The sequence below is a fragment of the Ixodes scapularis genome, unplaced genomic scaffold (genome assembly GCF_016920785.2).
Source record: "Ixodes scapularis isolate PalLabHiFi unplaced genomic scaffold, ASM1692078v2 PGA_scaffold6__148_contigs__length_123643588, whole genome shotgun sequence".
Lineage (NCBI taxonomy): Eukaryota > Metazoa > Arthropoda > Arachnida > Ixodida > Ixodidae > Ixodes > Ixodes scapularis.
In genome coordinates, this window is record NW_024609881.1 from 15477448 (window position 1) to 15549536 (window position 72089).

The 72089-nt window shown below is 46.2% G+C and overlaps 2 protein-coding genes across 2 annotated transcripts; one reads left to right on the forward strand and one right to left on the reverse strand.

The window, feature by feature from the left end:
- Window positions 1-602: 602 nt before the first annotated feature.
- LOC115329166 lies at window positions 603-1655 on the reverse strand (the record flags this gene model as incomplete). The annotated part of the gene is made up of 2 exons (XM_042294702.1): window positions 1454-1655; window positions 603-1159 (listed from the first exon to the last, which is right to left on the reverse strand). Coding segments are annotated over exons 1-2 (759 nt in total), but the record flags the coding sequence as incomplete, so codon positions are not given.
- Window positions 1656-3944: 2289 nt separating this feature from the next.
- On the forward strand, window positions 3945-59960 carry LOC120843236. The gene is made up of 5 exons (XM_040214523.1): window positions 3945-4061; window positions 44232-44407; window positions 57860-57951; window positions 58036-58110; window positions 59827-59960. Exons 1-5 carry the CDS (start codon window positions 3945-3947, stop codon window positions 59958-59960), a joined length of 594 nt encoding a protein of 197 aa, XP_040070457.1.
- Window positions 59961-72089: the final 12129 nt, after the last annotated feature.

The window sequence follows — 72089 nt, forward strand, 5'->3', positions numbered from 1 at the left end:
GAGAGAGAGAACAAACATCTTTATTGCATCCAGTCCGATGCTTGCTTTGGTCACCACTCCTCGTCCAGGGTGCTTTTCACGTGCTGGACCAGGAGGGGCCAACGGGTAGGCTCATACTCAGAAGGGGGGTTAATCCAATCCTCCCAGCTCTGGGGGCGATGTGCAGGTGGCAACCTGCTTATGATGGCGTTTCTGGCTGGTATGACGCCTGTGCAAGCCCATAATTGGTGCTCATTGTTCGGGTAGCCTCCACAACTTCTGCATCTGGGCGTACCTGGCGCTCCTGAGATATGGTGCTTGTGGTGTAGCGTAAGGAGCGTGCCGGTTTGTGCTCTACGTATGATGGTGGCATCCTCTCTGTTGAGCATACGCGATGGAGATCTTAGTGATGTGTTATTATGCCTGAGTTCTTTAAGTGCACGGGTGCGCTCATTGTGTAGGATCTTTCTATGATCGTACGGGTCGTAGTCCTGCGGCCAGGGAGTCGGAGGGCCCCGGGGGGCATGGTCGCGGGCGAGCTCGTGGGCTAGAGCGTTCCCTTAGATCCCTTGGTGACCTGGTATCCACTCTAGGAAAACGTGGAGTTTGGGGTGTTCGTACATATGCTTGACTAGTACAGCTCTGATGTGAACCGGTAGCGTGTTCTGTCTGAAGTGGCGTATGGCGCTTTGACTATCTGTGCGTATGGTGATGTTGTCGGTACCATTGTGCTGCTGGATGGCTTCTGCGATGGCCTGGATCTCAAGTGATGTTGACGTAGGGGCGTTGGAGTGGTGATGGGCCTTCTTGAATTCTGGGCCAACAACAGCTGTGTTGCCTAGTTTTGTCTCGTTGTTGTAGCTGGCGTCCGTGTAGTAGTATGTGGTGGTAGTGTTATGTGAAAGGTGGAATGTGCGGTGTTCCCGCCGGGCCTTGTTCTCGATGCGGTGCATGTTCTTTGGTATTGGCCTGATCTCTATTCTTGGCACACTGTCCCATGGTGGTTCCAGTGGCGGGATGTCAGGCATGTTGGATATGTCGAAATGAAGACTTCTGAGGATGTTCCTGCCCTGTGTGGATGTTTGGAGGCGCTGGTACTGGGCGGAGTGGTGGAAGCTGATGCGCTCCTCAAGGGTGTTAAAGAGGCCTGTTTCTTGTAATTTCTTGATCGGTGCAAAACGGGGCACCCCAAGGGCAAGTCGTGTTGCCTTCCGCAGTTGTGTTTCTAAATGTTTGTGCTGCGTCCTTGTAAGGCGCATGTAGGGCGCCGCATACATCACTCTGGAGGTAATTAGGGCTTCGATGGTTTTCCGGAGTTCGTGCTCGCGGAGGCCTCGCTTTTTGCGAGTGATTCGCCCGAGTATGTGGATGATCTGATTGATCTGTTTGGTGACTAATTTAAGCCAGTGGTCGGCTTTACCGTTTTGGCTCAGATAGAACCCAAGGATCCTGATATGCGGTCTCCGTGGGATACTTGTTCCGTTGAGTTCGAGACGGATGAGGTCCCTAGTCTTCTCGGCATCTTTAGTATTGGAATCTAGGATAACTACGTACTCCGACTTTTCGGGTGAGCAACTGAGTCCAATACTTTGTACATAATCGCGGATAACATTGAGGCCCTGCTGTATGGTTGCTTCTTGTTCTGCCAGTGATGTAACTCCTTGTTCTATTCCCATTTAATTTACAGCCACCTAGTCTGGGGTAAGACGACATTAACAAATCTTGATAAAATAAATTTTTTGCAAAAAAAGCCGTGAGGGCAATCGCGAATGTAGATTTTGCTCATCCTACAGCCAATCTATTCAAGAAGTTCCACATTATTAGTATATATTCTCTCTACGACTACAGACTTTCCACTACTCTAAAAGTGGAAGAAATTAGAAATACTAGCTTTCTAGTGAGCCTTGGACGGCTTTCCCAATATGTTCATCCTTATCCCACTCGTTCTGCGAGCTGTTGGGAGGTGGTCACTCCCAGAACGAACTACGGAACACAAATGCTCAGATACACTATTCCAAAATTATTAAATTTATTTCCCGAACAAAACTTCGATTGGGAGAAATTATCTGTCAAGGATATTCGGACCCTTCTATTTTATGTCGATCGTGTGCATAAACCCTTTTCTCCTGTTTTTTATTAGTTATGTCGCGATTGTATCACGTATCTTTTTTCATTTTTTTTCAAAAACTAGAAAGTGACAAAAAGTTAACAATCCTGTGAATCAGCCCTAACAAAGTGTGTGATGACGAAGGTCTTTTTCTGATATCCTTTCTATAGCTTGTGCTCGGTATGTATTTTATACTGGGAGTATCACGCTGCTCTGCTGCTCGTAGGCGGTTCGGGGACCTCGTCAAGCTGTTTTCTACAGCTTTTTGTTTCTGATCGCCACCATAAAAATCTTATGGTGAAATAAACGATTATTATTATTATTATTATTAATCTACACGCTATTTAAAAACCGTATCGTGCGAAAATTCTCGGAACACGAAATACCCCCAAAAAAACGGAGAAAGATATTTTTCCGAAGTAAAACCGGGCAGCGAAATGATGCGTTCTCTAACGGCGTTTTTTTTTCTTCCTAATCCGGTAAGAATGGGACAAAGGGCCTCCTTCGCGATGGGCTTGGAGGCCTACAACCCTTACTGCTATCCTCTTTCTAAACTGCAGAAAAAAAAAAGAAAAAAAGACTTTTCGCAGCTTGCATGGCGGGGTGAAGGGATGGGTAGGTTATGTGGGGCGCTTTCAGGGTCAAGCCGTCCGCTGATAACCGGAGCTAGGGTGCCTTCGTGTGCGCTTCGCATAGAGTGATGCCAACTGCCTGTTTCCCTTTCTCCCGCCGCCATTTTGTTCCTCATTGTTTCCCCGTGCGTTTCCCGTGCGCCGGAAAGTGGCCTTTGTGTCCATCTGTTCCCCCATCCGAGGGGGAAATGCTAATCCTCCCTCCGTGGGTTCCACAACGCTGCTCCAAACTTGTGAGATAAGGTGCTTGTTTCCGGGAGGGTTATAAGCCGCACGAATTATCGCCGAGAACAAAATGGCTGCTGGTTTGTCGGCGAGTGGTATTACAAAGGGTGCCACCACCTTAGCAAGGCGCACATGAAGGCTCCCTAACCGGAAAAAAAAGACAACTTTTTCTTTATTTTTTTTTTTTTTGAAATAGCACTATATCGCGTAAGCAGGTGAGTGGGAAGGCTCTCTTCCCAGCGCCATCTGGATTCCGGAAAAGTTCCTATCGGAGATGAAATTCTACTGCTATATCCTCCTACGGTCCTATGGTGCGGTAACTGTGGTGACGCGTGGCAGCAGTTAAAGCTGAGTTAACCGCAGTTAATTGTGCCCGTGTAACAGGGCTGTCAAAGGTGATGCTGAAGTGTCCTCAGGACTAATTTTTTTGTGGGAGTACAGAGCAGTTTTTATACGTGCACACTCTTTGTGATCACAAGCCAAGCACGCAAAGTTAAAGTATGTACGCAAAAATGCAGTGCAATCAGACATTTGGGAAAATATTTACTCCTAAATCTGCATAGTGAAATAGATAATGACACGAGAAACGTAAGTCCATGCCCAATAGGGCTTAAAAAACGTTTCAATTAAAATTTTTGGTTTTGGTTTTGTTTCTTGATTTGTGAAACGTGGTGAAACGGTGGAACCAATTTCTAGTCAGACGGTGTTTCGTTTTTCCTTTGCGGCATTTGATGTTTACTGGAGCATTTTGATAACTAGCGCATTACTTCTACCTACATTCTTCACAAACAATTAAATGATTGTAATATTATTGCTTTCATGTGTGTTGCTCTTTGCTTGATGTTGATAGTAGTGTAGGAAGATGAAAACTTGCGGGGGGGGGGGAGAGCAATTTCTAACAAGAACATTAAATAAATTCTGACTATTGATTGCATAAAAACTGTATTTTCCCACCTAAAAATACTCTGCTTACACACAGTTTTTCTTCATAGGTTAACCAGATGGCGTGGACAATGCAAGCCACCGTGTTATGCCTTCTGTTAAAACTCAACTTGGCCCAGGCTGATTTTACGGACGCAGTTGAATATATATATGATAACGCTCAAGCCATTAGGCTGGTAAGCACCGTTGATCTGAATTTTGGTCAGCATGCTTTATTAGTATTATTACCTATTCCTTTGCCACTCTTTGTATAATTTTTTTTTTTTTTGCAAATTAGCATTTCCGGCTTGTTACAGTTGTTTTTTGTTTTTTTTTGTTAAATTGAGAACGACAAGCGAATTTGATATTGCCACGCGCGTCGGCGTGCATGCGCGTGCCTGGCCGAGTGGTTACCGCACTTGACGCTCATGCGGATGCCCGGAGTGATCGATTCCTGGGACTTCCGCATCTTTTTATTCTTTTAGTTTAATGTTCTGGTAAATTCGCGAGCCCTGTCTCTTGTGCGAATTCCCAATGTTCTACGGGCCAAACCATTTACGCCGACTGTTCCAGAAGCCAACGCGTGTACATAAGGGGCTCCGCGTGGCGAGCCGCAGTCAGTCTCGTCCCAGCGTTTCGATTTAGCTGTTAGACCAGCCTCGACGCCTGCGACGTTCTGTTGTTATCTTTTGCTTCCTTTTTTCTTTGGGCACAAGTTCGCCCAATTAAACGTTTTGTTTTCTTCAGTTTTCGTCACCTCATTAATTGTCATTCGTTACAATGTAAAGTTCGAGTTTTATCATTTTCCGCCTACTTGGAGCGTCTAGTAAATACGTGAATTTATAATGAGAGTCACAAAATTTGAAACAACGGTTTCATGTGCTTCACGACAGCAAAAACAGTGATGCAGAAGAAAAGAAGACAGAAAAGCTCCCCGAGACTGGGAAAGAGAAAGGTCGGATAAACAGAGGTTTCTAACACAGCTGGATTTATTTGTCCTCAGTTGGTGTTTAGACTTCAAGAACCCTTACAAACATGAAAGAAATAAAGAAACAAAAAAACTCTTTTTATAGGAACACAAAAGGAGAGTGTCTATCGAGAGTAAACATAGAGTATGAATCATCTCTTTCAGACTCGCTTTCTTCCTAAAATTGCACAGCAGATCTTTAACGCGGGAAGGTAGTGGTGTCTCTCGTTCAACAAAAAATAACTTCAGAAGTCATTACGTTACAAGAGTCCTACAGTTTAACAGAGAGCATTGCGATTTAATTCAGTTAATTTTCGTTCATAAATATGCTTCTGTGACGCAAGAATCAGGTTTAATATTCGCGTCTTCCGAGCTGAGGAACTTGGTGATTCAGAGCTAATTTGAATTCCTAAAATGAGCCCTATGCGCAAAATTCTGTTACTCATATATTCTTGTTGGAGGAGATCACTGAATACATTATATTATTATTAGGTCAATGCGCAGTTCTCAGTGACTGCATTGATTATATCGGATTTTTTATACGGGGATTGAGTTTAAAGAAAATATCTTGAAACCACATTGTGTAAACTGCGCGACACTGTTAGCGCGAACGTAACTTCGGGGCGTTTCCGCATTTTAACTTGAACGGTTAGTTGCTCGTATTATAATTTACCACAAGAAGTGGCAGCCCAACTGGCTACTTTCTACACTCTAAGAAATGCCTGCGCCTCTACTTACCCGCAAAATATTCGAAGAGCCAATCTCTGTGATCTACAAAATCAGCTCAGCGAATTATGAGGCGGAACATCCGTTTAGACCTCAAAATGAAGTCTGCGCTGTGGCATTACGCAATGCAAGCATGAAGCTTCGCAATGGGTAATGCAACAGCGCAGTCTTCATCTCTAAGTCTAAATGGATGTTCCGCCTCATCATTCGCTGAGCTGATTTCGTAGATCGCAGACTGTGTTTTTGAGTGTTTTGCTTGTAAGTAGACGCGCAGAAATTTTTTGGAGCGTAGTACTGTAGTAGTTTTAATGGCAGTCCTTCAATGCTCAAATAAAGAAAGAGAACGGCGATGAGCCGTGGTCTTCTTTCCAGCTAACAGTGTCGCGCAGTGTACCTTGTAGGATTTCTCTTGCTGCTACATGGCTTGGAGCTTGGCACAACGGGGCTGCGGAAAAAAGCTTACCGAAAAAAATATCACAGCAAAACTCTCCGATGCGGAGAAAAGCCTCACGGGCCTTTTGACAGATTCGGAGAAGAGCTTACCTACGAATTAACGAATAAAGCGTTCACTGAAATACATTCACTCAACTGAAGTATACAGGAATGCCTTCTGCGCACGCGGTCATTCTCTACTTCAGTAGCAAAATTTATTTTTAAACTATAAAAACGGTCTCCATCAGGTCAGACGTTGCCCGACGAAAATAAAATAGGCAAAGTCATTAGAACACTACGTAAAAAAAAATTGTTTTTTTTTTTGCGGGGGGGGGGGGGGGGGGGGATATAACCAGCGTAGAAGGCTGCCACCTCAGTAGTTTCTATATACCTATATGAAAATTACATTTATATAGCATACCGAGAACGCATTTCCAAATCTTCAGATTTCAGCACTTCTTAAATAAGGAGTGGTTTCAATTCTTACCTCACTCGAAAGGGGAAAAAAAATAAAGGTTCCATTTCCTCTATCCCGGCGATGTCATAATGAAATAAGGTAGCACCCACGCAAAATCGGTTGACATACAAGTGGAACGAGGGCTCTAGCCAGGGTGGAGAGTAAAAATCAAGATGACTTGAGTCGTGATCTAAATCAGACCGTTTTTTCTAGTATAATTTAAATCGAAACTTTTCCGCACAATTAGTTTTAAACAAAAATTGCTTTTATTTAGCGTTTGTTTGCCGCTTTATGCTTTAAATATGCGCATCTGTTTTGTATTTAAATCGAATAATTATCACCCATCAGAGTTTTATATCGGACTGAACACGAGCAGAAGGCAGTGGTCTTAGCAAATCGATGCGCTGTGCTGTATTTCAACCTCCGACTTCGTTCGCCAGTGACGTCATATTTTTTCACTCAAATTAGAACGTTAATGATATAAACTAAAATTAGGAAACTAACGTATGTCAAGAAAACTAAATCACAAAAAAGAAAGGAATACAGCTTTTTGACAAACAAAAGACCAAAGTTTTCGTGAAAACAATTTGCTAAAATTGCACTAATTCTATTCTTCCGCATTGATTTGATGATCGAAAGAATTTATCAATCATTTTCTTGTGCTTAAAAATTCAAAATAGTGATATATAATAAATATTTTCTAGCTACAGTAATACTAGTGTAATTTTAAAACAAAAAATGCTACCCCAAAATAAATAATGAACACCGATGATTACTTGGATGAAGGCCATCGCCAATTGCGAAACACGTCATTTTATCAGGCACTCGAACATGATCCTACTAAAGCACAATCCGCCATTGTTCTGCACGCACTCACGGACCTGAAAGACACGGGCAAAAAATCAACGGCGATTTTTGATTCTCTCAAACCAAAATATCCTAAGGTAGGGCGTTTCTATATGCTTCCAAAAATACATAAAAAGGGAAACCCTGGGCGCCCCATTATATCTGGCACTGGTACATTAACCGAACCTATCTCAAGTTTCATAGACCGCCTTATTAGCGAAATTCCACCGACATTTCATTATTTTGTAAAGGACACAAACCATTTTCTCTCACAAATCTCAACGGTCGTAGTTCCAATTGGCTCATTCCTGGTAACATTAGACATCTCCTCACTTTACACAAATATCCCCCACGACGACGGAATTGCCTCGCTAATTGATGCGTACGAGAGCGTAAGGCGCCAAGACCTCCCCGACTCTGGCACTCTGGCAATACTTGCCCGCCTTGTATTAGAACTAAGTAGCTTTGAATTTAACCATAACTTTTTCCTACAAGTCAGTGGAACCGCAATGGGCACTAGAATGGCTCCCAACTACGCAAACATCTTTATGAATAGACTAGAAAAAACATTTCTTTCGACAGACCTCTGCGAACCTCCTTTTACAGACGATACATTGATGACATTTTTTTTAATATGGGAAAACACGGAGGACCAACTTTTGGAGTTCATCAGGGATTTTAATTCGGCACACCCAGATATTAAACTTACGCATACGTACTCCCGAACCGAGGTTAACTTTCTTGACGTCACGGTGCTGGTGGTAGGAGAGAGTCTAAAAACAAAACTCCACAGGAAACCTACAGACAGCTTGATATACTTGCATTACAACAGCTGCCACCCCCGCCACTGTAAAACTAGTATTCCGTATGGTCAGGCGCACAGATTCCGACGGATATGCTTGGACCAGGGTGACTTTAATGCCAATGCAGCCCACCTTCCGAGCGCCCTCATCGAGCAAAATTATCCGCCACCCGTCGTTGACAGCGCAATCGAGAGAGCCAGGGCACTAGACCGCGATAAACTGCTAACTGGCACGCCGCCGGACCGAAGGGAGAATCGTAAAAATAACTTAGTTTTAACGTATTCAAACAACACGCCCAACATTAACAAAATTCTAAAATACATTTTAATATTATCCAACAAAGCGAGAGGCTGAGAGATATAATTCCTTCCCCATTACGCGTTGTATTCAGATGTCCTAGAAACCTAAAACACATGATTGTGAGGGCCAGGACCACCCCGGTGGAGGACATTGGGAGCCGACCATGCCTGAGTCCGCGATGTGAGGTTTGCCCACACGTCTCCCCCACCCAGACAGCTAGGAGCACGGGATCAAACTTCACCTTCCGAATTCGGAGTGATCTACACTGCTCTACCGCCAACGTTGTGTATTTACTGGAGTGTGGGGAATGTCACATGCAGTACGTGGGCCAAATAAAATCTCCATTTCGGACGAGGTTCAATAATCATAGATCTGACACCGAAAAGAAGCCCACTCTGCCACTCTCTAAACACCTAAAACTAAAAGATCACTCGTTTGAGAAATTAACTGTCACAATTTTAGAATCCGGATTTGGTACACATCGCGAGCGGGAACAGAAGGAATCATTCCTAATTCGTCAGTTCAACACACTGCGAAGAGGGATTAACGAAGATTTTGGCATACTAACACCACTTCAAGTCATTGACATCTAAATCTTAAAGCGAACCCAAGAATTAAATTGGAGCGGCCAGACGGCGAGGCTGTACGTGCCCCCCGCCTGCCGGCGCCGATGGAATCCGTAGTGAGAGAGAGAGAGAGAAGGGAGACCTTTGTTCGCACGCCGCGGGAAGCGTGCTCTCCCCACCTTGAGGGTATTACCTTACGCCGTGCCCTTGCCCAACTAAAAACTTTTTTTCTTTTTTTGGCGGGACTAGTCTCGTCTCGTCATTCTGAAGAAGAGAGGCCTCCTCTCGAAACGTCAATAAACCTTTCCTTGTTTTTGTTCAGTCCATGGATCTTTCTTGTGAATTTCAATAATCACCGGCCCACGAGCTTTAATCATCATGCCTATATATATATATACATAAATATATTTTTTTTGTTTTTTTTTAACAGTAAAGCGATTTGAGGTGAAATGTGTTCACTGCGTGACACTGTCGACATAAACATAAGATGGAATGTTTTTATGTTTTAGTTTTTTTAATGAAAATACTACTACATGTGGTGGAAATTGCTCATTCGGGGCGCAAACTTACGCGATAAACGTTTGACACTGATCAAAACCTTCTCTAAGAAAAACTAGACAAATCAATTCTCGCTACCTCTGTTGAACGGTATGCCGCCTCCGTGAGTGGCGCCTGAAAACTTGATAGCACTACTTCTATTAAATGGAGTAGAAATGTTAGGTAGTTTTGGTCTCGGACATCGATGGGCATCTTGGGGTGTATCTACCGTCGGGAACCGGGGCCTCATCGTGGAAGATGGATCCGGGTGCTCCCTGGCTCGCTGGCGTTGAAGAAGACTCCTTGCTTCTTCTTGAGGCCGACGGCAGAGAATTAACAAACTTGGAGGCGAAGTTGCAATAAATGCCACTGATAAATATAAACTTCACTTCAACAAAAAAAGAAACAGTTACACAAAATGAAAAAATAAAGCACGTGATGGCCGAATACAGACACACACAGTTCTTTCTTGAAAGAACTGTGTGTGTCTGTGTTTGTAAGTGTTTTATTCTTTCTGTGTCCCCGCTGGGGGCACCTGTGAAAGCAGGTGTTTGGAGAGTGGCGTCTCCACGGACCCCGAGCCATGCGGGTTCGCCCGCCCACGTCTGGCTGTGCGTGGCTTTCCCGAGTCCGGGGAAAAGGGCATCCTGGTGGTTGAGTCGAACCCGGGGTAGGTTTGGACCCTTCGGGGCCCCCGGGTCAGGCAATACACCACTTCGGCCCCCGCTTCCCGTAGACGGGTGTCCTGGCTTGGCCCGACCAGGATGATTCAGTCAATCGCCACTTCTACTATCCCCTCCCTTCTTTTACCTTTGTCTTCTCCTTCTTTTCACTCTTCTCATTTTCTCTTCTTTCGTTTTTTTCATTTCCTTTGGCGGCAAGGGCTAACCTTGGGTGGCGACAGACTCCTCGTCCAAAACCACACTTGGTTATAGTACCTGGGCAGTGCTAATAGTCTAACGGTTCCAGCAAAGCCCTTTTTGTTATGGTCCGTTAACTATTCCCTTGTTGGGCTCCGTGGTGGGCGGCACACCACAGGTTCTGAACACTTTCCGCCTCTTATGGCTCCCTCTCTCTCTAAACCCGGTTCCAGGCAGGCATCCAAACGGCCCTGTCCGGAACAAGTCATCGCCAAAGCACCAGAAACAGAACACTTTGTTAAGTTTTTTGTAGTTCACTCTGAAGACAATCAACGCCCTGCCGCCAAGCTGTCTCCGTTCATTGTTGCCAAGGTTCTTGAGCATTTGATCGGACACTCCTACCAAGCAAAAAAGGTGCATTCTGGGGACCTCCTGGTTGAGGTCACCACACAAGAGCAAAGTGTGGCCATTCAGAAGATGAAGAGCATCGTGGAGACCTCAGTCACGGTAACACCGCACAGGACTTTGAACACTGTGCGTGGTGTCATCTCCGAAGAGGACCTGCTAGATGTAAGTGAGGATGAGATCCTTGAAGGCCTACGAAACTCGGGTGTCATTGCAGTAAAGCGGATTATACTTCGCCGCGAGGGTCAGGAGATTCCCTCAAAACATCTTATTCTTTCTTTTGAACGGCACTGTCTCCCAGCAACAGTAAAGGCAGGCTATCTGAACTGCCGTGTCCGTCCTTATGTGCCGAACCCCCAAAGGTGTTTCAGGTGCCAAAGGTTTGGGCATGGGTCCAGGAGCTGCCGTGGAAGAGAGATCTGCGCCAAGTGTGGCAGCAACGAACATGTCGCAGACGTCTGTGAAAGCATTGTCTGCTGCTCCAACTGCAAAGGCACCCATGCACCGTACTCCCGTGCCTGTCCCCTGTGGAAGCAGGAAAAGGAGATACTGAGTTTAAAGGCTAAAGAGAACATTACATACCTTGAGGCCAAGAAACGCTGGTCATTCCTTGCACAAGGCTCGTATGCCGACGTGGCGCGCCGGGGTCCTGCGCCGCGTATGGAGTCGAGGGCAACCCAGGTCTTGCTCGAAGACCTGGCTGCCGCCCTGAGGACCCCGAAGCCTACCCAGGGGCAGCAGGCTCCCTCTCTTCGCGGAGAGGGTTCGCAGGCTGCTCCCACATCCCAAGACAGGCCAGCGCCTGCTGCGCCTGTACAGTCTGCACGGTCTCCTACCAGGGAGAAAAAGCGAGGCCCTCGGCCTCACTCCCTGGAGAGACCGCCTGCAACCAAGGAGCTGCATGGCCCTCATGCAGCTTCTGTAGCACAGAAGGAGGTGGAGAAGATGGACGGGGTTGAATCCCTCCCCACTACATCTGCCACCCTCCCGCCAGGTTCTGGTCGTGGCCGCAGGTTAGGATCTCGCAACTCCGACCCTCCCAAGTCGGCAGGCAAGCCTGCTTGCGGAGCTCAGGAGAGCGGTGCTTTTGCCCTATCCACCTCCCCATCTACCCCTGAGTCTGACAAGGAGGAGATGGAGTGGCAGAATCCGAAAACCAAGCAAAAAACTAAAAAACCTGTGATACCTCCGAAGGGATGATTTTTATTTTTTTTTACTGTTCATCCGTGTGCTCATAATTTCATATCTTAATAATGGTTTCAGTGCTAATGCAGTGGAACTGTCGAGGGCTACTACATAACCTGGATGATGTGGAGTTTTTGCTGGAGGAACACAAGCCACGTGTGCTTTGCTTACAGGAGACTCATTTAAATCCCAGCCATACCAACTTCCTCAGACGGTACCAGGTATTCCGAAAGGATCGTCCGTGCTCTGTCAGTTCTTCTGGAGGAGTTGCGGTGGTTCTCCCGAGAGAAGTGCCCTGCGTACAGGTCCCACTGTCTACCTCACTGGAAGCGGTGGCTGTACGGTTCATGCTTCACAAAGCTCTGACAGTGTGCTCTTTGTATCTACCACCATCCTTTACTTTGAAATCCTCAGATTTTAATTCGTTTTTAGACCAGCTTCCTGAGCCATTCCTTTTTATGGGTGATTTTAATTGTCACAACCCTCTATGGGGGAGTACACGTCGTGACATCCGAGGAAAAATTATTGAGTCTGTGTTATTCTCTCGAACACTTTGTCTTTTTAACACTGGTGAGCCTACCTTTTTTAGCTGTCAACACCTTTCTTCATCATGCATTGATCTCTCCATTGGGACTGCCACACTTTTCCCTAACTTCTCATGGCATGTGCATCCTAACCCATATGGTAGCTACCATTTCCCCATTATTTTAAAGTGCACTGCTTCTTCATGCTCTCTCATGACACGTTCACCATGCTGGAAAGTAGACCAGGCAGACTGGGCCATGTTCGAAAGTGCATCTGAGATTAACCCTGAAACTTTAGTTGGCTTGGGTGTAAAGGATGCCTGCAAATGCCTTACTGCCTCTATAATTGAGGCAGCTCATAAAACTATTCCGCAGTCTTCTGCACGCCCTCCTGCTAAGCCAAAACCTTGGTGGACTAAGGAGTGCAGTGAGACTCGAAAAAAAACAAAATTGTTCATGGGATGTGCTACGCCGGTACCCGACCCCTCCAAATGTTTTAGCCTTCAAACAGGCTCGGGCGAAGGCTCGATATGTCCGTCGTCAATCAAAAAAGATGACATGGAAGAAATAAACTTCCTCCGTTAATAGTCACACCAGTGTAAAAGTTGTCTGGGAAAAAGTGCACAAGATTAATGGGGATTATCGAGCCTTCTCCATACCGCTTTTTGTTCTGCCAGGTGGTGTACTGCCTAGTTTTGAGCAGCAGGCCAATATTCTAGGGGATCACTTCGCATCAGTATCAGGTTCACGCATTACTCGACTGCATTTTTAAAGCATAAAAGTGTTATAGAGAAAAAGAGAATAAATTGCTCTGGAGGACTACGAGAACCCTATAATAGACCTTTTACTTTTCGAGAGTTACAGGCAGCATTAAATAAAAATAAAAATACGTCCCCGGGACCAGATCGAATTCACTACTCTATGCTCAAGCATTTATTTGCATTCCAATACCTTGCAGGTTCTTTTAAGCTTTTTTAACCAGATCTGGAGAGAAGGGGTCTTTCCAGATTCTTGGAAAAGAGCTGAAGTTATCCCGCTCCTCAAGCAAGGAAAAGATCCTTCATTACCCTCAAGTTACCGGCCCATAGCCCTCACAAGTTCCTTAGGGAAAACCTTTGAACGAATGGTAAACTCAAGATTGGTCCATTTTTTAGAGGAAAATAACCTCCTCGACAAGTTTCAGTGCGGTTTCCGTGCCCACAGATCAACGGTGGACCACCTCGTACGACTTGAGAAAACTATTCGTGAGGCTTTTGTTAATAGACAGCATTGTGTTTCTGTCTTCTTTGATATAGAGAAGGCTTATGACACAACATGGAGGTATGGAATTTTGAACGATCTTGTCTCGTACGGAATTCGTGGCCGAATGCTCTCACTCATCAAAAGCTTTTTGGAAGACAGATACTTTCATGTCAAGCTTGGTACAACCTCCTCTCGTAGTTTCGTCCAAGAGAATGGAGTTCCACAAGGTGGTGTTCTTAGCGTAACACTATTTTTAATAAAAATGAACTCTATTGGAAAGTCTATCCCACAATCACTTTCCTATTCTCTTTACGTGGATGACTTGCAGATCTCTTGCTGTTCGTGTAACATTTCGGTCTGCGAGAGACAACTTCAGCTGGGAATTAATAGTCTGATGAGGTGGGCTGTTGCGAATGGGTTTAGTTTTTCACCAGAGAAGTCAGTATGTGTCAACTTTTCTTTACATAGGGGCATGATCCTAGAGCCTAGTCTGACTTTAAGGGGGCAGGCAATTCCTGTTCGTAATGAACACACGTTTCTAAGTGATATTTGATAAAAAGTTGAATTTCCGTAGTCGTGTACTTTACCTGAAACAGAAATGCTCAAAGTCAATGAACCTCCTCAAGGTGCTTTCACACAAGTCTTGGGGTAGCGATCGGGAATGTCTCCTTCGTCTCTATCGCTGCTTGGTTCTTTCAAAATTGGATTATGGATGCATAGTGTATGGATCCGCACGTCAATCTACCCTTCAGGTGTTGGACCCGATTCACCATCAAGGTCTGAGGCTTTCCACTGGTGCTTTTCGGACGTCCCCTATTCCTAGCCTATATGCTGAGAGTAATGAATATTCACTTGAAAAAAGACGGTTTTATTTAGGCTTCCAGTATGCATTAAGAATTCGCTCTGTCCCTTCTCATCCGATCCAGGAAGCAATTCAGGATTCTCGCTATGAAACTACATTCCAGAACAAGCCATCTGTCGTACTCCCTTTTAGGCAGAGAATTAAAACATATTCACAGGCTTACAACCTTGACAGTTTCAGCCTAGTTGCCCAACTTCCACTGGCAGTGGCTCCTTGGGAGTGCGTAGCACCCATAATCAATTTTACTCTGATCAAATATAATAAGCGGCAAACTCCTGTTGCTGCCCTGCAGCATGAGTTTTCCCAGGTTGCTTATACGTACAGTAACTGTAGGAGTTTCTTCACAGATGGTACTAAGAGTGACTCTGCTGTTGGTTGTGCTGTTATAAGCAAGATATGGAAGGTTGTTAGGCGTCTTGATGCCAGAGCCTCAATATTTACTGCAGAATTATATGCTCTAATTTTAGCTGTTGAATTCATTATAGAAAACGCTATCCAGCATTCTGTTATCTACTCTGATTCCCTCAGCGCTTTAAAGGCACTTGCTTCTTTGGAAGTACCAAAAAATACCTTGGTTACTAGGCTCCGGAACATTGTGCACACTGAAGCAAAATCAGATTTACACTTCAATTTCTGTTGGGTGCCTAGTCACGTCGGTATTCAGGGAAATGAGGATGCTGATAGAGCTGCCAGTACGTGCATTGAGAGGCAAGTGGATATCAAGGACATTCCGTACACTGCTTACAAACACAGTCTTAAAAAAGCAATCCAGAAAAAGTGGCAGTTAGAATGGGACACGGAAATACACAACAAGCTTCATTGTGTGAAACCTACCCTGCGGGAATGGGCAGGTTGCCGACACAGGGTGCGCTTCTTTGAGGTTGTGCTCTGTCGTCTGAGACTGGGACACACCCATCTCACGCATGGGTGAGATGGGTGTGTCCCATCTCACCCATGCGTGAGATGGGTGTGTCCTACGGGCAGAGGCAGTTCCGAAATGTGAACACTGTAACGAGTCTTTGAGCGTCTTGCATATTCTTATCGTATGTCCTAAGTACCATCACGAACGCACCACTTTTTTCTCTACCTTTTTCCGGAATCGCGTCCCGTTCCACCCGGCATTATTATTGGGTGACGAACCTCTTGTGCCGCACCGTCAAGTTTTTAAGTTTTTAGATCGCATTGGCATCCTACATCGGCTATGAAATTTAGTTTGTTTTCTTTTCTATTACGTTTACCTGAAAATTAGTGGTGGCAGAGAGCCGGCGATCTTGTATGGTCGGCACATTTTCCATACTTCCTTGCGTGAATGAAATTCCTTTAGAGTGCCTCTGGTTAGTGGAGCATTGGTTAAAATTTCTGGAGGCCTTAATAGGCCTGTATCTTGTTTGGTTTTAACCATTCATTTTCCATAGTTTTAAGATGGAACTACCTACTATAGGTCTTTTCAGTATTGCCCTTAACTTACCTTGTGTTTGGCACACTATGGCCTTAGTTGCCGCTGTGCCATTAAACACCTAAGTTTCTTCTTCTTCTTCTTTCTGTGTATTCTCTAGTTTTCAACGCGCTCTGCTACGTGTACACAAAAAGAAATGACACACTGCAACTAACTTCCGCGCACAGCTTAAATAGTTAAGCAGTTACAAAAGCGGAGGCTTCGTCGTCAAGTGTTCTCCCGCGCATGGTGAGGACGGCGGCTGAGCCGCAGTGCAGGGCTGTCGCGCGCGACAGAGGTAACGCAGCGAACTACAGGGCCACTCGGGCCCGTTCAAACTCGACGATTTTCGGTCCGTTCGTGGGTTATGACAGTGTGCCGAAGCCTGTTCCATCCAATCAGGGTCTACTTAAAACCCCGTTGGGTACAGGCCCCGACGCATCATCAACCAATCAAACGAGACGTGATTGCTGTGCCCGAGGGGGACATTAACATCGAGCCCTACGGTTTACAGTCTAAATCCCGACATGTTTATGTTCCATGGAATATATACATATATATATATATATATATATATATATATATATATATATATATAGAGAGAGAGAGAGAGAGAGAGAGAGAGAGAGAGAGGGGACAGAGAAACCTGGATAAAAAGAAGGCACTGGCGAGTAACAAATATCAAAAAAGGTTTGCCCGTAATCGCTGTGTCAGGACGAGGCGATGCGCAACGTTTTGGGCCTGGTAGATCCTTCTTCAGTCAATCGTTCTGTTTCTCGTTCTCTTTTTTAAACCGCTAAAAAAAAGGTCACTTGCTACGCAACGACGCACGTTGAACCTGCGTACATAGGCGGTTATTTAAAATATTGAACTATGATTCGCGAACAAGAAGCATTTAAGATACTTACCAGGGGAAGAAGGTCTGCTAGATAAACATCTCGCTTAATAGTCAGATACGAGTCGATACGAACAAAAGAAATGTTGAATTAGTTTTGCCAAAAAACAGTTCTCGGGCATCTGGTTGGCGTAAAGCAAATACCTGATGTCATTCTTATTCTAATTATTAAAAATATTATTTTTGCTCGTGTCCGGGGGGGGGGGGGGGGGGGGGAGGAATTAAACGATTAAACAAAAAAACAAAAAAACACACACACAAAAAAACAGTGCGGCACCGATTAGAAGATCTATACTGAATATTAAGAAAAAAGACAGTAACATTCCTTTTGATCTGTTGAGGCACTTCGGGTCTACTGTATTAAAGTTATGAATAAACTGAGATTATTTTTGTTTACGGTCTCTAGAGGTTCTAAAAGTACCCTGAAGTATAATAAAACTAAAATGTAATACATATATATATATATATATTGTGGAGGCGAGAAAACGAACACCAGTTATCGCGGTGTTCAAGCTCCTACTGCCCCGCGCGCCCGCTCGCCCCCCGGTCGTCGGTCCTCTTTATTCTCGTCTTTTTCCGTTCCCCAAACATTCCCCCCCCCCCCTCCTCGGGGAAGGGAGCGTTTGGTTTTGACGGCAGCGATGGCCGCCTGCAGGAAGCGGTCGCCCTCTTTGAAGAGGAAGTGGTCGTCGATGAGCTGCTGCTGCGTCGTCTTGCCCATGCCGACCAGTGGGTAGTAAGTGGTCTTCAGCTCGCCCTCCAGCAAGCGCAGAGTCGAGCTCACTTTCTCCTCCATCTCGCGGTATTGGGCCTTCGTCAGGCACGGGTTGAAAGGGTAGCCCTGCAACGAGCGTCCGCAGCGCACGCCGGTGGAAATGACGAACTGGTCGTTGTATGATGTCGACCAAGGTGGCTCCCATGGTGGTTTTGCAAGTCTTGAGCTTTTCGAAGATGAACGGAAGACCGTACTGTACTGGGACTCCGAACGTATTGGTACTGGGATTCCGAACGGTATCTGACGTGCGGTCCAAAGGACCTTTGAAAGGGCGCGAATCGGAGAACTTGGGGCGGCGCGACGGCTGATGGGAAGGACGGTGGAAGCAGACTCTGGCTTTTGGCAATCTGAGCTTCGACTGAAAAGTGTTGACTCTCGACGCCTGCGCTAGAGCGGGTGACGTTCACTGTGGTCCTGGTGTTCTATACCGCGGTCGGGGCCGTTGGCTCGCTGAATAAAGCAGGAGGGAGGGGGCAGGGAGGCGGATTAAAACTCGTCAATGATGACATCTTCGTGTGCGTGTGCTGCCTGGTTAGGCGCCCTAAGCCTCTCGGCGCACGATCTCGACACGACGTTGAGCGCCGCCTCGATGACTCTCCCCCGCTATCATGGGCACCTGGCACAGGGCGCATAACCCGTCACGCTCTTCTTCGGTGTAGATCGACGGTGTATCCTCTGCGCACCGCTCATTCAGGGTGCGTTCCTGGAATGGTGCTGGGACGTCGAGTGCCAGTCCTTACGGGACCTGTGGCTGTCGGTCCCAGCGTAGGCGGGAAGCGAACCCCACGAGGCTGTGATGCTCCATGATGCACCACGTCGCAACCTCATGGGTTCGGGGGCGTCGCCGTGGGTACTGAAGAGGCGGCTGATGGCCGAGACTGCGGCTGCCGGGGGAGCGCGACCGATGGTAAGACGACCGCCGCGGGGGTGGGTGGCGTGGCCGTGACCACGGTCGGACTGGCGGCATGGCTGCAGGTAGTCGAGGTCAAGAAGAGGCACAATTAGACAATATGGAGACGACGTTACTGAACTCTCAATACTCTTCTCCAGGTTTAATAAAAGGTTTCAAGCCACTGATGTTAACAGGTCCGACGCGTGCACCGGTTATGGGGCACCGTATTCGATATGCGGGGCGTGTAATTCGCGTCTCGACCACGAATGGCCCTACCCATCGTTTGGCGAGTGAAGCGGAAAATCCTTGGCTGGGCGTTACTGAGTGGGTGAGTGCGTCGGAGAACTAGATCTCCGACAGAAAATTCGAGGTTTCTCCGGCCTCTATTATATTGCGTTCATTGTCGTGATTGGGCTAGTTCGATATTCCCCCGGGCCATTGTCACTGTATTTCGGATATTATCGCTGAGTCTTTGCGCAAACCTTGAGTGTGATTGGCGCGGGCGAGCATCTGGCGCAAGCTCTATAATGTTTTCCATGGGTACTCTTAGCTCCCGACCAAAATTCAATCGTGCTGGTGTGAATCCCGTGGTTCGGTTTTCTGCGGTATGGTTAGCAAAGGCCATCTCTGGGATATAAGAGTCCCAGTCGCGGTGTTCGTTAGTGTACAAAATCAGCATTACTCGGAGGTTGCGATTTACTCTTTCAGTGATATTGGCCTGGGGTTGATAAGGGGAAGTACAATTATATTGGATACCGAGAATCTCACAACAATTTTTAAATACAGTGCTGGTGTAGTAGGTGGCCTGGTCTGTTAAAAGGGCAACAGGATACCCAAACCGGGAGAATGTTTCTCGAAGTTTGTCCCATATCTTCTTGGACGTAAATTGACGCAGGGGATGAAGGTCGACCCACTTGGAGAAGTGGTTGGTGACCACAAAAAGGTACCTGTTGCCTTGTGGGCTGCATGAAAATGGGCCCATGATATCACACGCAACAATTTCCGAAGGACGATTACTCTGAACCGACCGCATGAAACCCAGGGGCTTCCCGCCTCGGGGTTTTGCTGTCTGGCATTGAGGACAGCTGCGGGCATAACGCAAGACATCGCGGTTCATTCGAGGCCAGGTTGCAATGTGGCAGAGCTTTTGGTAGGTTTTTTTCCCATCACTGTGACCGGCCAGGACACTGTCGTGAAAGTAACTTATAAAAGTACGTCTTAATATTTTCGGCACGACTATGCGAAATGGCGACGTGGTAGGGTCACCCTCATCTGCTTGAGGTATGTATCGAAGTAAAAGGCCATCGCTACTCTGAACGTAGGTGTATGTGGGTGCATCAGTCATGTCCTGTCCCCTGGAAGTGGGTTGATCTAACCGCGTAGATATCTGCTGGCACAGATCGTCTGCTCGCTGGGCTCTGAGCAACTGTTCCCGGGTAACGACTACACCCAAGGAAAGTTCCTCGTTAGTAACAGCGACCAACTCCGTCGCTTCTTTCTTTTCCTGGAGTGGAAGGGGGGCGCGATTCGATGTTGGATTTGTCAGGCCGATACTGAATAAAGAAATTGTATCCCTGTAAGGTGAGAGCCCATCGAGCTAGACGTCCTGCTGGGTTTTTAAGATTGTTGAGCCAGGTCAGCGCTTGGTGATCCGTTTTAATTGTAAAGGGGGCTCCGTCAAGGCACATATTTTTGTATTATTTGCAATATTATTTGCCCTAAAGGTACATACTTTAGGGCAAATAGCATTGCTACGCACTCCTGTTCGGTAACGGTATAGTTACGATCCGCTGCCGACAGTGTGTGGCTCGCAAATGCAACGGGTTCTAAGGCCCCATTATGTTCCTGTAGGAGCACTACTCCTAGTCCGTACTCGCTGACGTCGGTTTGTAGCAGAAATGTGGCATTGAGATCGAGAAGTCTGAGGGACGCTGTATCTGCAATGGTGACTGCCAGCGTTCTAAATGATTCCTCGTGAGCTGCAGTCCAATTCCATTGGACTTCCCGGCGCAGCAGCTCATGAAGAGGTCGGGCCAAATCGGTACAGTTCGATATAATTTGACGGTAGAATCCCACCATGCCGAGGTATCGCTTGAGACTATTTTTGTCCTGAGGAGTGGGAAATTCTATCATTGCTTTACACTTCGCCTCCTGTGGATGGAGGAATCCATGCTCCACCACGAATCCAAGAAGCGCTACCCTACTTGACGCCAGCTGTACCTTCTTTGGGTTAATCGTTAGTCCTGCATCATTCATCCGTGGCAGAACAACCTGCAAATGGTTAATGTGGTCGTCCAAGGTCTTTGAAAACACCACTACGTCGTCCATGTAAGCCATTGCACAGTTAAATTTAGTATCCCCCAAGACGGTGTCCATGAGCCTCTGGAAGCTTGCGGGAGAATTAGACAGGCCAAAGGGAAGTCGATCGAATTTAAGTAGGCCCCTCTGGCAAATGAAGGCCGTCTTAGGAGTGTCAGCCTTGGCGACAGCAATCTGGAAAAACCCTCTACTACAGTCAAGAATGGTGAAAATGCTTGCCGATCCCAGTGCATACACTACGGACGAGATCTATGGGAAAGGGTATGCATCCCTTCTTGTTATGGCGTTAAGAGGTTAGTAGTCCACGCATAAACACGCTGCTCCATCTTGGGCGCCAGGACAGTAGGAAAGGCCCACGGACTGTTTGAGGGGCGCACCGTTTTGGTCTCGATCATTCCTTCTAACGCGCGGTCGAGCAGCTCTCTTTTATGAACACTCAAGGTGCGCGCGCTGAATCGAATTGGTCGGGCATCCCCGGTATTGATTTGATGTTCTAGTATATTAGTCTTCCCGGGAATCTCAGTGAACATGTGAGAAAACGGCTTCAGCACTTTCGCAAGACGTTCGTGCTGAATCCCAGAGACGTCCCAGAGAATGAACTCAAGGCTACACGTATATTTTGTACCACGTCGGTGATCAACGAAACGTCTGCATTTTGTTCAGAACGGCGTGCTTCGCCTCGTGGGAGACGCTCTGGTATTGTCTGAGGTCTCACTGGAAAATTCAAAGGGGTTGAGTTCCAGTCATACCGGTATTCTCCCATTGCGAGGTCTAGGATGATGCCCTCTCAGGTTATAAAATCCCTCCCAAGAATGATGCCACAAGCGAGACCTGGCAGGTAAGTAAGGTATTGCCTACATTTCCGTCCATCATAGGAGAGTTGTACGCGAGCTCCCTCGCTAGCGGATATTATTTCTTTCGATGCCATACGCAACTTTTTTTGTAAGGATCCCATAGTTATACTACGGTCTTTACACAATTGTTTTACAGTCTCCGAAAAGAGATATTGTGGCACCCGTATCTAAGGGCTGCGATTTCCTGCCCGGCAATGTCAACTATGATGTAGGTTTCTCTGGCTCCGCTTCTGGTTCGTCGCGTCGCATCAAGAGGTGGAACAAAACTGATTGGTGCACAAAAACGAAATGGCCAAAGCAGTTTGGCGCGAATTTGCTTCCATGTCACTGCCGATGATGGCCCACTTACCCGCCGGGCGCTAAACCATGTTTGTAGTTCCGTCATCATCGCGATGAAGCGGGCAACCCATTGACCCGCCCGTCCTATCCACTCGCTACTAGAGCGTGGTTTGGGTTTGACCTGTCGCGGGTTATTGTCCCGTGATGTACGAGCTGTCCTAGTCCTACAACCGTTATTCAATTCCGATGAGATACTCAGCTTTGCGATGTCATGCTGAGTGACTCGGGGAACGTCTGTGGGAGAATCACTGCTTGCTGCAGTGGGATTGTTGAACATGGTTTCACAATAGACGAGCTTTTTTGCTGGCGATGGCGACTTTCTCGAGAATTTGAAGGCGACGGTTGACATCCCTCGCGTAAAACCGCATCCGCGTGACAATGAAACAATACAACACTTGGCACATGAACCCAGCCGCGTTGATTGCACTCATCCAGCTCGTCCAGCACCTTCAAAACAAGTCCCCACAGAGACCTTCCTCATCAAGAGAAAGTGAAACTGATTCATATACAACTCTCACGAAGTGTAGCCGCTTGATGCTGGGGTGCCTCGGCTGCCTTCCTTGAAGCTCCGATATATGGTCAAGTATGCGTCGGAACCGACGACAGGAGCTGCTGAACTAATGTCATGCAGGCACAACTGGCACTCTGTGCGCTTGCTCACTTTGTGTACAACATACCCAGATAGGTAATACGCAACACTGTCGTCTGGTGAGCCTCTGAAGTAGCTGTGCTCGTCCCTCATTTGGTCAGGAGTAACACATGGAAATGTCATTTCCAGAAGCCTAGCCTGAGTCTCATTGCTCAAGCTAGCTCTGTTTGGTCGCCAAGCCTTTCCAGCGGTCTTCAATGTGTCCTCCACACTAATAAGTACAGCATTCGGCTCGCCTAGAACTGCTGCAATCGACCGCTGACCTTTTTCTTTTCGGCGCTTGCTTTTTTACAGGGACAGTTTGCGAGTAGGTGCTCTGCGTTTCCGTGTCGGTTAAAAAAGGTACTTAGGACAATTCGGGAACAGGCGAGGCACGGCGTCGTGCTTCAGTGCCCATCCGTGGCACGGTATCGCTACCACATCACCACAAACGTTGTGCTCGAAGACCTCGAAGATGTCGTCATCGTGGAAGTGAAGATCGCAAACGGAAGACGAGCTCGAAAGCTTTTTGTCCAGCCTTGGTACTGCGCGCTTCCGTAGTTCAAGGCGTTCAGCGTCGCTGGGTGGCCTGGAAAAATGTCTCATCTCTCCCGCAGACCGCACAGAATCGTGCCCGTTTTTACACCGTGGCACGAAAGAGCGTGGCATGGTTCATGCAGTTGCAGCACGATGCACAAACACCACACACGCGGCTACGAGCACAAACGTAACCAAACGGAAACACCGTCGCACACTGTTCGCAACGTGTTTCACGTGTTGCTACGCCGGGTCGGCCGTAGGGTTTGGCGCTTCGACGGGCAAACTCCGTCGCGCGCGCCCCCAAGCGGAGCGCAACAGATAGGCGTCAGGTGGAGCTCCGCACTTTGTGAACTGAAGAATATCTAGTAACGTTGGGGTGGACAGCGTTGTAATTAACCATGAAGTCCTGCAGGTCCGCCTGGCCGTATGTCCAGATAAATAATATATCATCTATGAATCTTTTGTACAGTAGTGGTTTTAAGGGGTAATCGCACCAAACGTTTGGCTCCAACTTCCCCATTAAAAATGTTAGCATAACTGGGTACCATCTTGATGCCCATTGTGGTACCAATAACCTGTCTAAAATATTCATAATTAAATTCAAATACATTTAGTTCTAAAACAAGCCTTGGTAGAGTCGCAATGACGTCACCATCTGGGCTCTTTGGTTTTCTTTGGGACTCGTACATATCTATTAAAGAAGCTATTCCGTCGTCGAGTGGAATGTTTGTGTACAATATCCAGGGTTACAAGATGTGATCCTTGCGGTATATGTAAATTTAATATGTCCCTGAAGAATTCGGTACTGTCCTTGACATGTGAATCGAGAGTTGTTAGTAGGTGCCGAATTAGGTCGTCTTAATAGCCTGATAAAGGTTCCGTTATTGTTCCTATCCCGGATTGATTGGGCGACCTGAATTACTACTTTTGTGAATTTTCGGAAGCATTTAAAAGCGACCGGGGGATGGTTGTTTTGGCTCCATTATATTATATTTTGGGCTCCGTGTTTTCGGAGTTTATTTTTCGTGAAAATCGGAGGGTGTTTTTCGGAGATTATTTTTTAGCGAAAATTCGGTGTTTATCGGAGTTTATTTTTTGTAAATCCCCAATTCTCCGAAATTCGGAGATTAATTTCGCAGTGTGTTCTATTAAAAAAATAATAAATAATAACCGGATGTAAACGTATACCAGATAAAAAAATAAAACACGTTTGTATCAGTTAAGATTTCTTCAGTTGAATTTGGCGTTGGTGTCATTGGCAATACTAATCTGTCCCACGACAAAAGTCGCGCACAAGTGTGGCTTCGATAAACGTCGATACCTTAAAATCAATAAACTGCCAGAGGTAGCCGCAAGGAAGCTCGTAGTCATCCCACCAATCTATCCCGCAGCCGCGCGAGGTGGAGTAGTTAAGGATGTAATAGAGAAGTTTCAACTGCCCCTCTTCCCTATTTTATACAATCTCTATGGTCTATAGTTTTCACTGTTACCCCCAGAAACATAGCCTCTCCTTTTTTTAAAACTCAAGTCCCATGACCCAAGCTGGAAGCCAAAAGAGTGGTTTTTGTCGTGACACAAATGGTACGATGACCTGTTTCCCTGAACTAACCTTGACGAGACAAGCCGTAAGACCTCCTTTTGACAACGGTCCGAGGCTTGAAAGATAATTATGGTGTCTTTTTCCCAGGACCTCATCCTGCGCTGCTCAAATTGTAAAAAAAAAAGAAAAGAAATACATTTTTTTGTTGTGGAAAAAGGGGGGGGGGGGGGAGTGGTGGCATGGGGCACATAACAATTCGGAGTTTATCGGATTAATCCGAATTGACAAAAATTTTACCGGCGGGTGTTTTTCGGAGTTTTTCGGATCTATCCGAAAACACGGAGCTCTAATTATATTCATTAATGGTTACCTTGCCTTTGTGTACAAGTTGTTTGACCTCTGACGTTACGTTCTGAGTGTGACGTTTCGTAGGGTCGCCTGGAAGCGAAACTGTCGATCAAACTTCCGCTGTTTGTTGTCTCTCACCGCGAGTTTTTCGCTTCGTTATATATACGCCTTCGGCCCCTTTTCTATATAAATATATATATATATATATATATAGAAAAGGGGCCGAAGGCGTATATATCCGAAGGGACACAAATATCATATATATAGATGTGATGTTTGTGTTTACACGCAGACAAACTGAGGGAGAGGAGGATACGATTAGGTGCGGGGACGTCAGAGCGCCAAGCTGTGTTTCGAAGGATTAGTGCGTAGAATTACAGCTAGCTGCCTTTGTCCCTACTGCACTCGTCGAACACGCTAGAATGAGGAACGCCAGCGTCCTCCGTTTGGCTTTCGGATTCGAACGCTTCGAACAGTGGAGACAAGGGCAGCAATGGTTTAGGCCTAATCACTAAGGAATCGAACCAGATCTCGGCGTCGTGACGTGCATTGGCGCTCTTCTCTCCTCTTCTTCCGCACTTTCTCGGTGTATACCGTGTAATGTCGGTTTACAATTCAGAAGCAGCCAAACAAGTTTACGTTTAGACGAGAAATTTTGCCATTGCTGTACCACTGTTAGCTTGGGGTCTTCAACGTGCATCACGCCGTAGCGATACACGACTGCGCGCAGTCCAGCAAAAATACGTAGTATGTGCATGATAATCTCTGAATCATTATGTGCATACTTTTTCTTGCGGAGTCATTGCGTTAATTCGAAATTAGAAAAAATATCGTTTAATTTTCTTACATTTTCATCCCACGCCGATCACTGAAGTCATAATGCAGCCGATGCTACAAGCTGATAGTACCAATCAAGCCAGAGGAGTAGCAAGAAAATATTTTGGGGGGGTGCTTCAAGGTGCTGGTGCAATCACACAAACAGGAAAAAAAATATATATATTATTTTTCTTTTTTCTTGTGCGTGTGATTGCACCAGCAAAAAACGACGAATAACATTATTACGCTCGGTCTTCAGTACTGGTTGATTCAGGCGCGTATCCAGGGGGGGTGTTCAGGTGTCAAAACACCAACCGAAATATTTTTAAATTATATAAATAAATTTTATTTAAGCGTAATAATGTTATTCGTTGTTTTTTCTTGCGCCATGTTATTACCGGCTAGTCCAATCAATCGCAGAGTGCATCGCGACCTTGGGCTTTTTCTGTGTTCATGTGTATTTATGTAGTGGCTTCCAAGATCCAGCTTTGTCAGTTTTTTATTTCTTTTTATTTATTTATTTTAGCCCTAAAGGTCCTTTCGGGCTTTACACAAGGGAAACGTGATACAAAGATTTGTACAACTGAACCAAGTGGCCACTCTGCGACTGCCCTCGTTCAGCGCTGCGCACTGAATGAGGCCAGTCGCATGCTCACGCGCTCTCTGGCTATCGAAGATCGAAGCGATATGCCGTTCTCGAAGGACGGATGCGGTGTGTGCTCTGAACCTTTCATCGGCCGGATGCAATTCCTGCGGTGCTCTGGGGTTGTGGTTTTCGCTTTCACTGCAAGTGCATAGGAGTCATAGGCGACGAATATGAGTACTTCATGAAGACTGGCTCCAGTACATAAAAGTGCGAACCTTGCACAAAACGCAATGGCTCTGACGAAGTGAGTGTCATCGGTGGAAACCGCCTCTAGGAACGTGACGACGCAACAACGGCGAGCGCCTCAAGTAGCTGCAGCGCGTGCGGCTGTGTGAGCAACCTCCTTCAGGCACTGCACGACAAGTTTGGTTCACTAATCGAAGAAGTGGCCTCTGTCAGGGCTGATAACGCGTCCCTGCACTTGCATCTGGCCCGGAATACGGAGCTACTCTGTCGCTTCACCGCCCAAGCCGTACTGCCGCCCCCGACTACAACACCGCTTCAAGTGCCGAGCCCTGAACCAGTGAGCTTCGCGTCGGCCCTTGGCCGAGACTCTCGGACCGACGGCGGCAAGGCGACGCCTGGAAGTAGTCGTCCTGCTATACACAAGTCTTCGTCGAAACCTGCCGTGACTGTGGTTTCCTCCGCACTGCCAGTTCAGGTGACGGGCGAGGTAGCACCGAAAGACGCTGATGGATTTACGCTCGTCCAACGGAAGAAACACGTCAAGCATGCATCTGGAACCTGCGCAAGCAGTAAGTTGTCGTCAGTCTCTAGATCACAAAGGCTTAAGACACTTTTCGTTTCCCGCCTTTGTTCGGACACTTCGCGCGATGAGGTAGGAGCAGCTCTTACAGCCTTTCTGGAAGGGAAACCTCTTACCTGCATCAAGTTGAAAACAAAACATGATAGTTACTCTTCTTTCCACAAAACTGTGAAAGAGGAAGACTTCAACAGAATTGATGTGGCGGACGTCTGGCCAATGGGCTCTCTTTTCAGACTATTTTTTTTTTGAGCGGTACGGAGAAATGTTGACCGTGACACAATTACGACAAATTAGATCACAGCATGAATTGTTCACTCTTACCAAAATGTTTGCGGGTTGCGCACAAAAACTAATATATTTTTAACAACGTCGTTCTAAGTGATTTCGATATTATTTCACTAACCGAAACTTGGTAGAACAGCTCCTTCGCCACAAATGATTGCTTTCCCCGTGAATACACAGTCTTCCGCCGGCACAGAGAATATGAAAATTTGACTGTAAACTTCGGTGGCGGAGTACTAATTACAGTTAAAAATCACTTGCATGCGGTTCGCAGGTTTGATCTTGAGTCAGACTGCGAATCCGTTTGGATTGAAATAACTCTCCGTGATAACACAAGCCTTCTAATCGGCACATTTTATTCTCCCCCTCACTTTAATGCGTTTATGCTTTCTGATCAGTTAGATATAGTGGGAGATAAGTTAGATGTAGACCGACACAGTATACTCATACTTGGTGACTTCAACATTTCTGATATAAATTGGAGTCCAGAACTCTCAGCTCTGCCTACTCGTAATGCCTCACCATAGGCAAATATTCTTTTGTCTTTATTTGTCTTTTATTAACTTTCAGAGACTTAACAATGGAATAGTCTTCAAAACCACGCAGGAAATGTCCTAGATCTTGCTCTATCTAACTTTTCCATCGACAGCCTAGTGTGTGTCCTTCACCCATTGGTATCACCCGATGTTTGGCACGTCTCATTTCTTGTCTCCCTTAAGCTTTTTGTGGGAAACGTGAAGCAAAAAACAAATCCTGACTCGTTCTCCTTTTCAAGAGGCGATTAATTTGGTCTATTTAAATATTTAGATAATGTAAACTCGGCACACATATACACCATGACTGATGCAAACTGTGCGATAGCAGCGTTTACTAAACATATGGTATCTGCACTTGAGCGCTTCGTTCCTAAGAAACGTCCCCAAACAACTCGGTATCCCCACTGGTATTCTTTCGAGCTGAGATGAGCTCTAAGATCCAAATTGCATTATGATAGGAAATATAAGGGTTCTGACTCAGCGTTCTGGTACGCCAAATTTTCCGAATCATGTGCGCAGGCAAAGTCGTTGCAGCGCGATGAGAGAGTGCAGCATCAGTCAGCACAGCGCAGTTTATATCGTGACCCATTGCAGTTCTGGAGGTACGTCAAGAACCGTACAGCCACAACTTCATCGACAACAAACATCGCTGACTCATCTGAAATTCCGATTAGTGAACCCGAAGATGTAGCGAAAGCTTTTACGAGCTATTTTGCCTCTGTGTATTCTGGCAGCCGGAATGGTTTATCTGCGCCTGACGTTGCTACGCGGAATTTCCTCACTCGCGAAAAGCCGCAGTCGAGATGGAACTTCTTTGTCATTCATCAACTTCTGGGCTTCTCCGAGTACGGTCTCATAGACGGCAAGTTTCTTTGTTTACTCCACTAGGAGAGCAAGCTTGCCAGCTCCGCCGTAGGTGCTCCGGTACCTTTGATTTTTTTTAATCGGTGTTCAAACGTTTGACAAATTCCGATTCGATCACCAAACACCCGACATAAGGATCGGAGCACACCATTAAATGCTCGCCTCCGAGCACAGCGTACAGGCTTCAATATTCTTACTTTTGTGTGTTTCTCCCATAGGCTTGCGTGTATTGCCTGGTGTCAAGGAACGGCCGCCGGTGGCGACACGGACGGGCTTCCGATCCGCGATCCAGTCTACAAAAATAGAGGTCAGTGGCCTCAAACAAGCTGTCGATGACGATGGCTTGTCGAAGATGGGCCGCGGGTATTCGTTTTGGAGTGGGTGGGTCCGACGTTCGGTGACGCTCGCTTGTGGCCGTAGGGTCAAAAAATCTGATGACGGATGCAGATAGCGGGATGCAGGACCCCGCAATCCTGCCGAGGGTTACACCATCCACGCTGATAGGCACCAGCAAAACGTCGAGCCAAATCTGTACGATAACGGCAAAAGGGTTTTTAAGCCTCATGTCCGAGAAGCTGCCGTGCCCAGTCATATCTCGTTCGGCCCCGCAGGGCGCACCTGTGAAAGCAGGTGTTTGGAGAGTGGCGTCTCCATGGACCCCGAGCCCGGCAGGGGGCGCCTGCACTTTGGGTGCTAGGTGCTTGGTGAGTAGCGTCACCACGGACCCCAGCCACATGGGCCACCATACCCGCACGCAGGGGGCACCTCTCTAGTAGGTACTTGGTGAGTGGCGCCACTACGAACCACGAGCCATGTGGGTTCGCCGACCCACGTCTGGGAGTGCGTGGTGTGCCCGTGTCAGGGGAAAAGGGAATTCTCACGGTTGAGCAGAGCCCGGGGTAAGTTTGGACCCTTCGGGGCCTCCAGATCAAGGCAATACACTGCTTCGGCCCCTGCATCTCGTAGACGGGTGTCCTGGCTTGGCCCGACCACGATGATTCAGTCAGTTGCCTTTCTCCACCACTCCTTTCTATACTTTTCTTCTTCTTCTCCTCTTTTTTCCTATTTCACCTTCTTTGGCGGCATGGGCTAACCTTGGGTGGTGACAGATACCCTCGTCCAGATTCACACTTGGCTATAGTTTCTCGGCAGCACTGTTAGCGTAACGTCTCCAGCCAAGCCCTTCTTGTTATGGTCCGTTACCTAACCCCTTGTTAGGCTCGGTGGTGGGCGGTGCACCGCAGATTCTGAACACTTCCCGCCTCTTATGGCTCCCTCCCTGTCTAAACCCGGTTCCAGGCAGCCATCCAAACGGCACTGCCCGGACCAAGTAATTGCCAAAGCACCAGAAGTAAAACACTTTGTCAAGTTTTTCGTAGTTCATTCTGAAGACGATCAACGCTCTGTCGCCAAGCCGTCTCCGTTCATTGTTTCCAAAGTTCTTGAGCACTTGATCGGACACTCCTACCAATCAAAAAAGCTGCAATCTGGGGACCTTCTTGTAGAGGTTACCACAGAAGCACAAAGTGAGGCCATTCCAAAGTTGAAAAGCATCGTCGATACCTCTGCCACGGTAACGCCGCACAGAACATTGTGCGTGGTGTCATCTCTGAAGAAGATCTCCTAGGTGTAAGCGAGGATGAGATCTTTGAAGGCCTACAAAACTCGGGTGTCACTGCAGTAAAGTGGATTATGCTTCGCCGCGAGGGTCAGGAGATACCCTGAAAACATCTTATTCTTTCTTTTGAACAGCATAGTCTACCAGCAACAGTGAAGGCAGGCTATCTGAACTGCCGTGTCCGCCCTGATGTGCCGAACCCCGAAAGGTGTTTCAGGTGCCAACGTTTCGGGCATGGGTCTAGGAGCTGCCGTGGAAGAGAGATCTGCGCCAAGTGTGGCCGCAATGAACATGTCGCAGACATCTGTGAAAACACTGTGTGCTGTTCCAACTGCAAGAGCACCCATGCAGCGTACTCCCGTGTTTGTCCCCCGTGGAAGCAGGAGAAAGAGATTTTGAGTTTGAGGGCTAAAAAGAACATTTCATACCTTGAGGCCAAGAAACGCTGGTCCTTTCTTGTACAAGGCTCGTACGCCGACGTGGCGCGCCGGGGTCCAGCGCCACGTATGGAGTCGAGGGCAACCCAGGTCTTGCTCGAAGACCTGGCTGCCGCCCTCAGGACCCCAAAGCCTACCCAGGGGCTGCGGGCTCCCTCTCTTCGGGGAGAGGGTTCGCCAGCTGCTCGCACGTCCCAAGACAGGGCAGCGCCTGCTGCGCCTGTACAGTCCGCACGGTCTCCTACCAGAGAGAAAAGGCGAGGCTCACGGCCTCACTCTCTGGAGAGACCGCCAGCAATCAAGAAGCTGCATGGTCCTCACGCAGCTTCAGCAACACGAAAGGAGGCGGAGCAGATGTACGGGGTTGAATCTCTCCCAAGTACATCTGCCACCCTCCCCTCAGGTTCTGGTCGCGGCCGCAGGTTAGGATCTCGCAGCTAGGAAACCCCCCCCCCCCCCCCCCCCCCCGCCCCAAGCCGGCAAGCAAGCCTGCTTGCAGAGCTCAGGAGAGCGGTGCTCCTGCCCCGTCCACTTCCCCATCTACCCCTGGGTCTGACCAGGAGGGGATGGAGTGGCAATATCCGAAGACCAAACCAACAACAAAAAAACCCGTGATTCCTACGAAGTGATTACATTTCTTTTACTCTTCACCCGTATGCTCGTAATTTTATATCTTTATAATGGTTTCAGTGCTAATGCAGTGGAACTGTCGAGGGCTCCTAAGTAACCTGGATGATGTGGAGTTTTCTCTGGAGGAACACAAGCCACGTGGGCTATGCTTGCAGAAAATTCGTTTAAACCCCAGCCATACTAACTTTCTCAGACGGTACCAGGTATTCCGGAAGGATCGTCCGTGCTCAGTCAATTCTTCTGGAGGAGTTGCGCTGGTTCTCCCAAGAGAAGTGACCTGTGTACAGGTTCCACTGTCTACCTCATTGGAAGCAGTGGCTGTACGGCTTATGCTTCACAAAATGTGACAGTGGGCTCTTTGTACTTACCACCATCCTTTGCTTTGAAATACTCAGATTTTAATTCGTTTTTAGACCAGCTTCCTGAGCCATTCCTTTTGAAGGGTGATTTTAATTGTCACAACCCTCTATGGGGGAGCACACGTCGTGATATCCCAGGGAAAATTATTGGGACTGTCTTATTCTCGCGAACCCTTTGTCTTTTTAATACTGGTAGGCCTACCTTTTTTAGCTGTCAACACCTTTCTTCATCATGCATTGATCTTTCCATTGGGACTGCCACACTTTTTCCTAACTTTTCATTTCATCTTGATCCTAACCCCTATGGTAGCAACCATTTTCCCATTATTTTAAAGTTCACTGCTCCTTCATCCTCTCTCATGACACGTTCACCGCGCTGGAGAGTAGACCAGGCAGACTGGGCCATGTTTGAAAGTTTATGTGAGGTTAACCTTGAAACCTTAGTTGACTGGGATGTGAATGATGCCTGCAAATTCCTGACTGCGTCTATAGTTGGGGCAGCTCATTAAGCTATCCCGCAGACTTCTACACGCCTTCCTGCTAAACTGAAACCTTGGTGGACTAAGGAGTGCAGCGAGACTCGGAAAAAACAAAATTGTTCATGGGATGTCCTACGCCGGTACCCGACGCCTCCAAATGTCTTAGCCTTCAAACAGGCTCGGGCGAAGACTCGATATGTTCGTCGTCAATTCAAAAATACGACATGGAAGAAATACATTTCCTCCGTTAATAGTCACACCAGTGTAAAAGTTGTCTGGAAAAAAGTGCGTATGATCAATGGGGATTATCGAGCCTTCTCTATACCGCTTTTTGTTCTGCCAGGTGGTGTAATGCCTAGTCTTGAGCAGCAGGCCAATATTCTCGGAGAGCACTTTGCATCTGTATCGGGTTCATCACATTACTCGGCTGCATTTTTGAAGCGTAAAAGTGTTATAGATAGGGTTCTGCGTTTTCGGTTTCTATTTTTTCAAAATTCGGCGTACTTTTTTCGGTGTTTATTTTAAAATTTAATTTTCGGTTTTTTTTCGGCGTATATTTATGCCCGCAAAAATTTATCGGCTTTTTTCGGTGAATATAAAATAAAAACCAACGGACACCGGATCAGATGATCGTTGTACGTAGCTCTGATATTTGTGATCACTCAAAGAATAACGGCACAGATACATTGAAAAAGAAATTGACACTTCATTTGGCAAATGTGTGCAACTGTAAAAGAAACAAGAAAAAAAACGCAGAAATACAAACAAGTCAGATATGAAGCCTATGCCCCAAAAACATGGAACCTCACCTTCTGTACATCCGGAATACGTGATCTCATTATAGTACACACAAACATGTACTTTCCCAGGTTCTCCTTCTTGATCCACACTATTTCTTTCCTGTTAATATATGACCTGAGCTTCGAGAACGCCCTCTCAACGCTAACACTGGACGCTGGCAGGCTGAGGAGATGACGCGCTGCATGAGCCAAAATCGCCGAAAGAGACACGGTGCGCCGTTTTGAAGCACAACACAACATGCAGAGCTTGCATCCAGTCAGTCTTCCTCACAACGAGTTTGAAAACGCGCTCGCCACGGCTCTGCGGTACGACTGGACGGTCAAAGTGACCTTTTCCGGTTAAAACTGAATTTTAAAAAATGGATTCGACGAAATTTTTTCGGTTTTTATCGGTTTAAATTAAAACTGCCGAACCTAAAAACTGACCTTTTCCGGTTAAAACCGAATTTCCGAAAATAGATTCGGCGTACTTTTATCGGTTTTTATCGGTTTAAACCGAAAACTCCGAACCCTAGTTATAGAGAAGAAAATAATAAATACCTCTTGAGGACTACGGGAACCCTATAATAGACCATTTACTTTTCGAGAGTTAAAGACATCTTTAAATAAAAGTAAAAATACCTCCCCAGGACCAGACCGGTTTCATTACTGTATGATCAAGCATTTGCATTCGAATACCCTGCAAGCGCTTTTAAATTGTTTAACCAAATCTGGCGAGAAGGTGTCTTTCCAGACTCCTGGAAAAGAGGAGAGGTTATCCCGCTTCTCAAGCAAGGAAACGATCCATCATTACCCTCAAGTTACCGGCCCATAGCCCTCACCAGTTCCTTGGGGAAAACCTTTGAACAGATGGTAAACTCAAGATTGGTCTATTTCCTAGAGGAAAATAATCTCCTGGATAAGTTTCAGTCCGGTTTTCGTGCCCACAGATCAACGGTGGATCACCTAGTCAGACTCGAGAAAACTATTCGTGAGGCTTTTGTTAATAGACAGCATTGTGTTTCTGTCTTTTTTGATATAGAGAAGGCTTACGACACAACATGGAGGTATGGAATCTTGAGAGATCTTGTCTCGTATGGAATTCGTGGCCGAACGCTCTTACTTATCAAAAGCTTGTTGGTACATACTTGTAAATATATCAGCTTGAGCTTTAGAATTAAACTAGAAGACAAAGAAAGAAAGGACAGGACAGGACACACAGCTGACTACCAACGATGTTTTAGTGTAAACTTCTTCCTTGCACGTTTGCTCCTTCATTTAGAGTCCCAAGTATTGCGTTAATATCGTGTTATTTTTATAGTGTAAATATCGGGAGTGATCTTTATTAATGGAATAGGGTAATTTATATAATTGGTTTATCGTGCTCTACCTGGAACTCTAAATGAAGGAGGAAACGTGCAGGGAAGAAGTTTACACTAAAACATCGTAGGTAGTCAGCTGTGTGTCCTATCCTGTCATTTCTTTCTTTGTGTTCTAGTTTAATTCTAAAGTTCAAGCTGATATAATTACAAGCTTCTTGGAAGACAGATACTTTCATGTCAAGCTAGGTACAACCTTTTCTCGTAGTTTTGTCCGAGATAATGGAGTTCCACAAGGTGGTGTCCTTAGCGTAACGCTATTTTTAATAAAAATGAACTCTGTGGCAAAGACTATCCCACAATCTCTTTCCTATTCTCTTTACGTAAACGACTTGCATATCTCTTGCTGTTCGTGTAACATTTCAGTCTGCGAGAGACAACTAGAGCTGGGAATTAATAGTCTGATGAGGTGGACTGGTGTCAGTGTGTTCAGTTTTTCACCAGAGAAGTCAGTGTGTATCAACTTTTCATTACGTAGGGGCAGGATCTTAGAGCCTAGTCTGACCTTAGGGGGGCAGGCAATTCTTGTTCGTAATGATCACAAGTTTCTAGGAGTGATATTTGATAAAAAGTTGAATTACCATAGTCATGTACTTTACCTGAAACAGAACTGCTCAAGGTCAATGAACCTCCTAAAGGTGCTTTCACGTAAGTCTTGGGGTAGCGATCGGGGATTGCCTCCTTCGTCTCTATCTCTGCTTGGTTCGTTCAAAAATAGATTACGGTTGCGTAGTGTATGGATCCGCACGCAAATCTACCCTTCAGGTGTTGGACCCGATCCACCATTGAGGCCTGAGGCTTTCCCCTGGTGCTTTTGGACGTCCCCTATACCGAGGCTGTATGCTGAGTGTAATGAATATTTGCTTGAATAGAGACGATATTAATTAGGGTTCCAGTATGTATTAAGAATTCGCTCTATCCCCTCTCATCCAATCCAAAAAACAATCCAGGATTCTCGCTACGAAACCACATTCAAGAACAAGCCATCTGTCGTACCCCCTTCTACGCAGAGAGTTAAAGCCTATTCACAGGCGTACAACCTTGACTGTTGCGGCCTAGTTGCTCAACTCCCACCTGCAGTAGCTCCTTGGGAGTGCATAGCACCCATAATCAATTTTACTCTGATTAAATATAATAAGCGGCAAACTCCTGATGCTGCCCTGCAGCATGAGTTTTCCCAGGTTGCTTATACATACAGGAACTGTAGGAACTTCTTCAAAGATGGTACTAAGAGTGACTCTTTTGTTGGTTGTGCTGTTATAAGCGAGGCCTGGAAGGTTGTTAGACGTCTTGACGCCAGAGCCTCAATTGTTAGTGCAGAATTATATGCTTTAATTTTGGGTGTTGAGTTCACTATAGAAAACTCTATCCAATATTCTGTTATCTATTCTGACTCTCTCAGCGCATTAAAGGCGCTTGCTTCTTTGGAAGTACCAAAGAATACCTTCGTTACTAGGCTCCGAAACATTGTGCACAATGCAGCAAAATCCCACCTACACATCAATTTTTTGTTGGGTGCCTAGTCATGTCGGTATTCGGCGAAATGAGGATGCTGATAGAGCTGCCAGTACGTGCATTGAGAGGCAAGTGGATATCGAGTACATTCCATACACTGACTACAAACACTGTCTTAAGAGAGCAATCTAGAAAAACTGGCAGTTAGAATGGGACACGGAAATGCACAACAAGCTTCATTGCGTGAAACCTACCCTGCGGGAATGGGCAAGTTGCCGACACAGGGAGCGCTTCTTTGAGGTTGTGCTCTGTCGTCTGAGACTGGGACACACCCATCTCACGCATGGGTATCTCCTACGGGCAGAGGCAGCTTCGAAATGTGAACACTGTAACGAGTCGTTGAGTGTCATGCATATTCTTATCGCATATTCTAAGTACCATCACGAACGCACCACTTTTTTTTCTACTTTTTTCCGCAATCGCGTCCCGTTCCACCGCACATTAATATTGGGTAACGAACCTTTTGTGCCATACTGTCAAGTTTTTAAGTTTTTGGATATCAGTGGCATCCTACAACAGCTATGAATTTTAGTTTATTTTCATTTCTTTTACGTTGGCTTTAAGATTAGCGGTGGCAGAGAGCCGGCGATCTTGTACCGTCGGCACATTTTCCCATACTTCCTAGTGTGGAGGAAATTCCCTTAGAGTGCTTCTGGTTAGTGGATCATCGATTAAAAATTTCTGGAGGCGTTAATAGGCCTGGATCTTGTAAAGTTTTAAACATTCATTACCCAAAGTTTTAAAATTGAACTTTAGGTCTTTTCAGTATAGCCTTTAACTTACCCTGTGTTTGGCACGCTATGGGCTTAGTTGCCGCTGTGCCATTAAACACCTAATTTTCTTCTTCATATCTCGTTCGGGCATCCCGGGGCTCAACGCCGGAGCGGCGATCCCGGGTATCTGATGACCGAGAGGGATTTTATTATACCCGCCGTCGTTCAATCGCGCAGCGGACCAACAGCCTATCTGTTGTTTGAGCACCCAGGTGCACAAGGTTAGAGCGGCGATCCGGGGTACCTGTTGACTAGAGTTCCTGTATATAGCTACGCACGGTAGCAGAGTTGCACATCCAGCATCGGCGGGAGGCCGTAGCACCGGCTTTCCTGCACGGCCCTTTTGCTTTGCTCGTCACGTAACTGAATTCGGAGAATAGCGGCGCCGCGTGCTCCGCCGCGCACGGAACGCAGAAAAAGAGGAGACGGAGGCGAAAGCAGGGGAACATACGCCGGGGCGCGTGCAACGTCGGCGGAGCGACCGTAGAGGTGGCTTTTCTGCACGGCGGTGGATACTTTGCTCCTCACGTGATCGATCTCGGCGAATAGTGACGTGGCGGTGCGGGGAAAACAAATGCGCGACTCTGGTCCCCTTTCGGGGGAGTATATCGAGGAACTCTACTGCTGACCAAGAGTGATTTTATCAGACCCTCCGTCGTTCAAAACCAAAGCGGACCAACAGCCCATCTCTCGTTCGGGCATCCTGGACCTCAACGTCGGAGTGGCGTACCGGGAATGTGATGACCGAGAGTGATTTAATTTGTTCCATGGAGGTTTAGCGCAGAAGCGCAAGAACAAACTATCTCACGACCGAGATTGATTTCAACAAGCCACCCGTGGCTCAGAGAAGAAGTGGGCTCGCCGCGGTTTTGAAAAACGTGAGAACGCCAAGACGAGCTCGCCTCAACGGGAATCCCGCTGTTCGCTCGAAAGGCGGATGGACCGCGTAGCTGGTGACCCTGAGCGTACTCAGCGGGCCTCCCAAAATGTAGTGGTGCTAACCGTGCATTTTTACTGGTTGCCCGAAGGCGGCTGTGACGGCTGGACCTTGAGGACCCCGTTTTCCCGGTTTCCGGCGAATAGCAGAAGCCTACCACCTCCGGTTCAAGCCGTTTTCCCGCGTTCATGTTCGGGGCTGATCGCTGAAGTCCAAATTGGCGGGTGCTGGTTGTCCGCACCGGGAACAGCAAAGCCAGGCTTGCTTCCCAACCCTCCCCCCCCCCCCTCCCCCTGCTCTTGTGGGGGGGGGGGGGGGGGGTGCGATTTCCTGTCCTAGAGTGTCACGTCCGGCTCCCGTACTTGCTGCAAGGTGTAAGATCGCTACCCGTTAACTCATTCTGTACCTGCGCCCTCGTGCAGAAAGCGTTTTCGAATTTCGTATGCGCGAGCATCAAGGGTTTGGAGGGCGGCACCGTCGAACGTTTCGTAAGATTCACTAGACCCTCGTACTCCTCTGGGTGTTCAGACCAAGCAAAGATTGGTCCAAGTACTGTTCTTAGTGGAGAACGCCGGTACCCTAGTTCAGCTAGGATGTACGTGCCCTGTTCCAGATACCTGAATCTCCGCACCGCGAGACATTGGTGGAAGTGTGTCTGGCTCCTGTGGGTATTGCGTGCGAGCAGGGAGCTCGTCCTGCATTCTGATTTTATAATCCTGTGGCAGAAACTCCGCTCTGATTCATGAAATAATATCTGCTATACTAAAGAAATGTGTCACTTTCTCCAGAGCGCTACGCTATCAGACCGCGTGACCAGCACAAGACAAGTGAGGACTGTTTCATCGTCAATTTCTTAGGCAGCTTGGTATTTTCTGAGTTACGAAACAAGCGTCACCACTGACTTTCTATCTGCGTATCCTGAAAAAAAAAAAACGGAACGCTAAGCGAAGGCCGCGGATGGTCTTTGCAGGGTGGAGGTGTCGAGCGCGTCATGTGCTCGCGTTTTGACTGTAGTAGCATGACCATGGCCATTCGTAGTTCTGCTAGAACCCGTTCTAATGAAATGTATGCCGGGATTAATAGTGCCGGCTTATTATTTGGCCCTTTGTTTCTAACGCAAAAACGTCTCTGCTGGGGCGCCGAGTGTCAAAAACAACGTCTTCATTCATGCTTTTGTCTTCGTGCTTCGTAAACAACATCCTGTAGTAGAGGGGAGGGTGCTTCAAAGGCCAAATTTGGCTGGTGTGACGAGGCATCGTTTGCGCCCGTCGCTCCGAGACGCGCAAGTTTCGAATGAGTTCCGCCGGAACCGTGACAAACTGCCCCTCTTTCAGAGAAATAACGATGAACAAACCCTTCAACACAAAGGTCGGGCGGAAGGCGGAAACAGAAGCAGTGCGAATGCAGTCAAACTTAAACGTGTAAAAATGACTATGTTAAAATCATAAACAAACACTGTCGGCAGCCATCTTCCCAGTCGAGCAGCAAATCACGTATTATCCTCCGGTGGAGAATTTCCCTTGCTGTTACCCGCCTTGGAAACAGACAGAACACACTATTTCAGCAACATTTAACCATTTATTGAATGTTATCCCCTTCACTGTGACCCACAAAAGCACAGTGTTAACTCTAAGAAATGCATGCGCGTCTACTTACCCACAAAACACTCAAGGAGCCTATCCTTGCGATCTGGAAAATCAGTTGAGCGAATGATAAGGCGGAACATTTTGTTTATACCTTACAATTAAGTCTGCGCTGTGACACTACGCAATGCAACCATGACGATTTGCATTGCGTAATGCAACAGCGCAGACTACACTTTTAGGACTAAACGGATGTTCGCCCCGTCATTTGCTGAACTGATTTCCTAGATCGCGATGATTGACTCTTTGAGAGTTTTGCGGATAAGCGGACGCGCAGGCATTTCTTATGGCGCATTCACACTGGAAGCGGATCCGCGTTCGCGAAGAGATTGCGGACGCGGTTCGCGAGCAACTTTGTTCAGACTAGGGAGCCTTCATATGAGGCACACCGAGAGGCGGTTGGCGGTTTCTCGGCGATCACGCGTGATCTTTTGAGACTAGCGTTTGGCAACCCTGTTTTACAATCCAAAATACATTTTAATCTATGATTCAAAGCCAAAATTTTGATATTTTGGCGCTGAAGATTTTTCCTGGGGATGTTCGCACCCATCACGAGTTTAGGCAGCGAAAAAAGAGACATGGACCCGAAAAACTCGCCTGTGATTCCCTCGACTTCGCCTACAAGCAAAGCCCAGCTAGGCGCGCCTTGCTGACTCAAAAGAGGATGCCCCCGGCCTTTTTTCTTTTTTTCTCGAAGTGGACCCTTCTTGCGTGAATAGCTGACCGTGTTTTCCGGATAGATGGCCCCTAGGCCAGTTTTCCTCTCGCGTTTGCCCTTATCAATTTCGAAGTTGTGAGCGGTGGGCTGAACCGTGGTGCGGGGGAACGAGTTCGGTGCTAGCCGGTCATGGCTTCGTTGGTGGCGGACTCTCCTCTCGTCATTCGCACGTCGATCGAGTCTACTGTTTGTTTGACATTGAGTTCAAATAAACGCCGTATAGATTACCTCTGCCTCGTCTGGTACGTACCCTTTATTCCTTGAGTATGTTTCCTCTATTTTCTTTTGTTAGTAGTAACCGTTACAGGTCGAGCTAGCGCAGGTACCCTGCCCGCTCAGCGGTAGTGCGTTGGCTACGCAATCAGGCTCACGACGTCTCTATCGGCCTTCGTTTTGGTCATGCACGGTGTCGAAAGCTTTCAAAAGTTCACGCGACTTTCTTAGTGGGTAGAAAAGCTGACATTTCGGTCAATCAGGGGCGGGTTCAACGTTCTACGGGCAGAGACTAACAAGGCAGCGAGCTTCGGGCGGTGGCACCCGGAATAATAAACTACCTCTTACTCGAACAAAATCACCGGTGCGAAGCCCGGTAAAATTACGAGTCAATTCTTTTAGCGGCGGATTCAAGTGACGGATGTTGACACCGGCGTTTCTCCGTTGATTAGTCCGCTGTAGCGCTAGGATTACAGCGCCTTGGACGCCTCACTAGCGACAGGTGCCATCTTGTTTCGAAAGTCACTGACGTCACATCAGCGTCGCGTTATGATTGGTTGATGCTTTACGGTTTGTGAAAGCGGTTGGGAGAACTTGGTCTCGAAGCCATTGGCAAAAACGCGCTCCAACCGCTCGATCTTTGCCGCTTTGCGGGTGAGAACACGCGGATCCGCTTCGCGTTTGTGGATCCGCTTCCAGTGTGAACGCGCCATTAGAATGTACTTCTGTGTGAGCCTTTCATGAATGGCGGAGCGCCGCTCGCGTGGTCATTGAGCTTCGCCACCTCGCCGCAGAAATCACGTTACGATTTAAAATGTGGGCAACCTGGACGAACGCTGTGAATCACCAGGCTGCCCACAAGCGTTAAAGGGTACTGAACCATACAATTTAGTAACCATAATAGAGAGTTTTAGTAGATCGTGTTTTCAGGCCACGCTAATCGTAGCGGGAGCTCGCGCTGCCACTTTGATGCATGCTCTGAAGCGCGCGCTCGTAGCGGTAGCGGGCCTTTGAAAACAATCTGCTAAAACTCCCTATTAAGTGGCGCACGATCTTTCCACGAGACAGAAGCCGCCAGTTTTCGGGAGCACACGCAACGAAACTGACGTCACAGTCCTTCATTCGTGCTTAAAAGGGCCATGAAACGATATCGTCTTAGAATGTTCATGACTTTACAGAGGCCTATTGGTCGTAGTCTTGCCCAAATATACTCAAATGGACCGCCATTGATTCAGAAGCTTCTTGGTCGCGGTGAAATTGCGATAAAAGGAAACTATTTTTAGCAGTCTTGCATTCACAAAGCCTGATGACGTAATTGTTTTATCGAAACCACGTACCTGACGACATTCGAGCGCGGCTCATGAATTGGACACGAGAACTGCCTGAGCACTCGACTTCAGCTCGTAGTAATCAATACCTCGGCGGACACTCGGGTAGTGGCTCCTGTCCATCCACTGTGGTGATGAGAATTGGCGAACTCTAACAATGCCTGGAGCTCAACAAGTTTTTTCCACTTTTCCGACCGAAGCGCGTGTCTATAGCGACTTACCGCCGAATTCAGAAACCTCACTCAAACTACACTCAAACTCAAGGGCCCCTCCACTTCCTCGAGCAAGGCGCGAGGGCCGGCGCTGGCCAATCGCGAGGACGGATCCGCCGTCGCGATTGGTCAGTGCCGGCCCTCGCGCCTTCCTCGAGGAAGTGGAGGGGCCCTTGAGTTTGAGTGTAGTTTGAGTGAGGTTTCTGAATTCGGCGGTTAGGATAGGCACCAGGCCACGCGGCCGCTTGTTGTGGCTCCAAGTTGAAGGAATGGACGATGCTCATATTTTTCGAATTAATTTGCCGAGCGCCATTTCTTAAAAAAAGGAACTTAAGGCAATTTTATTCGGTTATTAACGTTAGGGAGTCATTCCATGTAGTATTCAGCGAACGCAAAAAAGTTTTTTCAATATTGAAAGGCTTTTCATCTTCACCAGTGAAAGCTACATGCTTGGTTGACCAAATATTTTAGTTAATTTCACTTCATATATTTACCTTGAGGACCCGTTTCAGGGTATAACACAATAAAGCATAAAATGACAATTTTTAAGCTAAAAAAAATCCAAAGGACATCCAGAAGAAAGATCATGGAACGAGTGTTAAATGGCGATAACAAAAAGCTAACATATCACTATACAATTTTATAAATCGTTCATTTGATCCAGGAAAACAATGATAAGTTATCAGACCGTATAGGTGCTTATTTTTATTACAAAGTCGTTGGGTGATTATTCTTAATAATAAATAACTAGGGGTACCATAAAAGTGTAAAAAAAAAAAAAAACCAAAGATGAACTGTGGATGAATTTTATTTTACTCACATTGTCGACCCTAGCAAAAACTCGATCTGGAGCGCTGAGAAGGGCCATTTTCGTCTGCGGATTCTGATAATAGATTTATGAAGGATTTGCGGAATTGAAGAAATTAATCGCTTACCTTTTAAACGAGGCCCCTCTGTAGATAAAATGCCTGTTTTTATTCTCATTTTCTTCGAAGGGCGTGGAAAGCGCGAAGTGTACTTCGGGGCTTAACCGTGAATGGCGGATTACGGCGTCAATTTCGTTGCCTGTGCTCGCGCACACCTGTGTCTGCTGGCACGGGGAAAGATTGCGCGCTACTTTTTTTTTTGACACTGCGTTGTTTGGTTAAACATCGCTCTAAATTATTTTACAGCTTTTGTTGGAATAAAGTGGAGCATAAATACATACACTGGTGTATATAACTTAATAATGCCTACTATTGACGATATCATCTCTAAATCAATGCCTGAAAACAAAGACAGAAATATATTGAATTGTGGTATAGTTTAATTTCAAATTAGATGCGTTTGTAATATTAAAAAAAGAAAAACTTAGTCAGAAACCCAATAATTATACCGATCGCAGTAATCTCTAGTTCATTTCATTATCGGTATTTATTGTCCGCAATTAGAGCATCAAATTTCATGCTCTGCATATGGATTTCATCCCGAAGAGTAACAAAAATTGCATTTTGCTGAGAAGAACTGCGGCCGAAATTGCATTTAAACAGTATTTTAGATACAATAATGAAATTTGTAGACTCTGAACCCCGAGCCAAGAATAAATAACACAAAAGACAAGACGACAACTGGTGAAGGCCGAGCGGGTTGAACATGAATACTTAAAATTGAAAGAATAAAACACAGAGGACAAGCACAGGACAGGCACTGTCTTGTGCTTGTCCTCTGTGTTTTATTCTTTCAATTTTAAGTATACAAGACGACGAGGCGACACTATTTAAATACAGTTAAAAAATACGGTTCTGAATATCTGATTGAAAGCGAGATACAAGACAATGCATTTTAAATACTTAATTTATATACTCTGATTTGTAATGGTACCCATTGCTGCTTAAAACTACAATTGAGGTCGGGCATCTAAAGTTCACAATTTTAGAGGAGCCAAGGAAACAAAAAACCTTTTATGACCTGAAAAATGCTAGAACAATTTCTTAAAACCGCGACCTTCAAAATATAGTCCAGTCTCAAGTAAGGCAACTGTTTAATCTTCAGCAGCTTTTTGGTATCCTTGTTTCATGTTTATTTACTTTTTTACACCTATTACCTGAAATTAATTCATTCATTCCTATGACTTTTAAGCATAGTGCACACAATATATAATAATTCATGCATATTCTTCAGCTCTTCTTAGATAAACAGCCGCTTTACGTGGTCGGAGGTACATTTGCTGAAGACCCTCTTTTGAGGAAAAATTCCGGAATACCTTTCAAGTGCGGAATTGTACAAATGGGGAAACTTTCCGAAAAGAAATTCTCACTGCAGCGGCGGATTTATACCGCGAGACTTCCGGGAAAATGGTATGTACTTAAAGATTATGCAGCAAAAAAGTATTTTTGGAGGTTGTAGTCTTTTACTTGCTGCTACTTGCCTAAGAGAACAACACAAAGCACTAGTTCAAAACATGTGCATATTTCTGTGCCCTCCTTTATCAGCGGCGGAAAGCCGCTTGCGCGGCAGATTACGCTTCGCCACCTCTCGGTAGAAATCACGAGAGACGCTTTACCATGAGGGGAACCTGGTCGAACGCTGTGGATCGTTAGGTTGCCCGCAAGCTTCACGTAATATTGGAAATTAAAGAAAGGCTGTACGTAATTTATTTATTGTCCTACATTTATCGCTTTCTTCAGCAAATATATACGTATTATCATCAGCATCAAGGCAAATGACCGGATTATCTTAAGTCCCGATGGCGCTATAAAACAGGAGCATAATAATTGTTCACTGTTCGTTGCAGAATAAAGATACGAATAAAAGCTTTAGTCACGTAATCTATACATCTAGCAAAACCACCATTTTCAAAATATAGTATAAGATTTCTACAAAAATAGCTGTTCACTTTGCGTTTATTATTTTTTTATATTTTTTTTTTCAAACCTTGCTTTGGCAGATGCGTTTACTTGCTCGGTTAAAGGTTAGGCGCGATGAGTGTGAATCAGTTAAACTTATTTGTAATCTAGTACACTATTTGGATGGCCATATTAGTCCGGATTTTATGGAGTATATATTTATCTAATCAGTGCTTTAATGGTGGTCAGGGTGAGTGCAGAGGGATTCGTGTGCTGGCGTAAGAGGTTAGCGAAAGAAGCGATGTTACCAAACGTGTATTAATTATTGTCGCCACGTTTTCTGTTAATTATATTTTTAGTAAGGACGAGCAATTTTGATGGGGAATTCACTTGATATTATCATCTACTGCTCCTATAATATCTTAGTCTCGTTCCTTATTTATGCCAGTTCGCGCTGAAAAACAATAGGAATAATAATGTTGTGTGTAAATTTATACATACGGGATTTAGCCGCAGTGGGGGTTTGGTGTCTCAGCCTTAGATTATAAATTTAGCTAGTGCAGTACATCCGTTATTTTTGGGTTTTTAACGTGCACCAGCCGATAGTGACACACGACCGCACACCGGTACGATCCCCATCGACATCGAAACGGGCAGGGGTGGGGCAGGGCCTCTTGATTCTGCAGCGAGAGTATTGGTTCCACGTGCTCCGAGTTCAATCGGCCACCGATCCACATTGCGCTTAAAAATGTTTTTTGTGTTGAAAGACTTATATGTTCTATTACGAAAAAAGCATTCGGCCTTGTGCCCGAAAGATGGCCATAAAAAGACGTCCTCAAGCACGCACCGCTCAAGGTCAAAGTGGACTCGCTTCAGAAATAAAACGCAACGAAAAGCCAACGCAGATGCATCGGCACGGAAGCTGTGAAGCCGGAAGGGGCACACACCTGCACAGTGCGGAGCGTGATGTCACCGCCGGACTACAGTGCTTTCGCATTCCTACGCGTAAGCAGTCTGATGTGTCTACGGCGCGTTTTCTATTTGGAAGGATGCTTTATTTTCAAAGAAAACTCAGCTTCTAAAAAAATAAAAACACGTAATATCTCCGATATAACGCAAAGCACCAGAGCTTGTCTTTCATTTCGTATTTTGTTTTTTGTTTTTATTTGAGGGGGGGTGGAATATTATTTACATGAAAAAAAAAATACCGACACATTGCCCCCTCGACGGCAGACTGAAAGATCGGGGGACATTAGGAAGAGAGCAACGAAAGAGACAGCGGAAAATGCAAACTACAGCCATCTCCCATGAGAAAGGCATACTGCAAGTGGTTAATGCACAAGAAAGGAAGAAGAAACGAAGAAAATAACAAAAGAAAGCTTTGCCTTTATTTGCACATAACTACAAGGTCCATTTTATCCATTTTTCTGACTTTTAATCTTGTGAATAATATTCCGTAAGACTATCTCTTTCTTCACTCTACACAAGCTTACTGGAAGTAGAGGGACCCACGCGGCATTCTTTGTCATCGCGTGATTTCAAAGTTAAAAGCGAGGTTTTCTTTCAATCTTTTCTTCGCAGAACTTGATGGCATAGCACGTGGGCCAAAGCGATCAACGTTATTAAATTACCTCAATTATGAAACTCGTACTTGAAAAGATACGCCCCCCTCCCCCTTCGCCGCCCTCACTACCTTCGGTCCGCCTCTCGCAACGACCCACGATGTGTTTGCGTTGGTCTTTCAAGTAACCTCATGTATGCCAGTACTCGAGGACCGTCTCTCGAGCGGCACTTGGAGCAAATGGCGGCGCAGCACTAAAATGACTGGCCCTTGAAAGCGAATGGCGGTGTAGCACCCGCTCATGGCACGTGTCTTGCGCGTTTCCACAACAACGGCTGGCGGTGCTTGTGAAAAACGCTTTTATCAAGGCGATTTTATCAGGGACCCTGGGTTCAGTCGCCCATCTGCATCCTACCGTAGTGCGATCGTGCATCACATATACTGCGTAATGTACGTTAAAGACCCCGAGCTAACAGTTGTACGGTACTTTTTATAATCTACAACGGGTAACAATGTCGCCCTACGAAAGTGCTGCTCTCTAAAAAAACTAACGACTAATATTGAATGCACCATTATATTGCATTTTTAATGTGTATTCGCATGTTCGCGTCCTTTTTTTTGTTTACATCTTTGACTATGTGGTTCTTCCTTATGATGAAACAGACTATAGTTGTCGGACTTCCGAAAAAAAAAATATTTTATAGCTAAGAAAATGGCACGTTAACGCAAAAGAAAAAACACACACACACACACACACACACACACACACACACACACACACACACACACACACAGGCGCACTTAATAAAAATAATTGATATAGTAGAATTTATTATAATTGTGTTTTCAAAGGTTTGAGGCACCAAAAGCTATAAAAGCGAGCTCGATGCTTTGGATGGTGCGCTTCTTCACTGGAAGTGTAGTTCAGGGCAGTATGCTCGCAGTTGTATGTTCCGCTTCGCTCGGACGATAAAACCAAATACTTTACTGGTAATGTATTTAGTAAAACAAAGCTTTTATACCTTCTGTATATCTGCGATGCCCCCAGTTTTCGCGTGATTACACGCTTGTTTGTCACTTTTTTTTGTTGTTAGAGGTCTGCACTGGCCGATATATAAGAGCCCGGCCCGGCCCAGGCCGCTGTTACTTTGGCCCTGGCCCGTTCGCGGCCCGCTGTCGACTTAGACAGGCCCGCTCAGGCCCGTTTCATTTTCGCCAGTATCAAGCTCAGTTTACGCAGAATGGCAGGCTCGCCTGCCACTACTGCGCATATTTATTACAGTGTACTTGAAAGTCAGCATCATTCTTTTTTGTCACACATATATTTACATTACAACTCAATAGGCAATAAATGTTTACCGTAAAATATAAGCACACAAAAACACATATAAAAAACACTCCTTGACGTGCCTTTTGAATTCAAATAATTTATATTATAAAAAAAAAACTAAACCCTCCTTTTCGCGAGACGAAGTGTAATATTGAATGAATATGAATACGAGAAGTCCACTTAAATGTATACCAAGTAATGCAGTTACTAAGACAAATCACCACACGCGAAGTCATCTAAAATACATTGCGAAACTTCGTTGACGAGGAAAATGAGACGCTTTTAACACTATAAACTAAATAACAACACAGGAATGCGCTCAACCAGTCGGCGGTGGAAGAGTCGGCAGTGAGGCAAAGGGGGATCGGTACTCGGACACTTTCAAACAAAACAGGGCTTTAAAATAAAGATGTACTCCTATGAAACAGACACCAAATATTTTCCAAGACTCGGGTTCAGATTAACAGAAAGTAGAGTGAGTGGTCCTAGAGGTTCTTGTGCGAAAATCGAAGATTATTGACCGTTCCTGGCTTTAGACAGAATCTCCTTTCCTGGATGAGATAGCCAGCAGCACCGAAGTTCCTCTCACTGGAAGCACTCGTGGCAGGCACACAAAGTAGCTGCTTTGCCGAGTCGAGATAGTCCTGAAAACTCACACTGATGGCACTTCCAAAAGGGCAGAAGTCCTCTCTCACTGACGTTTGGAAAGTCTGCTTTCAAATATCGCTCAAGCTCGTCAGATACTTCAGTACTTGAAGTTGATTGACGCACCTCTTCCCATTCAAGAAAGTCGTCCGATGTCGTCTTTGCTCGCTTCGTTTCTTTGGGTCCTGGGAGCTCTGAATCTCGGCTCACGCAAGCCGAATTCGATTTTAATCGATGCACGACTTTTTTTAGAACTTCATAGCGATCACTGCCAGAAAGAATGCGAAGCTGACTAAACTGGGGCCAAAGAAATGTAGCAGTCATGTGAATGTCGTGCGCTTTCAACTTTTCTTCAAGGAAATCGGCCGCTCGATTCTTGATCCGTATGCGCTCATCGTCACGGTGGCATGATGCGCTCAAGTGCCTTTTGAGCTTGTGCCAGTGCAATAGAAACAACGGCAATGTTGGAACCGTGTCCCTTTCCATCGCATCGCTGGCATCCTTGAATGGCTGAAAAAAAATTAATCAGCAGCATCATATCGATTTTGCTGATCCCTTCCGTCAGGAGGCTACCTCGTTCGTCCAGCACTGCTCGGATGTTCTCGTACTGGTCATGGACCGTTTTCAGTATGCCTAGTTTTGAATTCAACCCCGTTTCAACGTCTTGAGTGACGGTTTTTGCAGGCGATTCAGAAGGCCCGCTTGTTTCAAGAAGGTCACGACATCCTTTGTTCTTTCAATCAAATCCTTCGGGGTTGGCACTTCATTTGCCATGAACTCCGAGTTGAACACATGGCGAAGCACAGTGTTCAGCAAGTGAGCTCCGCAGCTTAGTAACGTGAACGATTGTTGCGCGTTAACAATGTTGGCGCCTTGGTCTGTCACGATAGTGATGTTTCTCAAGAGCTCCACATTAAGGCCCCACTTTAGGAATCTGCGCTGCAGTTCTCTCCTGATTTTTTCGCCGGCCTTTCTTTCGTTAGGCAAGTCACAAGTGAACAGTACCTTGCTCTGAATGTTCCAATTATCATCGATGAAGTGAATTGTCAGCGTGGTATAAGCAACTTTCCTGAAGTCCACGGTCCACATGTCAGTGGTCGCTGCACATCTGCTCTCTTTCATTGCAAGTTCCACTTCCGACCTCCTTGCGTCTCGGAGACTGTCCGCGACTGCGGCCACATGATTTGAAGTTGTTGTAGCGTCAGGGAGGATAGCCGCAACGTCAACACTCTCGAAATTGGCGCCAATTTTAATTAGTGCCTGACACACTTTTGGAAAGCCAGTTCCAATTACTGTGTCAAAAGGACGTAGGTCCTGGCGCACATTTGAACATATGCCGTGATTACTTCGTCTCGACTTTGTGAGGATAGGTGTAGTGCCTTTACCTGGAGGAAGGAGGTGATGGGTGTTGTAGGCTGGACGGGTTTCCACCGGCGCCGGCTAAGGTGCGTTATGTGCTGGTCTTGCCGCCGCTGTACGTCAGACGTCCTTTGCACACATCGCACTGGACGATTCCCTGTGGTTCCGACGATACTGCATCCACCACCATAGAGAATGTCTTACACACATTGCTCTTCTCGCTCGTTTTTCTCAAAAGTTTTAGCACACCGGATAATAACTGCTTTTTCAAATCCGAGTCTCTTTTTACAACTTGCATCTCCCACCTGCACGCTGCTGCATTGCCGGATCGAGAATCTCGTTGCCCAAGAACTTGAAAATACTAACAAACAAAATACAAAAATATTTGGGCAGGGTTTATTGTCTACAGATGTTGCGAGCCCTTCCCCCATGGAGCTTCCGCAGACCAGCTACACCGCTGGCCGCTGGGGTATTGAGTTGATGGAATGGCTCCCAAATTGATTTTTTCTCCTCCCAGCTTTATTGTTTGCGATACAAGTGTTTCCGTTCCGCAGAAACCACTACGCGTTGTACTAGCTTATGCGCAGGCGGTTCGGTAATGTATAACAGCTTGGGTCGAAGACCCTGGCAACGAAAAGCAAAACGATCACGAAACCTCTTGTTTCGTGTTTGTCACTCGCTCGCCAAACGTTACCAGCTCAGGACGTTTCAAACGTAATTGTTTTAGAGCGCAGCTCTTAGGGGCCCGCTTCCGCTTGAGCGGCGTCGGCGTCGGCCTCGCCGCCGCCGTCGGCATATCCACGAAGTCACGTGACCCCCCGAGGTTACGCGACCCCTAGATCACGTGCCGCCTGAGGTCATGCGACCCCCCGAGGGCACGTGACCCCCCCGACTTCACACGACCCCCCCCCCCCCCCCCCCTGAGGTCACGTGTCCTCAAGGAGTCACTATCCCTCAGTACACTTCCATCCTCCCCAAAAGCTGCGCTCTAATCCGGCGTTACAGGAAATTGTAAACGGCTTTCATTTTTTTACTGCTGCCTTTGTTGAGCAATCCTGGAGACATATACCGCCCTCACGTAGCACCGCTTCCTGATTTAAAAAAAAGCGGCCTCTGTTTCTTATTTTTTTGTTGAGACGAAACCAGCTCTGAAAGCAACAGTAAGCGAATCACGTGCAAAAGTTCCAAAAGAAGGGATGCGTTTCCCCAAGTTGGAAGTGAAAAAAAAGGAAGAAAGGACGAACCACACTCTGTTGACCCAGACAACGATGGAAGCTATACGTCCTTGTTGGACCAGTCATACGCCTCTCTTTCGGCACGTCATTACGCTTCAGCCCATACCCAGGTGCAGAGAGTGGAGTCAGGTCATAAGAGGGAGGCGGCTGATTGGTCCGGCGGGAACGTAGCTCCCACTACATTCTCAGCTATGTAGTGAACGGAGTATACTAAATTGCTCGCTCCCGCCCTCCACAACCGACAAAAAAGTTGTCATCAAAAGAATAGCGCCGTCTCCTCCGGTGGTTTGCCAGAAAGTAATTAGGTGAAGAAGCGCCGTTGAGACAACGACCTTGGCGGAAGCAGTATCTCTTTACCCATATTGTGGATGCACGCACTTGTAGGCACAGATGGCGCGAGCCTGCGAGGGTGGGCACTGAGCATTGTGTATCCCATTTCTGTCAGCGCTGGATGGGGAGGAGCGCTTCCTCGACGGCGGTGCCGCCGGCGACGAAAACGACACGCGTACCCCAATTGTTTTGTGTTTTTTTTGTTTTGCCTTATCGTATCTTTTTACTTTATTCTGCAAAACAACCCCCGCCCCCTCCCTCGTAACCACCCCGGCGGCCCCTCCCCTTAAAAAAAAAATCAAGTCAGTTTTTCTGTTTTTTTTTTTTGGCCCGCCTCGGCCCGCCATGTAGACTTGAATGCAAGGCCCCTACCCGGCCCGGGCCCCTCATGATGGCCGTCGCGAAGCCCGAGCCCGGCACGCGGGCCTTGCCGGCCCGTGGCCCGCGGGCTGGCCCGTACGAGTGCAGACCTCTAGTTTTCGTTTACCATTGCGATTCATTTCGTGCTGTTTTGTGTGCTACATGCATCAGAGACCAAGGTAACCCAGGAGACTTCTATTTCGCGTACTGTAAAAAAAAAAGCCTATGCAACTTGCCACGTGTGCCACATTCAATACAATATATTCTAAGCTTCCCAAGTGACCGCTTAGCTGAGTAAACATTGTTGTTTGTCAAGAACAATTGCGATTGTATGAAATCACGTGGGGATAACTCGTGCTAAGCACGCGACCGTTGGCATGCAGTGAGTACTCCTAATCGGCGCCGAGATGAGTGGTAACTGTCATCAGGTGGAGTTTTTCTATCAACCCAGAATTAGAATGTTTCTGTCTTTTAGTTGTAAGCAATCAGGAGACAACTTACCCCAAATTTTAGGGTAATAAAGTGCTATGAGCATTCAAACATATTTTATATATGTTTATATACAACAACAATACCAATTCGTATTGTTGTTTTCAAACAAACTACGCGTCTAATCATTTCAGTAAAAAACAGGAAGGCAAGTCACTTAAAATCAAGGAGAGTAAAAAATACACCTTTTTCGTGTAACCTCATACCGGTGCGCAACTGACGTGCCCTCGACCCGGTGCTTTTCTGGATGTTGGACATAGAAAGAGACGGTCATGCGTGAATTAGTTCCAAGTGCTTCTTTGTACTATTTTTTGAAAATCTACGGTTGTCTGGCTATCATTGAGTCGTCGTCGGTTGCAAAAATATTTTAATAAGCATAAGAATAATAATAATAATTATTATTATTATTATTATTATTATTATTATTATTATTATTATTATTATTCAATAATAATAACTTCAACTGGAACTATAGCTAATTCTGGTCAAGTTCACAATTTTTTTATATATTTCTCCTTTTTCTTTCTTCTTTTGTGATAATTATTTTGATATCTTTGCAACCTCGGTTTAGTCACACAAGCCCATGAAGGCTTTGACGAACCTGCGTTGTCTTGTGGATATGCTCCTCCATCACAAATAAATTATGAAATTATGAAATTATGAAAATATTATTAAGAATAATCGCGAAAAGTGCTGCACAAGAAGCTGAAGCGAGAGTGGTGCTGCAATGTTATTGCGCTACACATGTTCCACAAAGATTTTTATTTATAAAGTCAGTCTATCGCGATACTATTTCGAGTGGCCTTTGTATCAGACTCATCGTCATGTTTATGCTCACGTCATTTTCGTCTACGGCAAACGGACCGATTCGAATCCGGTGCAGGTGTCTGATTAGGTTATCACTGCAAGGTATACTATTGCTTCATTTTCACGTCTACATGTCACCACTCAAAATGCAGCTGTCAAATGCCAAGAGCTCACCTGCATATACTACATGAAACTCCTCATATACAGCTTCGTTGGAGAAACTCAATCAAAACTCCCCACCGTCTTTGTTTTCATTCTTTCGAAGAATCAAGATGATGGCCTGTCATTAGCCAGCTCAATTTAACCGGCCAAGTTCCAGCCAGGGTATTGTAGCCCACCATAGCCACGTCTAGCCAAGCCTATACCATAACCACACGGTTGCCTACCCAGATAGATGTGATGCCAAACCCAGCCGGTATTTGAAATTGTAAGCCGCTAGACGGCATCATCGGCGCTGCAATTCCGAAGATGTAAGCGGCTTTACAAAAAGGATCTATAGATTTTTTCGGTGCCTCACGCGGCACCGAAAAAAGGTATGTTGTCTTTACCGTGAAGGCCAGCAGCGCCGCGTGAAACGGTGAGGAGAAGTATTGCACTGACTAATTTTTTTCAAAAAAGGTGATGCTGGTTTAAATGGAACCTGCCTGGACAACGGTGAGGGGTGGATCTCGGAATTGAAGAGGGTGAAGAGCGTTTGGCTTCTAGCGGTCTTCGCGACGTTGACCTTTGTCGGGCCGCCATGAGCTGTTGACTTCTAGCAGGCCGGTTTCGAGCACCTCTTGAGGGCTCCCTGCATGTCCGGGTGTCAGACGAGCCGGCCGAATTTCCGGCGATGCTGGGAGTCCAGCATTCCCGTGGTGGGGTTCTAGGGGTTCGAGCCGTTGTTGGCCGAGCGGCAATCTTTGCGGATTCGGGATCTGAACTGTCCCAGCTTGTGGTCGAGCTTGCGATTGAGCAGCGTGCCGTCTAGCCTTTTGTTCTCTCGACCGACACAGTTTCTTCGATTCTTTCGAATCTTCCCACATCTGGCGAAGGAAACAACGACGCACACACGCACTGACATGCACGCGATCACAGAAGTGCGTGGAGAAGCTTCAAGAGAAGTCGTCCGGAGCGCCATCTCTCAATTCAGACATGAGCCGCCTCAGCAGCGGGCGCGGTGAGCCCACATCTCATCTTAGGCTACTGCAATTATATCAGACCTTCATAAGGCGTTCCCGGAAAAACCTTTATGCCATTAGGGCTTGCTTAAAAAGGTACGGATATGAAATGTATGCACTCATTTCTTTATTTATGTGTAGTTTTTGTTGTGCCGTCTGTCCAGAAACACCAACCTAGAGTAGTGTTTTGGGGCTACCGGCAGAAAAGCCAAGAAAACTAAATTCGGAAAAATTTAGAGATTTCAAAAAAGCCTCTTGGGGCGGTCTGTAAAGTTCCGTTGGAATGCCGCACGCTATGAGCTCCTTGGAAGCAGTGCAAGGTCAGGGCAGTATGGCTGGCTCCTGTAGTTGCTTAGTACTAAATGTGACTAGGCTAAGAACTCTGAAGTTTTTTGTTTTTTTTTCAATTCCATAGAATCTTTATTTTTTATCACACATGATTATAGAGAATACCGAGGGGAAAACGTTTTTTCTGTAGAACTTGACGAGCCCTCGGCATTTCTATATGGTAGACAAACAAAATGAAACAACCAAAAGAGACGAACAAACAAATAAACAATGTGACTTTTTATACAATGTTATTGATGCTATTTTTATGTAGTGACATAGTGTCAATTTCTGGTGATGCGATATAATTTAGCAAGCAGGAAGTGCATGTCTAATTATTTTATGACCAAAGTTAGTACGCAATTTTGGTATTTGCCACGGATGTATTTGACGGACTTCATGAGTTAAAATGTGGAAATGAAGGTCAGCGAGGTTCATAAACGCTTCAGGTTTACCTTTTATTGCCAATTGGTATGTTAATAGTAATCGTTAACTCAAGTTTTCACACATCGGCTTTAAAAAAAGTTGTCAAAGAAAGGCAATGATGAGGAGGCTGAAGGAACATTAGCTATGACATGAAGAGGTTTCTATGCAGCACACGGAGTAACTTTAAATTAGTTGAGCCAGTGGATTCCCTTATTTTACGCGTAGCACAAGACAGGGTAGAATAGCGATTTAAAAATTTTAGGTTTGATTCTGGTTAAAAAAGATTTATTTACTACGTTATATACGTTCAAGCTTCCTTCCACACTGCTTCCGCAACTTGCATTGCACACCTTCAAGATTGCCGCTCTTTACAGGCGTTAGGAGCGTAATCTGAAGATGCGGGGAGCTCTTTCAAGCCCCCTACCCTCTTCCCCCCCTATGCGTTGTGCATAGCGCGCTCAAATATGGCACCCAGTGAATATGTTTTATACACACACTCTAAAACAAAAACTGTGCGTCTACTTTCCCGCACGGCACTCGGAGAGCCAATCACCGCAACCTACGGAGGCATCTCAGGGAATGAGGACGCCGAAACATATGTTTAGACCAAAAAACGCAGTCCGAGTTGTGACATTAAGCAATGAAAAATGTCACGGTTGCATTATTTAATGTCAGCACTGTGACTGCGGTTTTTGGCCTAAACATATGCTTCGGCATCGTCATTCAACGAGATGCCTCCGTTAGTTGCGGTAATTCGCTCTCCGAGTGTTGTGCTTGAAAGTAGACGCACAGGCTTTTTTGTAAGTGTAGGTTGGAGGTGGGTCGCCATTGCTTGGCACTGACGGTTATTTGTACTTATTGGTTCCCTCACGCCGCCACATTTACGGTGTGAAAGTAACACGGTAAGCCGAATGCTCGTGGAACATGAAATACCGGCATGGCTGCGAATGACGTTACGGGCGGTTATGTATAAGCCATAGGGCGTACTGTCCTCGGTTATTACTTCTAGGCGAGATTGAAACGCTTTGACGACACCGGGCGGCAACGTTTGCAAGTACCTTAGCCCTGCAGGAACTATTGACGTCACGAGCGCAATACGCATTGCGCTTCTCGCTGACTGACTTTGAAGCGAAGAGTAGAGAGCTCGCGTTCACGTCATTTTGATTCCGTACCCATTTAAAGGGAAGGTAAAGAGGTTCCTCAGAAAAACAAGTTAGAGCTGGGCTCTATACTCGGCGTAAACTGATTCGTGCTACATTTCGAAGGCCTGCATAATGTCCACAGCGGAGCAGCACCGCGCTTCTGTAGATGTAATTAGCTTCATTTTTAGTCTCCTTCGCGCGAGATCGCGCAAGTATACTCCAGAAGGAGTCAACGCTACGAGCTCAGGGTATCATTCAGAGAGCGAAAAAGCGCACCATAATAGTGCTCGTCATGTTCCTTTACGGTGTAGTGACTTGTGCTTTTTGACGCCACTTGGTGGGCTGAGGCTTCATTGCATCTTTGCTTTGGCTGCGTCTGGACTTCAGCTGAAACGAAGTCTAATTTTGACAGTGTTGGAGAACTGTGGAAGCTACGCTACCCCTGGTGACGTAACATAAAATGGTTCACGGCGAGAAGAGCTTTGACACTGCCGCAGCACTAGTGAGGCTAGGCTAGCCTTGACAATGTAGCATGACGAAAGAGTATAGAGTATTTAAGAGCGCAGCTCTTAGGGGTCCGTTCCCGGCTTGAGCGGCGTCGGTGCCGGCGTCGCCGTCGGTGTCGGCGTAATCAAGGTCACCCCAAGGTCACGCGGCCCCCAAGGTCACCCCAAGCTCACCCCAAGGTCACGTGACCCCCCGAGGTCACGTGACTCCTCGAAGTCACGTGACACCCCCCGAGGTCACGTGACCACCCCCCAGGGTCACGTGACCCCCCGCCGAGGTCACATGACCTCCCCAATGACGTCATCGTCACTGATGGCGTCACCGGCATCCGCATCGTCATCGTCATCACTGACGACGTCATCAGTGATGTCACTGATGACCTCACCGGCATCCGCATCGTCATCGTGACCATCACTGATGACGTCATCAGTGACGTCACTGATGACGTCACCGGCATCCGCATCGTCATCGTCAAAATCACGGATGACGTCATCAGTTACGTCACTGATGACGTCACCGACATCCGCATCGTCATCGTCATCATCGCTGATGACGTCATCGGAGTCCGCATCGTCATCGTCACTGATGACATCATCGGCATCGTCACGTGACCCCCCAAGGTCACGTGAACCCCCGAGGTCACGTGACCCCCCCCCAGGACACTTCACCCCCCAGTACCCTTCCCTCCTCCTCCTCAAGAGCTGCGCTCTAGTTCGGTGTTACAGGGAGTTGTAAACGGCTTTCACTTTTTATCTCATGAATTGGAATACTACGTTCGCTTTCCTGGAAGGTGTAGCTATACGGGAAAGGACGCAAAAGAAAGCTCTGACCAGTCATTATGTCATACCCAGGTCTTTCGGCCGCAAAGCACATGTCGCTCGTGTGGGGAGTGCGTGCAGTTGGAAGCTTGCCAAGTATATTCCCCCGCACTGAAGCAGTAGTGTCGTGTTTTTAGGACCTTTTCGAAAATTGCAAGTATATGCGCGTGCATAACTTTGGCAGGTGCTCAAGATGCGCCTATCAATATTATCTGATCATCGTTGGACGCTGCTCCGCGGCCTTTACATTCTGGGCTACTTGCCTTTCTGCGGCGCCGCGGCTCTCCTGAGCCAAATTAAATGTCAGTTATCGAATAGAAAATGATGTTCTGCAGCCTCCGTGCACTAAATAAAAACAAAAAACATAATAACCGTGATAGATGTGATATTGGACACCAAATGAAGAAGATTTAAAAGTTTTCCTGAAATACAACACCACTTCAGTTTCTATTTAACAACCGTTACAGGTTAATAACGACGTATGATATGAAGCCAAATCAATCGGAGGGATATCGTGTTCCCAACTGCATGGATGCCTACAGACACCAAGGAAATACACGTAGGTTATTTCTGCGGTAATTTGTTTTAGTCTGTTTGCATGTTCTTTTCACGTGCCAAGCCTGTCCGCGTTCTTTTTTTTCAGAAATATATTCCGGAAGAATGTATCTCTTGTTGTCTGACCGCAGCTCATGCGCTCTTTTTTACCATAAACAATCAGGTAAGCACCCTTTTGCAAACTTTGGTGTCTAACATCAAGGGTGTCATGCAGGAGTCCAACACGGCATAAACAAACAAAGTAATATAATCAAGCGCATGAAATGGGTTCTTTTCATATAAAAACATCCCTCCGCGCCTAAATGCAAACGAGAGCTATTCTCTTTTCTCGATCATAAAGAAAACCGCCAAGCGGATCCCGTCGTTTTCCTTATCAAATGAGCGTGAATTTGTACTGCTTCTTTAAACAACCGCGTTCATAACCGTTTTGCGAATGCGGTTCAGCGGCCAGTGTGAATGCGGAGTAACCGCTCATTCACAATGGAAGTGGATCCGCGTTGACAAAGCGGTTGGGAAGGCGGTTGTATAAAGATCCAGCGCAATTGCACGCGCACTCGGTGACATCAAGCGCGCGTGCGATTGTACTGGATCATTGTACAACCACCCTCGCAACCGCTTTGCGAACGCGGATCCGCTTCCAGTGTGAATGAGCGGTAAGTGTGAGAGAAGCAGATGCGATCCTGCAAACACGCGCGCTCGTGCAGTACAAGCACTGTTCAGGGCCTCATGCTCGCGGCTGTGTCTGGACTTCAGCTGAAACGAAGTACAGAGAATTCTTACTCAGCGTGAGCATTCTGCTTTTCATAACAGTTTGGTGTGCGTGTATTTAAAGCACGACGGAAAGCGAAAGATGTGCGCAGCAGGTTGGGCATCTTCAGCACGCAGGGAGGAAGCTAAATGGGAGCAGGGACAGTGGGCAGTTGAAACGCCAATCTCATTGTCAAACTGCACATCCGGCGTTTTTTTTTTTAATCGCATTTTGAGGTCAGTAATTTCTTAGAGTAACTAAACAGTTTGCCATTATTCGTTTCCCCCTATTTTGCAAGAAAATGAAGTCACACATGCGTTCTTTTTATATGAGTATTTTCTGTGATGTGTTGCCACAAATCTCTAAAATTAATTTTACACGGTCAAACACTACTTTTGCCAGCAAAAAAAGAAATAGATTGTATATTGAATTTGAGGAACTATCGAAGTAAAGACATAGATCAGTCCGAAGTTACAAATAAAAATAAATGTGTTTTGCTCTGACGCAGGTAAGCCTCCTTCGGTTATAATTGTTCGAATGTTAATTTAGGACATTAGATATCTAATTTAAAATGCAATACATTAATTATTAACATTAAAAGTGCTTTAAACTCCGCAAAAAGCAAATGTTTTTTTTAAATATTTTTACGAACGTTCTTGATGAGAAGAGGAGCGAATCAACAAGAATAGCTATTTTATAGCCAGAGTATTTATTTCAAAATCACCTGATCAAAGTGAACTATATCTGGCTTAAATGGATCTCAATTCTTTGATTTATTAAAATACTATTTTTTTTCGCACTAGTGTCCGCCCCTTTACATTGGCAAGGGCTGTCACGTGCTTCGCCTCCATCGGTTTGATTCACCCGAGGGTTCCGCATCGTTCGCTCTTGGCCAGATAACGGAAAAAAGAATTTAAAGTAAACTAAACAGTTAGCCATGACCAAATTTGGATCCTTTCCTCAGTCATCTTAATTCGTCGGCACCCTTGACTCTCCTTTTTTTCTTCTTCCTCGTATTCTTTTCATTGTCCATACTACCATAAAACAAATTTGACAATTATACTAAATTACGGAATGTAATTTGATCCCCTTTAATATACTTTTGATGACCGTTACCCTTTTCAATTGCAGGTGACTGCGAGCTTTGGGAAAGTAAGCGTCCGAAAAAGAATGAACTACCTTCTTCTTTCTGCTCAAAATATCTTGGCGCATGCAACAACAAACATTTCATTTGGTACTACAAATTCTCTGAGTGCTTCAACTAGTAATTGTTTTCTGGCAAAGAGAGCATACATATTAAATAGTTGAGACAAAACCAGTTTGTTTGAAAGCAGAGCTCCTGACAAAGATATATTTCGTTTGTTCTGTGAACTTTTCCGCTTCTTACTTCGTACAACCACGTACATAGACTGTGTTGGACCAGCTAACACCGTCTCAGTAACAAGGCCCCTTTGCTGGTTTTTGCACGTACAATACTGCGGAACGGGCGTAGGGCACCGACTCAACATTAGACGCTGCATCAGTGTTTGATCAGACTAGTGTTCTCACAGATAAAAAAACGAGTCACAGCCGAACACACATCACTCGTGCCTAATATGTGCCATCGCAGGCCCGCGGTAGGTGACGCAAAAATCCAGCATGTGTTGCTTTCTACAGCCGGTGGCAGTCAAATAATGCAGTCGTATTTCTGCTTATAGCATGTGCTCGAAACCTTAGCCGGGCTTTGGCTGCGCATGCGACGAAATGTTACCAAAAGCACAAAACTTTCAATGGAGGCTGAGCATCTACTGAACTCTTAACCTGCACTAGTGAAAAATACACCAGGTCGAGGGCTGGTGTTACTTTATGTGACACCAGACTTTTTCACTGATGTGATTTCGGACATTTTCACACCAACAACCTGGTGTTCTGGTGTGACTCCAGAAATCTGGTGTGCAGGTGACACCAACAATCTGGTGTTCTGGTGTTACACTAGCAATCTGGTGTTATGCTGTGACATCATGTTTTGTTGTGGTGTGATACCAGAGCAACTGTTGACTGGGTGTTGCTTTACTAAAAAAAAGAGTACAGTGATAGGTTTGACAATAACGCTGATGTAATAATAACTTTATAAAAAAAGCACAATAGTAAAGCTTCGGAAGCTTTCCTGTTGTAGGAAGTGTGCTCGATAACCAGCATTGCTAGTGGGTACACCAGATCTGGTGTCTCACCAGGATTTTTTGATTTCACACCAGATTTGCCTGGTGTATTTTTCATTAGGGTGCCACCAATCACAACCACTGAATTCTGGTTCCCGCTCTTCTAGGAATTGCCTGTCCACTGGCTCTTTTCGCTGGACGACACGAAATTTATCAGAATGGCAGTAGCGTCGCCTCCCAAATGAAAAATACACCAGGCGATCCTGGTGTGACATCAGAAAATTTTGGTGAGACACTAGAATCACTGATGTGCCCACCAGAAATGCTGGTCTACCCGCACACCAGACCGATGGGTACACCACGAGAGTCTGGTGTCACACTAGAAGGGCTCATGTGCCCACCACGCAGCCTATTGTACACACCACGCAGTTTGATGTGACACCACCCTATTGAAAAATCTACAAGCCCGGGTCTGGAGTGTTTCTGACGTTTTCATTTCATTTCATTTATTGGTACCCTCAGGGCCCGAAGGCATTACAGAGGGGGTGGGATTATTACGTACAAGTTAATGGAACACTCAAATCACAGTCAACTTCTAGTAGTATTGATACAGCTTTTTTAAAATCAACAGGATTAACAATTGTGGCGATGGATGTGGAAAGGTGATTCCAGTCAGCAGACGTACGAGGTATGAATGATCTGTAGTAGGTATTAGTGTGGCACTGTGGAATTTCGACTTTATGTATGTTATCACTGCGTGATGATATGTAGGATGGCTCCAGTAGGAGTTCAGTCTTAAGTATAGGGTTGTGAAAAAATATTTTCTGAAATAAACTTAATCGATAAAACTTTCGGCATAAAGAAAGAGCTGACAAGGATAGGCATTTTTTCATAGAGGTTACGCTTGATGTACGATGGTAATTAGAAAGAATGAAACGCACAGATCTACTCTGGACAGCCTCCAAGGCGCCGACGAGGCTCTCATTGTTAGGATCCCAAACAGCAGAAGTGTACTCAAGTTTTGGCCGGACTAGTGTTTTATAGAAAAAGAGTTTCAAAGTCGAAGGAGTCTGGAAAAAATTACGTTTTAGATCGCCAAGCATGCGGTTGGCATTGGAAATGACGTGGTTAACATGCGATTCCCATGAGAGGGTAGATGTGATGTGAACGCCCAGATATTTGTAAGCGTCAACCCGCTCTAAAGTCATATTATTAAGGATATAGGAAGGAGGATCGTTAACTCGCCTGGAAATTATCATGTGTTTACACTTGTCGACATTTAATGACATGTGCCAAGAGTCACACCAACTTGAGATGGAATCGAGATCATTTTGAAGAAGTAAGATGTCGGAACTGTTAACAATTTCGCGGTATACAACACAATCACCTGCAAATAAACAAATAGAAGATGTTACATTCAATGGTAAGTCATTAATGTAAATGAGAAAGAGAAGAGGGCCAAGCACAGATCCCTGAGGTACTCCGGACGTTACTGAAACTTTGGACGAGTCGGTATTATTACAACTTACAAACTGTGAACGATTAGTTAGAAATGCGCGAATCCACGAAAGTACATGCGGTTCAATGTTAAGTTTGTGAAGCTTAAGAAGAAGAAGGTTATGAGAGGCCCTGTCAAACGCCCTGGAGAAGTCAAGAAAAACACTGTCAATTCGTGAACCACGACCTAGAACGCGATGGAAATCATTTGTTAGTCTTACAAGTTGTGTCTCGCATGAAAACAATTTCCTAAAACCGTGTTGGTTAACGTTGAAGAATGAATTAGATTCAAGAAAATTAACCAGATTAGAATAAATTATATGTTCCATCGTTTTACAACAAATACTTGTGAGTGATATGGGTCTAAAGTTAAAAGGGGAATGTTTGTCTCCAGTCTTGTGCAGTGGAATCACCCTTCCAGTTTTCCGGTCGTCTGGAAGCTGACCTAGTGAAAGAGATTGCTCAAATAGTTTAGACAAAATGATTGATGTATATTCTTTTGTATTCTTTAGAAACTTTGAGTTAATATTGTCAACACCAGATGACGATGACTGTTTAGTTGACTCTATAATCTTTAAAATGCCATACTCATCAATGACAATTGAATTCATGGGAAAAAAGTCATATGAAGGATATGATGGACAATATGAATCAGTAACATTATTAAATACACTAGAAAACATGTCATTGAGAACAGTTGAACACAGTGAATTGGGAAACATTTCACCGGACTCATTTCTAAGTGAAAGGGAACGCTCAACACTGGAATTCATTACACTCCAAAAGTGTTTAGGATTATTAATTAGCATAGATGGTAGGCACTCATTAAAGAAGTAATATTTAGCCTCCCCGACTGCTTTTTTGTATTCATTCGCTGCGAGATTATAACGTTGCCGGTATTCCTCGGAGTCAATGCGCTTTGCGTTTCTGAACAAACGTTTCTTTTTATTTGAGAGCCTTCGGAGTTGAGGAGTGAACCATGGAGACTGTGTGTTTGTTATAATTGAGCGTAATGGAATGGGCTCATTAAATAAAGAAATGGGTTTGTTTTTATATAAGTCCCAATTGGTTTGAACGGAACGCTCGCAAAACTCTGGCAAAAAGTCCTCCAAAAAACAGCACAGACCTTTATTAATCGCTGCGTAGTTGGCCCTCTTGTAATCCCGAATTTGTTTTATCTGTGTTGTATTACGGCACACGGGAGTTATAAAAGAAAAATTAAGCAACGAGTGATCACTGAGACCAGGAAGGTATAAAATATCAGAAATTAAATCAGGTGTATCAGTGAGTATCAGGTCGAGCACGTTCGCCGAGGAGTCTGTTGTCCTTGTCGGAAATCTTACAATTTGCGAAAGATTAAAGTCAGAACATAGATTTAAGAACTGGTTACATTCAGTTGAGGGGTTTTTCGATGAAGAAGTTAAATCAGACCAGATGATGCCGGGATAATTAAAGTCGCCTATAAGAAAAATGGGTAAGTTTGGAAAGCGAACACGGACAAGGTTAATTGCATCATGAAGTTGCTCAACAAAAGTATTTGATCCTGTTGGAGGACGATAGCAACAGCCTAATACTAGCTTTTTGTGTCCAACGGAAAGACCTACCCATATTATCTCAAGATCAGATTTTATGTTTATCAAAAAAGATTTAAGTTCAGGCACAGCTGCTATCAAAACTCCGCCTCCAGAACGTTCCTTGCGGTCATTCCGGTAAACATCAAAACTTTTACTACAATGAAATATTTCAGAATCCTTAGCTTGAGAGGAAAGCCAAGTTTCAGTGAGCACAACCATACCAGGATCACATGAGTCAATCATTGAGCATAAGTCATCGCGTTTTTTAATCAGACTTCGAATGTTAGAAAAAACAACTGGCACATTAACTGGTCCCCCGCCCCTCTCGGACCGCTAGGCGGAGCCAGACGGTTGAGAAAGGGGGGCTGAAATTAGTGGAAGCACGCTAACATTTCTTTCAGAGCGTTGGAACGAGGTTGACACACATATTCGGTCTTCTTGGGGGTTGTACGTATAGCAGTTGTTATTTTGATAAAGCTTGTTGAAACGCAGTTTGAAAGTACTTCCTTGGGATTTGCCAAATTCTATTAGTTTTCTCCTAGCCAGGCGAGTAGCAAAAGAAAAATCTTCACTGACAGTCACGCCTACCATTTTTAGTTGCATTTTGCAAGATAAGATCCCTTGTTTTGAAAGAAGAAAACTGTACGATGAATGATGGGGCGACATTTGTTCGCAGCAAATGCCCCTAGCCTATGTGAGCGCACTATACCAAATGTTCCGCTTATGGAAGGCAAGGAGCATTCGGAGAGCAGGCATGTTATCTTTTGTTCAGCGTCACTCCACGCTTCTGAAGCAAGATCAGGAATACCGTAAAAGATAACGTTGTTTCGACGAGACCGGTCCTCCATATCATCAAGACGCTCCCGCAGAGCGATGTTTTCGCTCCGTAAGCTATCAGCTGCTTGACCGGCGACACCGTATTCTTGCTGTTTTGTTTCAAGAAGGATTGTTTTAGTCTCAACGACATGCAACATTTTGTTAATGTCAGCCACCTCTTCTTGCATAAGTTTCTGGTTTTCCTTTATCTCATTTACACTGGTAAGCAGCCTTGCCTGTCCCTGTTCAAACTGAAGCGAGCGAGCATTCAAGCTCTGTAAAAGATCATACATCTGGCTAAACTGCTTAGCCTGAACATCGCTCATGGGACCCGGATTGGCCTCAACGTCGCCACAACATAGCAAAGACTGAACAGTGTTTCTGACACACTCAAAAAAATGCACATATTGGTGAGGGCAAGACACCAGCAGTAAAAAACGATTATCAGATCGGTAACAATGATCATTCCTTCTTCCACATACCGGGACAAAGAAGAAGACTCGTTTAAGCATGGTGAACGAGCTGCTGCTGTCCTGCCCACTGGCGTCGAAGCCTTGTCCGAAGGTTTTTATGCCGTCGATGTGCGCCGTAGTCATCCCGGTGGGCGTCACAGAGTAGCCCGTAAACACGTGACCGCGGTTGTCGTTGTCACACAGAACAGTCTCGGGTATCGGGGAAGATTGTGCGTCAGCACAATTCATGGTACCCGTCACGTCGCTTGGAATCACCACGATGCGATTTTGAAACTGTTCATCCGAGGCCGCAGAAATCACGTCAAGGTTCCCGAAAGGCAGCAGCAAAATCTGGACAAAGAAGAAGACTCGTTTAAGCATGGTGAACGAGCTGCTGCTGTCCTGCACACCAGAGGAGAAATTTATACACGGGTCTTGGCATGTGCTAGTGTCTGGGCGTGTTCTAGTGCCTTGGCGTGTTCTAGTGTCTTGGCGTGTTCTGGTGTCTTGGCTTGACCCTGTCAAGTTTGTTATGATGTGACCCGGCCGATCTAGTGTCTTCTGGGGTGACCTGGTCATGCATACACGGTATAATTTAGATGCAGAAAGGACTGCTGATGACAAAAACTAGCATATTTTGCAAAAAGACTACCAATTTTTTGAAGTTCTAGGTGTTCATTCTGCCAGGAAACAAAACTACAAAGACAAAGAGAACGAAACTTACTATTTTATTTTTTCCCAATACACACCACTCGCACACATTCCCTTCCAGACAGGGCTGTCCATGGCTCTTTTCTTCCATGCCGTCTTATCCAACACATCTGGATGGCTAAGACGATGGCTTGGGCAAGTTGGTATTGTATGACGAAACCTACAGTGCATAAAAAGAAATACACAAGCAGTTACTCATAAAAAAACCTTAAAGCAATAAAATTACAACAGTAAACAAGGAAGTTCTGTTGTGTCCAGCCTGATATTCAGTCAATTTATCACTTGGCCCGCCCTCCCGCGTTCAATCTGCTTTCCCCTACTCGTGGGCAACATAATACAGTCAAACCCAACTATATCGAACTATCGAAAACCCGTCTACCACTTCTATATAGCGGGCAATTCTCTATAAAAGTTGTAATGAATTTGACAACGAACAAGCACGCCACATTTGTAAATGTAGTTTACTCTCGAAGGGGCATCTGTACGTCTTGAGCGACGCTCACCGCAGCTATTTAGTGGTCGCTTCTTTGTTTACCGGCTCACACCCTCCCCTCGCAGAAAAGATTTTTTTCTTTTTCTTTTGGCGGTCGACCTGGCCGCCCGAAAAGAAAAAGCCAGCTTTCTCTGCAAGCTGGCTTTCCCCCAACGCTGGGAGAAAGCCAGCTTGCAGAGCTAAAGAGCGCTCCTGGCAGATCAATCTATGGGGAGACGCTGCAATTTTTGTTCGATGTAATTGCATTTTTCGCTATGCATTTTTATTCCAGCTACCAGCCCGTTTACAAATACTTTGGATTAACCGGGTTCAATATGATCGAATTTGACAGTTGATCCAATATCGTGGTCTCACTCCCAGTGTGCAACGAAAGAACTGCACCAAATGCGGCATTTCTCCTGGTCTGCCCGCATTCACCTTTTCTGACCTCATAGTGCCTCTGACTGTACATGTGTGCTACACATGACAAAATCAACAATATGTTCATAAAAATATCTCAAATCGTAGTAAATTGTAACTCACACTATACACACATTATGTGCAGAGCTAAGCCCACCAGAGATGTAAAATTTCCGGAAATTTTGAAGGCCGGAAAAAAACGACGAAAAAAACAAGTTTTTTTCCGGAAATTTTGGAAACATTCGAAAAGTATTCTCAACAGCTATAATTCAGTAATGATTCGAAATATATCGACAGAGGTCAACAACCGCAAGATATTTCCGCCAGTTTTACGGTGAACTATGATATTATATCACCTTTTTTAAAGTTTACGACAACTTTTGTCAATTTAGCTGAGCTTTGACTACTCATCTGGCAACAACCGATAGCACCTACGCAGTTCTTCGTCCCCGCCGGTGCCGTTCGCGCTCTCAACGGGCAGTCGGAGGAGCCATATCACTTTAGCTTTCCCAGCCCCTCAGTGAAAGTTCTGAGCATCTTACTCTGGTGTGGACACTTGCCGTGGACCGTGGAGCTGTCAAAACTGTGTGCTGTGCGCCGTGGAGAGGTCAGCCAGGGCAGCTATAACGCTTTAGCTTGAACAGCGCCGTTTCCGAAACCTCGCGCGCATCGTTCTCGGGTATGGACTTTCGCCGTGGATCCGTGAAAACTGTGCGCTGTTCGCTATGGTGAGGCCGCGCTCCAACGTTTGGAGGAACTTTGACGTGCTAAGCAGTGGTAAGGGGCCAGCGGTGTGCAGATTTTGCTGTGCCAAATACGAATTTCCCAACGCAACTCGCTTGCGGCAGCACATCGAAAGGTGCTCGAAGTGCTCCCCGGACATCAGGTCTGCAGCATCGGACGACCCGACAAGATCAGAGTCTGGGGCATGTCAGTCCAGGAGCCCATCTGTGGAAGTTTTACGGTCAGAGCGTGCACCTGTGGAAAATGAAAGCACAAGCTCTCAAAATGAGGCCGACAGGTATGTCAAGCAGCGAACTTCTATAGAAGCGTTCGTTGACAGAATGACGCAAGGGTGTCAAAGCAAGCTTGATGAGGCGCTGGCTCAAGCGATATGTGCCAGTGGAACGCCTTTATCAGTTACGGAAAACGGATACTGGCGAGAAGCGTTCAAGCTCCTCAGGTCCGCATTCGTGCCGCCTTCCAGGCATTCTTTAGGTGGACGACTCTTGGAGGCCGAGTATGCCCGAGTGATGACGCAGGTGGAAGAGAAAGTCAACGCCGCTCTGTGCGTCACTGTACTCACGGACAGTTGGACCAATGTACGGGGCGAGAGCATCTTGAACTTTGTGTTGGCTACACCGAAGCCTATTTTCTACAGCGCCGTGGAGACGGAAGATCACAGGCACACAGGAGACTACATCGCGGGAGCGATTGTGAAGGTTGTGGAGAAAATTGGAACCGACAAGGTTTTCGCTCTTGTTACCGACAATGCAAGCAACATGAAGGCCGCGTGGACAATCGTCAGTCTGCGCTACCCTAGCATCACTACTCTTGGATGCTGTGCTCATGGACTAAACTTGTTGCTGTCGGACATGCTCAAACTGGTGATATTGCAAGAAGTTTGCAAGAGGTCCAAGACTGTAATCAAGTGTGTCAGAAACTCTCACGTGGTTGCGGCTCACTTTGCTAAGAGGCAAGAAGAGTGTTATGCTGGAAATCAGATCACATTAAAACTACTAGCTGAAACTCGCTGGGCGGGCATTTTGATGTCACTAGAAGGCTTACTGAAGAACAAAGAAGCTTTACAGAAAACTGTGATCGCTGCGGAGCTTCAAGTGAGCAGAGAAATAAGATCAACGATATTAGATGAAGACTACTTTTGGCGAGATGTGCAAAGCACCTTCCACGTGTTGCAGCCAGTTGCCCGTGCTATTTCCGAGGCTGAGTCAGACACTGCTGTCCTCTCAGACGTCCATGAGATCCTGTTCAAAGTAACAAGACAAGTCGAAGAGGCCCTTCCAAACTCTGCCTTGACAACGGGCGAAAAGGAAAGAGTAGCAGAAATCCTGCGTGAGCGACGCAACTTTATTTGCCGTCCAGCACATGCTGCTGCAAATTTGCTCGACCCGAAGTTCAAAGGGCGGTGCTTAAGTGACGAAGAGGTATGCCACGCAATGGACTACATCACAGAGACAGCAGAAAGGATGTGTCTCGATGTGGGAAAAGTGTTGTCAAATCTCGCCGAATACCGGGTCCAGTCAGGTGCTTGGTCGAGGAAGGCATTGGAGGACTCGGCGAAGCATATTCCACCGTCCACGTGGTGGCAAGGGCTGTGTGCCTCTGAACCCCTGGCATTAATTGCTTGTCGCCTTCTCCAAGTCCCGCCCTCCTCTGCTGCGTGCGAACGAAACTGGTCGAAGTTCAGCGGTGTCCACACCAAAAGTAGGAACCGACTCAAAGGACACAGAGTGCAGAAGTTGGTGTTTGTTCGCTCCAATCTCGAGCTCAGGAGCCCTGATCTGAAATACCACGACGGAGATGACTCAAGCGTGGAGTCAGAGTAGCCCTAAAGGCTCTGTTATACTCCGACGTGACGCGCGCGCAAGCAAACGCTGGCCGAAGTCGGCTACGTCTCGTCAGTCACGCCGCGTGCGACAAAAAATCGCCCTCTTTATACTCCGGCGGCCCTGGCGGCTCCCGAAAGGCGCGTGTCGGTGGGCTGCCGGCGCGGCGCATGCGCAGACTCTGACTACGAGGGCACGTTTCCTGCGAGAGTGCGCCACATCCGGTTCCTTTTCGTTTCGAATAGCAGACGAAAATCCTCGCGCTTCTTGAGCGCCAAGTTCGAGCGATGGCGTGGACGTACCTTGCACGACGAAAACTCGCGCTTGCACTGCTGGTGCACCGCCTGCGCCGCAAGCGTAGGCGGTCAATGTACACACGCTACATCTTTGACAAGCGCACGGTCGACGGTACTCAAGCTTCTTCGTGTCGTAGACACACAGGTGAGGACGAATTCCCTCGATGAGCTTCTCGACCGCCCAACTCCGATTCTTCAAACATGACGACACACGGAGTGGTGCTCCCGTCGTCTGCTATTGCTCGTATTCGCCGCGCTTCCCGCGTGAGGGCTACCGGGAGCCAGCGCGTGATGCATCCTGGTCCGGCGTCGCTGGCGCGGCCGGCGCGGAATACGGCATGCTCCATTTTGGCGTCGAGGCGGTCAGACTGCGTCGAACGCCGCCGGTCGCGTCGGTTACGCCACGACGCCGGAGTATAGAGCGCCGGGTTTTGGCCGACGTGATGTCGCTGCGACGCGCTCGCACGCGCGCACGCGTTACGTCGGAGTATAACAGAGCCTTAACTAACACACTGCTTTGGAACATCCGTCTTAATTTACAAAAGATATCTAGTCAACGCGTGCATATCTACTTCATCCAATGTTGGTTTTGAAGTATGATCCTGTACTCTTTAATGCAGAACTAGCTGTACCCTTAGAAGGGAAAAGGGTCATGACAAAATACATCAATGTTGTTAAACTTCACTCCCCTTTGAATATGATTATTTAACGTGGCATTAAAACATGGCACTACCTTCATGATAGTACATAAAGCAATTAATTTCTTCAATGGTTGACATATGCGACTCTGCTGTTATGTTATTTAAAGCTATGTTCATGCTGGTGCGGTAGTGGAGATCCGGCTGTAAATTAAGAGTCTCGTATATTAATTTATTGACCGAGAAAAACGCCATAGAGGACTTAGAAACACGGCTTCATCACATGCGTACACACTACCAACAAGCCTCGGACAGCACTGTCATTTCTCCTCCGTATAAGGCGTTCACACTGAACAGTAAAGCAACGGTCATTCGAGATGGTTGCTGCATAGTTTTTAGACAACGCAAACGGTGCAACGACGGGGCGAGGCGGCAGACAACCTGAGGTGATTGTGTTTCCTCACTTGCCCCGCCGTCGCGCTGTTTTGTTTTCTTAGGGGCTGAAAGATGTATTATGTTTAGTATAGCGTGATTAAGTTTCCGCCTGCTCTGCCGGCAAAACTCAATTCAGAGGAGCGTGATGGCTATTTTCCCTTTCGATGAGGTCAGCGATATCAATTATAACGTTCGTTGCAGAAATTTGCTTAATAGATTTGTTAATACTTCAAAAACTTGGGTTTCGGTTTTTTTCCCGAATACTATGTGGGGGAAAAGCAGAAAAAACAGTTTTTTTCCAAAATTTCCGGTTTTTTTCCGAGCCCTCGCGTCACTAAGCACAGCACAGCCACAACAGATTCTGTGCCCTTCCAGGTTGATCAAAAATACCCACTTGTCGAAACGTAAATTTTTTCGTGTGTTAGGGGCTTCTTTCCCACCACACCCTCCTAGAGGAGGCCCTGCAAGATTGCCCTGACATACTCCTGTGGAAGAGCTCCACAGGCTCCCATAGTGATCGGCTCACCATTCTGAAAAAACGGCCAGGAGTGGCAGCCTTTTTCACAGCGTGAAAATGCTGCCTCTCGCATGTTGACGCCAGGTTCAAGATAAATCTGCAGTGAGTTACATTGTCAAGCAAATGCACAAAAATTGGAGAAAAACAGGCAACAGAAATGGGCTCTCCGCTTTCGTCTGAAATCATGTTCTTGCTTTGTTTGACTGAAATGCTGAAAATACATTTAAAATAAAGTGAAACCCGTTTACAATTCCCTGTAACGCCGAATTAGAGCGCAGCTCTTGAGGAGGAGTAGGAAAGTGTACTGAGGGGGGGGGGGGGGGGGTCACGCGACCTCGGGTGTTAGGTCAGTGACCTTGGTGGGGGTCACGTGACCTCGGGGGGGGGCGGGGTCCCGTGGCCTCGGGGAGGGGGGTCACGTGACCTCGGGGAGGGGGGTCACGTGACCTGGGGGTACGGTGTACTAGAATACTTGGGTAGTGTTGTGACCGGAGCGGCTCGGCAACGGGAGCTCGTGAGGGCGCGTGTATTGACAGTTCGTGGCGGCGCTGTAGTCGAGCTAACCGAAAAAATTGCGCAGCCCGTATTTATTTTTTTCACTTCGAGCGGTGCACGTGCCGGTACCGCGATTTTATACACGCCGTTTCACCTTATGTTGTACCGCAGCGAAGGCTAGAAGCGCGAGCTCATAGCGTTGGCAGCTGCCCTTGGTGCACGAGAGCTTGTGCCGCCAAGGTGTGCCCTAGATCAAGGAGCTCGCGCTTGTAGCCTTTCCTGCGGTACGACACAAGGTGAAACAAAGAATAGTTTCGTGTGTTTTTCACTCCGGGCGGTGCGCGTGTCGGGACCACGACTTCATAG

What these genes read in the sequence shown, in the direction of transcription:
- LOC120843236 (XM_040214523.1), top strand. Translation starts at nt 3,945, where the DNA reads ATGGCGTGGACAATGCAAGCCACCGTGTTATGCCTTCTGTTAAAACTC. An exon ending in ACGCTCAAGCCATTAGGCTG is followed by an intron (nt 4,062 to 44,231) that starts GTAAGCACCGTT and finishes CATATTCTTCAG; the next exon opens with CTCTTCTTAGATAAACAGCC. An exon ending in GCGAGACTTCCGGGAAAATG is followed by an intron (nt 44,408 to 57,859) that starts GTATGTACTTAA and finishes CAACCGTTACAG; the next exon opens with GTTAATAACGACGTATGATA.